Source organism: Hypanus sabinus, chromosome 13 (genome assembly GCF_030144855.1).
Source record: "Hypanus sabinus isolate sHypSab1 chromosome 13, sHypSab1.hap1, whole genome shotgun sequence".
Classification (NCBI taxonomy): Eukaryota; Metazoa; Chordata; class Chondrichthyes; order Myliobatiformes; family Dasyatidae; genus Hypanus; species Hypanus sabinus.
In genome coordinates, this window is record NC_082718.1 from 106,878,380 (window position 1) to 106,950,468 (window position 72,089).

At 42.7% G+C, this 72,089-nt stretch overlaps 2 protein-coding genes and 1 pseudogene across 2 annotated transcripts in view; 2 read left to right on the forward strand and 1 right to left on the reverse strand.

Moving 5' to 3' along the window:
* Positions 1–10,713: 10,713 nt before the first annotated feature.
* On the reverse strand, positions 10,714–19,570 carry LOC132403418 (basic phospholipase A2-like). Its single transcript, XM_059986824.1, has 4 exons — positions 19,537–19,570; positions 19,283–19,442; positions 18,479–18,603; positions 10,714–10,829 (listed from the first exon to the last, which is right to left on the reverse strand). Exons 1-4 carry the CDS (start codon positions 19,568–19,570, stop codon positions 10,714–10,716), a joined length of 435 nt encoding a protein of 144 aa, XP_059842807.1.
* Positions 19,571–31,063: 11,493 nt separating this feature from the next.
* LOC132403419 (phospholipase A2, major isoenzyme-like) lies at positions 31,064–36,099 on the forward strand (annotated as a pseudogene).
* Positions 36,100–57,670: 21,571 nt separating this feature from the next.
* Positions 57,671–72,089, forward strand: part of LOC132403420 (phospholipase A2-like) — a 24,313-nt gene continuing 9,894 nt past the window's right edge. The window contains exons 1-3 of the mRNA XM_059986825.1: positions 57,671–57,734; positions 62,097–62,253; positions 62,932–63,056. Of these exons, the coding sequence (XP_059842808.1) occupies positions 57,671–57,734; positions 62,097–62,253; positions 62,932–63,056 (346 nt within the window). The remainder of the gene's footprint in view (positions 57,735–62,096; positions 62,254–62,931; positions 63,057–72,089) is intronic.

Sequence of the window (72,089 nt, forward strand, 5' to 3'; positions counted from 1 at the left end):
TGATGCAAAATACTTTTTCAGTTAATTGGCCATTTCATTATCCCCCATTACTACCTCTCAAGCATCATTTTCCAGCAGTCCGATATCCACTCTTGCCTCTTCTTTACACCTTCTGTGTCCAAAGAAACTTTTCGAATCCACTTTAATATTGTTGGTTAGCTTATTTTCATATTCCATCTTTACCTACTTAATGACTTTTTAGTTGCCTTCTGTGTTTTTAGAAGCTTCCCAATCCTCCAACTTCCCACTATTTATTTGCCCTCTCTTTGAGTTTTATGTTGGCTTTGACTTCTTCTGTTAGCTATGGCTGTGTCATCTTTCCTTTAGAATACTTCTTCCTCTTTGGGATGTATACATCCTGTATCTTCCAAATTGCTTCCAGAAATTCCAGCTATTGCTGCTCTGCCGTCATCCCTGCCAGTGTTCTTTTCCAATCAATTCTGGCTAACTCATCTCTCACGCCTCTGTAATTTCCTTTAGAAACATAGAAAACCTACAGCACACTACAGACCCTTCAGCCCACAATGCTGTGCCAAACATGTACTTACTTTAGGAATTACCTCGGGTTACCCATAGCCCTCTAATTTTCTAAGCTCCATGTACCTATACAGGAGTCTCTTAAAGACCCTATTCTATCCACCTCCACCACTATCCCTGGCAGCCCATTTCACGCACTCACCACTCTCTGCGTAAAAAACTTACCCCTGACATCTCCTCTGCACATACTTCCAAGCACTTTAAAACTGTGCCCTCTCATGCTAGCTGCTCTAAAGAGCTATCTCGTAGGCACTCTAGAAATCCCTCCCCTCCACCTCCTGTAATCCAGCACCAATCTGATTTTCCCAATCTACCTGTATATGTAAGTCCCCCGTGACTATTGTAACATTTTCCTTTTGGCATGCATTTTCTACAGTATGTCCCATTGTAATTTGGCATGGGCAGCAGTAAGTAAGCAGATTTGCTGTTTTAATAGACCATTCGTTCCCTCAGTCAGACCACTAGCCTGAGGGTAATAGGGTACATGAAAGACTTACTTTACCCATTAGAGACAGCTCATTTTTGTACCTTGGCAAACCATTATCAGGTTGAACTTCAATGGGATCGTATGCAAAAGCACGATGTTCTATTTCCCAAAGGGTACTATCCTGATTAGCTTTAACAGATGGAGTTGCCATCAAAAGTCCAGGATAATTCCCATAGTGAGAAGGTATGGGAATCGCTTCTGTAAAGGTTCAAAGGTCCAATTTAATGTCAGAGAAATGTATACAATAAACATCCTGAAATGCCTTTTCTTCATAGACATCCACAAAAACAGAGAAGTGCCCCAAAGAATTAGTGACTGTTAAATTTCAGAATCCCAAAGTACCCCCAGCTCCACCCGCGCGTAAATGGCAATGAGCATCAATTCCCCCCTCCCCCACTGGCAAAATAAAAGCAAGCATCAGCTCCACCACCGAGCGCTCAAGCGTGAGCAAATTAAGAGCAAAAACACAGACTTGCAGTAAACCCAAAGAGTTCACATTTCATCCGGCAATCGACATACCACAGGTTCCCTCTCTCCCTAATAAGGAAGAGGGAGGAGCCTCCATTTTTTGGAAGGGAACCGACATAACTTATTTGCCAGATCTGAGCATGGTGAATGGCAGCCAAGGGTCACTTTAAAAGCCTGACGATAGTTTCTAAACATAGCCCACAATTTCCTCCTGCTGAGCAAGCTATATCAGAGAGAGGGATAACCCCCACTGCCCAGACCACTCCACAGCACCCTGAACACCACCCCTCCCCGAAATGAACAGAAGACTCATGGGCCCACCGGGCAAATGCCAATAACGGGATGAGAAGCTGAGGGCGAAATGTCACCATGACAACACAAGTGGGTTTCTCAGCAATGTCGTTAAATGTTGTCATTGGGAAATCATCTTTCAAATGGGCATCGACATGGTTAACTGCAATGGTAACTTGCCATGACTGGTTCCATATGTCCCTCCATAACTCTGCTCCCTATAAGGGACACCCAGTACCAGTATAAGACTGCTGGTTCCTTTGGGGCAACCATCCAGCAAACCATTGCCAACCGCCCAAAAATCATTATAAATCCAGCTTCTTCAGGTTCCAGCATGATGTCAGTACACACTGCACACTGACTCACCCCAGCAGAGCTAACCTTCTTCAGAACTTGCCGGGTGAGAGGGTTAAAGGCAACAGCCTTCCATCAACGACAACCATCCTTCCATATCACAGAGCCGTCGGGGAATCAGGCGTCCGTCCGCTGCTGATCAGGAGTCAGAAGATTAAAGGGAACACCCCAAGTGAAAGAAGTCCCCTTTGTTTTATAAAATGTTTTACAAAATGTAATATAACACAAAGCTGCACTGATCGGGGCACTGGAGGGTATCCAAATCCTGACTTGTGCCTTGTAGATGGAGGAAAGTCTTTGGGCTGTAAGAAGTGAATGACCGACTGCAGAACGTTTAAATTCTGACTTGTTCTCCTAACTGCTGGTTAGTGGCCCTTATTTAGTTTTGGGTCAGTGGTGATACAACAACGTTGATCAACGGGGAAACAAAGTGATAGGAGTGGCTTAGTGGATGTTTGTTTTTTGGAAACGTTTATTGTCTGATACCTGTGCCTGTGATTTATAATCAGTAACAAGGAATCAGTGCCTGGAAATTGCCTGGAAGGAGTGCAGAGAACAAACCCTGAGCTGTGGCCAATACCTTCCATTACATGAAATAGGGAAGGAGTAACGATTTGTCTCCAAGAGCCTGCCTCACTGTTTCTCAAGATCTGGCTTCTTCTTTGACCTCAACACATTTTCCTGTCCCTTTCCCAAATCCCTGGATTCCTCCCATTTCCCAAATGCACTGGGTTTCAGGTTAGAATGAATTCAGAGAGAGCATCCGCAGCCCCTGGGATGGGAACTTCCATAGATTCAGACCTACGTGGCTATCGTTTTAACCTGGTTCCAGTCCCCACCAGTGCAGAAACCATCCCTCCATATCTGTCCTGTGATTCCTGCTGTGGCTTTGAATTTCAGTCGACAGAAAATGGATCCAAACTGACAAACAAAGGAATAGACTTCTTCTCTTCACCTCAGGATGTAACAAAGTCTCTGCATGGTAGTGAGCAGTCTGTACACAGCATGATCCCATTGGAATCATGACCAGATCAATTATCGAAGCTGGAGGTATCACAGTATCATAGGGATCTTCTCAGCTCTTTTGTAACAGTTTCCTCCACCTGAGAGCTCAGTCTGACACCTCAGGAGAGAGTGAACTCCTAGGGTGAGGTCAGCCTTCCCTCAGGACCACGGTGGAACATCACTCTTGCAATTTGTGTTAACGTCACTGCAGTGGGTCTGAAACCTCAGAGTCAGAGGCAAGATCCAAGGCTGCTGCTTGGGGCCACGTCAGTGGTGAAGGGCTGGGGATCACCAGGGACTCTTCAAGAACCTTGTCCGCAATGCTTCAGCTATTATTGTGGTGTAGATCATCATAGGATTTGTTATTCTGATGTCAATGCACGTCTGACATCAGCTTAATAGGATCCATCGACTCTAGAAATGATGAGGTCATCACAATGAAATACAAAAGCCCAAATTACAACTTATATTTTAAACAATATACTACGCAGGCAGGATGTTCGACAAGCATTCATCTACCGTGCACACCCCCCAGCCTCCTCCCTCCACTCAGAAAGCCGAGTGTCCATTGCACTTATGTCAGATTATGGTGAGGGACCTAGACAGAGCTCAGGGAATTTTTCAATTTCTGACATTGAACGAGACAGCAAAGTGAAATTCACCACCTTGAGCTTTGACCTCAGGATGAAGGGAAGATATTGTTTCTTTTCACATACATCACGAGCAACAGCACGAGTCCCTGCAGAATACGACTGTAATATCTCACCACTACCCTCTGATGTCCATGTGCAAAGCAAATCTGAATTCAAACTATTAGATCATCATGGATCCCACATGACTTAGTCTTCCAGACCAGGTTGACATGACCACAAGATACGTTGTTAAATACTGCACTAAAGTCCATGGACCAGGTTGACATGACCATAAGGAACGTTGTTAAATACTGCACTAAAGTCCATGGACCAGGTTGACATGACCATAAGGAACATTGTTAAATACTGTTCTAAAGTTCATGGACCAGGTTGACATGACCATAAGGAACATTGTTAAATACTGTTCTAAAGTTCATGGACCAGGTTGACATGACCATGAGATACATTGTTAAATACTGTTCTAAAGTCCATGGACCAGGTTGACATGACCATGAGGAACATTGTTAAATACTGCACTAAATTCCATGGACCAGGTTGACATGACCATGAGGAACATTGTTAAATACTGTTCTAAAGTCCATGGACCAGGTTGACATGACCATGAGATACATTGTTAAATACTGTTCTAAAGTCCATGGACCAGGTTGACATGACCATGAGATACATTGTTAAATACTGTTCTAAAGTCCATGGACCAGGTTGACATGACCATGAGATACATTGTTAAATACTGTTCTAAAGTCCATGGACCAGGTTGACATGACCATGAGGAACATTGTTAAATACTGCACTAAAGTCCATGGACCAGGTTGACATGACCATGAGGAACATTGTTAAATACTGCACTAAATTCCATGGACCAGGTTGACATGACCATGAGATACATTGTTAAATACTGCACTAAAGTCCATGGACCAGGTTGACATGACCATGAGGAACATTGTTAAATACTGTTCTAAAGTCCATGGACCAGGTTGACATGACCATGAGATACATTGTTAAATACTGCACTAAAGTCCATGGACCAGGTTGACATGACCATAAGGAACATTGTTAAATACTGTTCTAAAGTTCATGGACCAGGTTGACATGACCATGAGATACATTGTTAAATACTGTTCTAAAGTTCATGGACCAGATTGACATGACCATGAGATACATTGTTAAATACTGTTCTAAAGTCCATGGACCAGGTTGACATGACCATGAGATACATTGTTAAATACTGTTCTAAAGTCCATGGACCAGGATGATATGACCATGAGGAACATTGTTAAATACTGCACTAAAGTCCATGGACCAGGTTGACATGCCCATGAGATACATTGTTAAATACTGTTCTAAAGTCCATGGACCAGGTTGATGAGACCATGAGGAATATTGTTAAATACTGTTCTAAAGTCCATGCAGGCAACATCCGTCATCAATCACCTACATCTCCTCGTTATGATATCGACACTAAGTCATGCTATCGCTAAACAAACTCTGTTTATCCAAATTCTTACATATGTAAGAGAATCCGAAGGGTTTCTGAAGATATATTAGAAGCAAAATGATAACAAGGGACAATATTGGCATTTTTGTTCAACACTGGCTCATCCAATTATACCTCACCCCTCCTGTTGGCCAGTGTCTCTCCAGGCTGCCTTAGTAATCCTGTGGGTCTGTGCACATCCTGCCCTCTACATTTATAGTTCACTGAATCACCACTGGCTGTTTGAAAGTCATAACCAGAAAATTTTAGGCAATAAAATTTAACAAAATAATTGCTAAAAAGAATTGTTCTACACTCATGTAGAGTTAATATATCACAGTAAAAGCAGACTGCTAGAGTCCTCTCCTTTTCTCTCTCCTCCTCCTACACACTCATCACCATCATGGGGGATAATCCATTGACAATGTATGTGAACCATGAGCTCCAGTCACTGACCAGCTCTCCCCTCCTGTCTGCAGTAAAACTGTAGCTCACAGATTAAAATTGTAAGTACAATTTCACTGTCATAAATCATCGAACCTGCAGCTCTCCCTCTGTTCTAACACTCACACTCCCCAACCGTCCTCAGCAAACTGCACCACCCACTTCCCCTTCCGTCTCTGCTAACCGTGCTTGAAACAATCATTCAAGATTCAAGATTGATTGTCATTTCCAGTACACAAGTGATGTGTGAATCACAATTACAACCCAGAGCATTAAATGCTACTTCAGTATTTACAGAGGGTGACTTTGAAAATGTTTGGGGGTGATGAGAGTTTGATCAAATTACAAGTTCACAATGGGCATATGGGAGAAATATTAATGTGGAAAAGGACATTCTTCAATAACTTACATCTGCAGAGAACAACAAAACTGTGTTTCTTCTCAGCCTGCCTCTGTCTAAACGCATTCATTCGTTCAGAAACGTAGAAAGCCAGTGCCACACACTTTCCATGCAGTGTAAAGAGTCAGGAGATGATCTGAACTGAGCCAACCTGAGCAGGTTTGTATTAACATTGAACCTGGGGAGCTGGTTAGGGCACAACACATGGGAGAAGTGACCAGTGTTTACTTTTCCTGTACAGACAGGCAGGCAGGCGCTGCAAACCGAACATTACCCTCTGTACCGTCACTGGGTTACACTGAAGTCAACTGCGTCCCAGTACTGGGAAATATCATTACCCCCCACACCACCCCCACCCTCAGCAGGGACACCTTCAGCCCCAGCTGCACCAGTCTGTGATCTGTCTATCGTGATCACTGCAGGACAGAAGGCATATCCTGATCACAGCTCACATCTCAGAAACCACCACTGGAGAGGCTCCAGCAATGTACCTTGTTCAGAACATGATGCAACAAAATCCCCAACAAAGACCACATCACAGACCCACTGGAACAGATTTCTGTCCTGAAAGGGACACCACGCAGGAAAGGAATACATTGTCATGTTCTTCAACAACTCAAATCAACATCTCCTGTCCACCAAAGCCTTCTCATGGCCCCTTCTGGCTCTCCTAATTTCATTCTTAAGCTGCTTCCTACTAGACTCATAATCTTCTAGATCTCTATCATTACCTAGTTTTTGAACCTTTCGCAACCTCTTCTTTTCTTCTTGACTAGATTTACAACAGCCTTTGTACACCACGGTTCCTGTACCCTACCATCCTACGCCTGTCTCATTGGAACATACCTATTGCAGAACTCCACACAAATATCCCCTGAACATTTCTTCTGTATATTTTCCTGAGAACACCTGTTCCAATTTATGCTTCCAATTTCCTGCCTGATAGCCTCATATTTCCCCTTACTCTAATTAAACACTTCTTTAACTTGTCTGTTCCTATCCCTCTCCAATGTTATGGTAAAGGAAATAGAATTGTGATCATCAACTCCAAAATGCTCTCCCTCTAAGAGATTTGACACCTGACCAAATCAAGTACTGTCTCTCCTCTTGTTGGCTTATCTTCATATTGAGTCAAGAAACCTTCTTGAACACACCTAACAAACTCCACCTCACCCAACTTCCTTGTTCTAGAGACATGCCAATTGATATTTGTGAAATTAAGATCTCCCACGATGACAACCCTATTATTACTACAACTTTCCTGAATCTGTCTCCTTATTTGCTCCTTGATGTCCCTGTTACTATTGGATGATCTATAAAAAATACCCAATAGAGTTATTGACCCCTTCCTGTTCCTAACTTCCACCCACAGAGTTTTGTAGACAATGCCTCCATGTCTTCCTCCTTTTCTGCAGCCGGGACACTATCTCTGATCATCAATGCCACACCCTCACCTCTTTTGCCTCCCTCCCTGTCCCCTGCCCTTTCTCAAACATCTAAAGCCTGGCACTTGAAGTAACCATTCCTGCACCTGAGCCATCCAAGTCTCTATAATGGACACCACATCATAGCTCCCAGTACTGATCCACACGCTAAGATCATTTGCTTTATTCATAATACTCCTTGCATTAAAATAGGCACATCTCAAACTATCAGTCTGAGTGCATCCTTTCTCTATTACCTGCCTATCCTCCCTCTCACACTGTCTCCAAGTTTTCTCTATTTGTGAGCCAACTACCTCTTCCTCTATCTCTTCAGTTTGGTTCCCACCCCCCAGCAATCCTAGTTTAAACTCACCCCAGTAGCATCAGCAAATATCCCCACCAGGATATTGGCCCCCCGGGATTCAAGTGCAACCCGTTCTTTTTGTACAGGTCACTCCTGCCCCAAAAGAAGTCCCAATGATCCAGAAATCTGAATCCCTGCCCTCTGCACCAATCCCTCAGCCACACATTTATCCTCCACCTCACTATACTCACTGTCACGTGGCACAGGCAGTCATCCCGAGATTACTACCTTTGTGGTCCTGCTTCTCAACTTCCTTCCTAACTCCCTGTAGTCTGTTTTCAGGACCTCCTCTCTTTTCCTGCCTATGTCATAGGTACCAATATGTACCATGACCTCGGGCTGTTCTCCTTCCCACATCAGGATATCAGGGATGCGATCAGAAACATCCCAGACCCTGGCACTTGGGAGGCAAACTACCATTTGTGCTTCTTTCATGCATTCACAGAATCACCTGTCTGACCCCCTAACTATAGAGAACTCTGTCACTGCTGCCATCTTCTTCCTTTCCTTACCCTTCTGAGCTAGAGGCGTGACCACTGTTACTTCCCCCGGGTAGGCCGTTCACCCCAGCAGTACTCAAACAGGAGCACTAATTGTTCAGGGGGACAGCTACAGGGGTACTCTATAGCCTTATACTCCTGCCCTTCCCTCCCCTGACTGTTACCCACTTATCTGTCTCCCGTGGCCCTGCAGTGACCATCTGCCATTTAACTCCTTTCTATGATCTCCTCACTTTCCCTGACCAGACCAGTTCCCTAACCTGGTCCCTAAGGAGCTGCAGCTTGACACACCTGATGCAGATGTGGCCACCCGGGAGGCTGGGAGTCTCCCTGACTTCCCACATCTGACACCGAGCACAGAACACCAGACTCACACACATACTTCCTGTCTCTATTCTACACAGGCAGCCTAACTCACTTTAACTCCTTATCGCCAAAGCCCAGTTAAGCCAACGCCTTCCTACTCTGTCTCCCTGTACTCTGTAATCCGCTGTCTCCTTTTAAACTCTTCTCCCTATTCTCACTGGCTGACGACCACACGCTTGCGCAGTTGTGCCCCGATCAAACAGCTGAAGAAATAACCCTTGAATGCTTGCTGTCTATTTTCTATCTTTTCTCTCATCTCTCTATCTGTATCTCTCTCCCACACCCTTTCCTTCCCTTCTTTCTTTTTCTCTTCATCTCTCTCCCTCTCCCTTTCCCTCTCTCTATTTGCAACTCCATCGATTGCACAGTAATCAGAAGCTACAACAGGAGTGAATCCTTGCACACGCTCTCGAAGTCACCTACTTCGGTTCTCTTCCATGAAAATACCAGGTGACAGGCATCAGAAGCTTCAGGACCAGAATCAGGTTTAATATCACTGGCCTATGTGGTGAAATTTGTTCACTTTGCAATGCAATACATGATGATTGATTATGGGAATATGGGAATTTGGGAATGGTGCGCTGACCTCAAAACAGGGCACCCTCCCTGGAATTTGGAAAGATGTCGATGTTTGACCTACTCCAGTGGGACAGACACCAGACTCATTGTGTTAAACAGCCTGACCACCTCCGACTGTCCCTGTTGGCTGAGGGACCTCTAAGGTCCCGTTTAACACTTTCCCCTCCTGTCTTAATTCTGTGCCCGCTAGTTTGAGAGAAGGCAGCGTCCATCATTAAGGATCCCCACCACCCAGGAGATGCCCTATTCGCACTGTTACTGTCGGGAAGGAGGTACAGAAGCCTGAAGGCACTCACTCAGCGATTCAGGAACAGCTTCTTCCCCTCTGCCATCTGATTTCTAAATGGACATTGAACCCATGAAAACTACCTCTCTACTTTGTTATTTCTGTTATTTGTACTACTTATTTTACCTTAACTATTTAACAGACATACAGATACCAAATGTGACTCAGGTTAATTCTCTATATTTATTTATCACGTATGGCATTGTACTGCTGATGTAAAGTATTCATTTGATACTCTACTTGTTGATAAGCGCATGGGTGGTATTGGAATAGGTGAAGGTTTTGTCTGCGTTGTGCCCGTGGATGGAAACACTCCAAGAGAAGTCCCAGCCTGTGCTTCCCATCCTTTGACTGGTTTTCCTCGTTGTGGTTCATGTGGTGTGATACAAGAGTGAGACGCCAGGCACGTTTCAATGCTCTCAAATCAGGTTTAATTGATTATATAAGATACATGCCCACCACCTGAATATTATGAGTGCCACCAACAATATCATTGCACACAATCTCCGAGTATAATCACAACTGGCTTTCAAAGTGCAGCTTCTAATCATTATTGTGTTTAGACGCCCTGTAAGGAACCAACTAAGCATCTGATATGGGCCATCCCAAGGTTTGCATCACTTTGATGTGAACAGATTTTCCCTCAGGTTCCACAGCAGAGGCTTTAAGGAAACCCTGGCTTGAGGGAATGATTATCATCTCAATTCAATTTATTCATCGTTGATCAATGGGATTCCCAGGTGCTGCAGCATTGATGTTTTAGTGAAAATACGGGCAAAGTGGACATGTTACATTCAGATTTTGGTTTATAAAGTAATGGGAAGAGACTTTGAGACCAGTATGTGCTTTCATTGGGAGAAAGATTAAAGTGATGAAGATCTTTATCTTTCTGAGTGGCACAAATAATGTAAGATAAGATAAGGAGTGTTGGATTTAAATCAGATTATTGATTATGGTAACATCGTTAATATGGAGTTCAAAGATGTTTGAGCTCCTGGAAATAAAATAGATGACACAATTTGGAATGAAAGTATTTGTTAGAGAAGGTCAAGGAAAATCATAACCACATGGTCAGATCGATCTATTTGCAGCGAGATTGACTGATGCCTTTATTCTTTAGGTTGTATTTTGCTTTCGAGAAGCAGATGGCCGCCTGTCGATCACATTCACAGATAAACTTCCTGCAGTGACTATTACCTGAAAGGAAGCATATTCGAAATAATCTATTATGTTAAAGATATTTGCCTTGCATTATGAAAGATTGAAAGATAGAAAGATATTTTTATATTTTAATATATTTTGATATTCCAGCTTCCATCTATATAGTATGTGCAACAACTTTATATTAATGTTCTGTAAATAGCTTAAATACGAATTATAATTTGGGTTTTTATTTTCATTGTGATGTCAGACATGCATTGACATCAGAATAACAAATCCTATGAAGATCTACACCACAATGATTGCTGAATCATTGTAGGAAAGATTCTAGAAAAGTCCCTGTTGATCCCCAGCCCTTCACCACTGACGTGGTCCCAAGCAGCAGCCTTGGATCTTGCCTCTGACTCTGAGGTTTCAGACCCACTGCAGTGACGTTAACACAAATTGCAAGAGTGATGTTCCACTGTGGTCCTGAGGGAAAAGTGATTCCATCTCTCTGTCCTGAGATGTTAAAGTGAGGAGATTGTATGTAACAAAAGAGTTTGGGAGATAAACCTATATCTTGACAAATAGTGGAACAGGCTTTCAGAGCCAAATATTTAATCAATCTACTATTTCACATGTTTTTTGATGGTATCAGTGCTATCATATGGTACTTACTCATCAATAGTGCTCAGTTCATAATTTGCTCCCTGCATATGATCCAGCAATATCTGGGTCCTGACCACTAGCTGGTGAGTAACATTGATAACACACGGGTGTCAGACAATAACCACCTTCAAATAAGGAGCAAAATCTTCAAATAAGGACCATAATTCAGCCACCTTTCACATGCATAGAGTCATAAAGATTTTGCAGCATAGAGCCAGGCTTTTTGGCCCATCTCATCCATGCTGACCCACCTGTCTTTCTATGCTAACCCTTCTGCCTGTGTTTGGGCCAGATCCCTCTGAAGCTTTCCTTTCCAGGAAGCCTTCCAACTACCTTTGTAATATTGTAATTGTACCCATCTCCTTTGCACCTTCTACATACCCAGCAGCCTCTGTGTGAACAAGTTGTTCCTTTTAAATCTTTTTCCACTCCCACGTTAAACCTAGACCTCTAGTTTTGGACTTTCCTACCTTGGAAAATGGCTGCAATTGTTTATTTTATCTATGCCTCTCATAAATTTATAAACTTCTGTAAGGAAACTCCTCAGTCTGCGGGACCATGTCAACGGCCTTGCTAAGTTTCATGGACATTCCTGCCCTTCAATCATCAACATGACCTCTCCAAAAGTTCCATCAAGTTAACACAACACAACTTCACAAGTAGAAGACTATGCGAACTATCCCTCATCAATCTTCCAGATCAAAGGCTGGTAGATGCTGCCTCTTCAAATTTCCTCTGGGACCTTTCCATCCACTGATCTTCAGTCATTACCATCTCTTTGGCCCCAATATCAGTGTTCTGGAATCATAATGTCACAACTGGGTCTGGATGAAATTTTTTTAAGTTAGTATGTGGGTTGGTTTTTTCTCAGGTATGCAGTCTTCCTTGGATTGTTTAGGTTTTATGTCCCATAAGGTGCCTCAGGAAGAAGGTGTCCATTATTAAGGACCCTCACCACCCAGTACATGCCCTCTGCTCATTGTTACTGTAAGGAAGGAGGTGCAGAAGCTTGAAGGCACACACTTCAAGAACAGCTTCTTCCTCTCTGCCATCTAATTTCTAAATGGACATTAAACTTATGAACACTACCTCATTACTTTTTAAATTTCCTTTTTAGTACTATGTATTTAATTTAACTATTTAATATACACATATATATATATAATTCCTGTCATTCAGTTTTTTTCTGCATTTATCAGGAGTGGAGAGAATGAGCATTTCAAGTTCCTGGTTGTCAATATCTCTGAGGACCTAACTTGGTCATTACACATTGATGCAGCAATAAAGAACATAGAAACATAGAAAACCTACAGCACAATACCGGCCTCAGCCCATAAAGCTGTGCCGAACATATCTTTATCTTAGAAATGACTAGGGTTACCCATAGCCCTCTATTCTTCTCGGCTCCATGTACCGATCCAGGAGTCTCTTAAAAAACCCTATTGTATCTGCCTCCACCACCATCACTGGCAGCCCATTCCACACACTCACCACTCTCTGTGTAAAAAACTTACCCCTAACATCTGCTCTCTCCCTAAGCCAAAGCACCTTACACCTGTGTCCTCTCAAGCTAGCCATTTCAGCCCTGGCAAAAAGCCTCTGATTATCCGCACGATCAATGCCTTTCATCACCCTATACACCTCTATCAGTTCACCTCTCATCCTCCGTCACTCCAAGGAGAAAAGGCCAAGTTGGCTCAAACTATTCTCATAAGGTATGCTCCCCAATCCAGGCAACATACTTGTAAATCTCTTCTGCACCATTTCTATGGCTTCCACATCCTTCCTGTAGTGAGGAAACCAGAACTGAGCACAGTACTCCAAGTGGGGTATATATAGCTGCAACATTACCTCTTGGCTCCTAAACCCAATCCCACGATTGATGAAGGCCAATCCACCATATGCTTTCTTAACCACAGAAGGCAAGACAGCAGCTATATTTCATTTGGAGTTTGAGGAAATTTGGTTTTTCAACTAAAACACTCAAAAATTTCTCCAAGTGCACTGTGGAGAGTGTTCTGACTGGCTGCATCACCGTCTGGAATGTGGGAGATGGCTACGGCACAAGATCGAATTAAGTTGCAGAAACTTGTAAAATTAGCCAGTTCCATCATGTGTACCAGCCTCTGTAGTATCCAAGACATCTTCAAACACGATGCCTTAGAGAGGCGGCGTCCATTATTAAGGACCTGCATCACCCAGGACATGCCCTCTTCTCATTGTTACCATCAGGGAGGAGGTACAGGAGCCTGAAGACAGACACTCATTGATTCAGCAACAGCTTCTTCCCCTCTGCCATATGATTTCTGAATGGACATTGAACCCATGAACACTCCCTCACTACTTCTTTATTTCTGTTATTTAAAATACTTGTTTGAACTTGATTATTTAATAGACATGTAAACGAAAGAAAAAGCACCTTGTGCTTTCCTGGCATATATGATGAATAAACTCTTCCTGGGCTTCCAGCTGGGTACCGGTATTGATTATCACTGATGTTTTGATGACATCAGTTATAATTGATACCTGTACCTGGCTGGAAGCCCAGGAAGAGTTTATTAGACATAAATACTTAAAAATATATATTTATTAATTTTTTAGAAAATTACAAAGAGTAAATGTAATAATAAAATAGTACGAAAGAGAAAAAATAATATTAACCCTCCTCCCCTCCCCTTAACCCTCCCCCCTTAACCCTTGTCTAAAGAAAGAAAAAAAAGAAAGAAAGAAGAGAAAGATTGCCTGGATATCGGAGGATCCCCACATGCTCCATGGAGTTCAAAATAATTTTAATTTTTATTTTTAATTTTCCCCAATTACTTTATAGTTTTATCTTCAAAGGACCTCTGTATTTAATCCTATCTTTTGTAGGTATGGGAGCCAAATTTTCAAAAGTATATCATATTCATTTCTTAGATTGTATGTAATTTTTTCAAGTGGAATACAACTGTGTATTTCATTATTCCAATGATCCAAAGTTAAATATAAATCAGATTTCCAAGTAACTGCGATAACTTTTTTGGCTACTGCCAAAGCAATTTTTATGAATTTTTCTGATACTTATTCAATTTAAGTTTCGGTATTGTCCCTTCAATGTCTCCTAATAAAAATAATATTGGACTTTGTGGGAGTTGTACTCCAGTAATTTGTTCCAATAAAAGTCTTAGATTTATCCAAAATGATTGAATTTTAAAATAAGACCAAGTAGAATGTAAAAAAGTACCGATTTCTTGATTACATCGAAAACATTGGTCAGACATATTTGAATTTAATCTATTTATTTTCTGTGGTATTATATATAATTGATGTAAAAAAATTATATTGTATTAATCTAAGTCAAACACTTATTGTATTTATCATACATAATCTTGACCAGCTTTATCCATCAATTTTAATATTCAAATTAGATTCCCATTTTTGTCTTGGTTTATGAATTCCTGATTCAATTGTTTGATTTTGAATCAAATTGTACATACAAGATGTAAATTTTAAAATTTTTCCTTTTTGAATTAATATTTCTATTTCACTAGGTTTTGGCATCAACATTGTTTGATCCAGCTTTTCTCGTAAATAAGTCTTTAATTGAAAATAACAGAAAAGAGTGTTGTTTGATATTTTATATTTATTTTTTAATTGATCAAACGACATCAATATACTCCTTCAAAACAATCACCTATATACTTAATCCCCTTTTGGAACCAATTATGTAAAAGTTTATTATCCATTGTAAAAGGAATAAGCCCATTTTGAATTAAAGTTCTTTTTGCTAATAAAGATTTCTTTATCTCATCGTCCATATTTACCTTATTCCATAAATCAATCAAGTGTCTTAATATAGGAGATTCTTTTTTTTCCCGTATCCATTTGGATTACCATTTATATATATTAAATCTTCTGGTATTTCTCCTATCTTATCTAATTCTATTCTAAACCATGCCGGTTTTTCTTCATCAAAAAAAGATGCAGTAAATCTAAGTCGATTTGCTTTATAATAATCCTTAAAATTTGGAAGTTGTAACCCTCCTAAATCAAATTTATATGTCAATTTTTCTAATGATATTCTTGACATCTTTCCTTTCCAAAGAAATTTCCTTACATATTTATTCAGTTCTTGAAAAAACTTCTGAGGCAATTGTACTGGTAAAGTTTGGAATAAATATTGCAATCTAGGAAATGTATTCATTTTTACAGCATTAACTCTACCTATTAATATTATTGGAAACGTCATCCATTTATCAAGATCCTCTTTTATTTTTTTTAATAATGGCAAATAATTTTGTTTATATAAATTTTTTACATCATTATCAACTCTAATACCTAAATATTTTATCCCATTTATTGACCATTGAAATTGAGTTACCAATCGACATTGATTATAATTTCCTTTGGTAAGGGGTAAAATTTCACTTTTATCCCAATTTACTTTATACCCTGATACTTTCCCATATTCTTTCAATCTAAAAGATAGTCTTTGCAAAGATTGCACTGGGTTTGTTAAATAAATCAAAACATCATCAGCAAATAAATTAATCTTATATTCTTCTTGATTAACTCTAAAGCCCCCAATGTCTGAATCTGTTCTAATTAATTCAGCTAATAGTTCTATTGCCAATACAAATAAAGCAGGTGATAATGGGCAGCCTTGTCTAGTTAAGCAAAATGGTGTTGAAATCTGACCATTCATTGTAACTACTTTAGCCTGAGGATTAGTATTTAAGGTTTTAATCGATTGTATAAAAGATTTTCCTAACTCATATTTTTCCAATACCTGAAATAAAAAATCTAAATTCCAATCTATCAAATGCTTTTTCTGCATCCAAAGCAACTGCCACACTCATTTCCTCTCTTTTTTGTGCCAAATGAATTATACTGTAACTGAGTTATATTATCCATTGATTGTCTGTTTTTAATAAAACCTGTTTGATCCATATGTATTAATTTTGGTAAATGTTTAGATATTCTATTAGATAAAATTTTTGCTATTATGTTATAATCTGTATTCAACAAAGAAGACAAGATTGCAACTCCTCTCGATTTTGAATTAAATGAAGCTGCAATGACATTTCCAATCTCTCTTTAATTTCTTATGTTCTGTTTCTGTTAAATGTGTTTCTTGTAGAAAAGCTATATCTCCTTTCATTTTCTTAATATATGTTAAAACTCCTTTTCTTTTCACAGGTCCATTAAGTCCATTAACATTAAAACTTAAAAAATTAAGTAAATTAATCATTCATAATACCTTGGGAACTCTTTAAAATTCTCCATGTTGCCAATCTCCCCAACCATCCAGGCAAAAAAGAAGAAAAATAGAAGAAAGATAACTAATATATAAGAAAAAAACCCAAAATACCCCCCAGTAATGTTACGAATAAAAAGAACACAACATTACCCCCCCATTTTACGGGTCATGGCAATCGCCATGATTGTACACGTGAAACTCACAGCCATTGATCAGGAGCTCCTCCAGCTCCCCCGCAAAAAAAAGAAAGAAAATATATTAGTGAAGAAACAAAAAAGAAAATAATTAATGTCTCTACTCCCAGTTAATACTCCTCAGCTATTTTTTTTCTTCTTATTCCTTATGAATGACCATCAAGTCCAACCTTATTTCAGTCTTCATCATTAGTCCACTTCATTTCTATAATTCTTTACTCCCACTCGTGAATATCAGGTAGTTCTTGTACAAATCTCTCCGCTTTCTGGTAGTCAACGAAAAATTTTCTTGCTTCGTTATCCAGGAAAATTATCAATCTTGCTGGGTAGCTCAAGAAAAATTTATAGCCCTTTTCCCATAAAAGACATATATACTTAATGTTACTCAGTTTTTTCTCTATATTTATTTATCATGCATTGCACTGTACTGCTGCCGTAAAGTTAACGAATTTCACAACGTATGTTGATGATATCAAATCTGATTCAGATTCAGATTCTAATTATTTTATTAGAACTCACTCACCTTGTGTCGCAGGTGTCTCGTTTGGGATCATGAGCATTGATCAGCTCTCCTTGCCTTTGTCATTTTTATTCAGTTTGGGTAACTGAATGAGCACAAGATTTTCTATGTCTTTCATTGTAGATGTTGACTTGGGGGGTATTGTTTTGCCTGGGCACTGGGTCTGTTCTGAATTCCTATCTGCTCCAGGGTGTATGTCAGGGGAACTGGCCAACCCCTCTTTGCTCAGTCATTGTGGTTCCTTGTCTGGTGAAACTCTGACCAAGTTCTTCTGTGTGTCTGAGTGATTTCTGTTTGTCAGGATTCTGTACAGTTTGCCTGAGTTCTTGTTAGTTTACTTGGTTACTTTGTCTTAAATATTCTGTTTTGTTTGAATTGCCACAGTCTCTGTGATTCCTGCACTGGAGTTCACCAGTGACCCTCACATATAATTGACCAAGATGCATTAACCAGTGATTACAAGAGCAGGTCACACGTTAAGCATCACATAAGAAATGATTGATATCTTACTGCCTGATCCTTTCCACTATCAGCCAGGAGAGGGATATTCCCCAGTCCCTGGATGAGTGCAGCTCCCAAACACAGAAGGAGCTCATCATCATTAGTGAGAAAGGAATTGATTTCATTGCAACTCTGTCTGTATAGATGGAATACAAAACATAGCTTTTCACTGTGGCCTGTTCCTGCGACAATAATAAACCAAATGAAACAATTTCTACCAATATCCACCATCAGCATTCTGTGCTATTGTATAATTCAGCAGCCAGTGTATCTCAGCTAAATCACCAAGACCAATAACCTTTACCATCTAGAGAGACAGAGATCAGTTCACACACAGGTCTCTGCAAGTCTCACACCATCCCGACATGGAACATAACCCGTTCCTCCATCATCACTGGGTCTGAATGCTGGAGCTTCACCACAAGAGCATTGTGGGAGAACCGTCACCAGGGCGACTCCAGTGGTTCAAGATGGCAGCTTACCAGCACCTTCACAAAGGCAATGAGGGATGAACAAAAGATGCTGACCATGGAACCAAAGATAAAGGTAAGGCAATGAGGCACTCTCTGATCATCCTCACTTGTACATTCGATTTTCCCGTTTGAGCAGGTGTAGCTGTAATATATTATTTTAGGTGAATAGATATATGTACACTTCTCTTTTGTGGTAGCATCACCATAACAGTTGTCGTGTGTCTGGCAGCAACTGTAAAATCACAGATTACACAATTAAAAACTCATGGACTAGAATTAACAGAACACTGTTACAGCAGCCTCCAGTGTCACACACTTCCCATGTAGCGCTAAGAGTCAGGTGGTGACCTGAGCTGAGCCAAACTGAGCAGGCTCATATCGACCCAGGGAGCTGGGTAGGGGCTTCACTGTGGGACATGGAATCAGGATTTGTGGGGACTCAGGCAGGAATGTGGAAAAGAATTCCTCCAAGTGACGTGACCACAATAGACCTGAGAAGGTGACCAATGTTTATTTTTTTCCCTTGTTCTATGGATCGTGTGTTCTCACCACCCAACAATAAGCAACAGATTGATCGACCAGCTGGTTCCCCTCTCTCCTTCCCTTCCTCACTCTCTCGGTAAGGTAGCCACTGTGTCATGGTTCTCTCTTGTGCTGCCATGATTGAACCCCTGTTGAATCCTCCAGAAGGACAGAATCCTCCCTGGGAGCAGCTGCCCTGTCCTTGGTGTGTTCCACTACACAGTCCTGACCTCCCGTACAGACTAACACCAAACACTACCCTCTCTACCGTCACTGGGACTTCAGTGAAGATGCAATCCTGCTGCCTCTGACAATCAATGAGAACAGTTCTTTGTCCCTTATCTCTAGTGGATGGTAACTGGCTCTGTGGAGACCTTCTGTCCACCTACCGGTCAAACTCATCCACTGGTGTCCCAGATCCACCACGTCCACAGTAACTGCCGTAGTTGTTGATCTGCAGTAGTGGGCTGACACCTGGCATGGCACATTTAATCATATTACTGAACTGAATGAGGTTCCTGGACTCAATGGAAGTGCTCCCAGCACCAGCTACATCAGGAGGGAGAGGAACAGACAGACACAAACAGGTTAGAACATAAAGCAACCAACACGAGAACAAGGCTCACTCGAGGAGAGACCTTACCTGAGAGCAGAAGGAGGACAAACAGCCCCAGCATTGTCGTTTGCTCTTCCCCATCCTGGAAATCACACTTGTGAGTTCAATCCCTGGATTATTTATTGGGAGCTGATAACATGGAGAAGATAGAGACAAACTCCCCTGTTGATACAGCTGGTCTCTATTTGACTGGGTTGGAGAGACAGCTAATCCTGACAGCTTCCGGCTCTTCCCAGTGGGAGCAGGTGTGTGTGGTGTGTGTGTGTGTGTGTGTGTGTGTGTGTGTGTGTGTGTGTGTGTGTGTGTGTGTGTGTGTGTGTGTGTGTGTGTGTGTGTGTGTGTGTGTGTGTGTGTGTGTGTGTGTGTGTGTGTGTTTGTGTGTGTGAGACTGTGTTCTATTATGAGTGAGTGTAACTAATCCAAATGAGTTCATGATGGGTCTCACTGATTGAGACATAAACACTAAACAGAGACCATGACAGTGGGCGATGGGCTGGAATTGTCACGGCATGGATTCTCGATAATCGGTATCACAATATGGGGAAGATGAGGTGACCACCTCTGAAAATGAGACGAGTCACTGTGGGACTTGCCCTGCGAGTTCCATGAGGAGGTTTCAGGACCAGAGATTGGAAAATGATAAGACTGAAGACCACTGAAGTTTTGTCTGATTTGGGATGTCCGGATGAGTCTGCAGGACTAATAACCTCCAACATTCCTACAAATTTCAGACATTAAGGTATGTGTCTGCGCCTCAGCCATTATGCAATCTTCTTTTTCTTTGATGTGTTAGTTTCAATTCACTGAAAAATTCAGCTTTTAACGGTCTTCCATCATGTCGAATGATTTCTGGTGTAAAGCACCTGCATGACTTTTTGACCTTTTCCCCCCATCAAAAGGACACAATTTTTTTATTAGTTAGTTATCTATTTAATAGATTCAGAGGAATTGATATGAATTCAAATCCAGTCACCTGCAGCTCCATATAAACAGTTCCCCATACATACTGGATATTAATAAAATGCAAATGCCTCATCCTGCTGAAGAAGGTCTATAAACTCATTCCATGCAAATGCACACACCTGCTGAGCTTTATCTCACCGAACATAAGTGAGTGGTTCTGACCAATAACAACCGGAATTTGTACTAAAACAACTCAAGTTGAAGTACTGGGCTTTTGGCTGACTGGTGAGAAAATGTTGATTTACAGTGGGATGAATGGGGGGGAAGGTGGGAGTTGTCGGGGTGTCGGGTTGGTGTTTGAGGTATTGGGTGGAACAGGTGATAAGCTTTATATCCTGCTTCACCCCAACTCCTGAGCACAATGTGAATCTCGTCCAAATGGGTCAAACTTGTAAGAGGAATATTGTCACAGAATGGCAGCTGTAGTGATGACGGATTTTCTGTGCCCTAAAGGTTAAGCAACTTTCAAGTGTGAAAGGGGAGAGTCTTGGAGGGATGGAGAGGGGGGTGGTGCTCTTCCTGGGGATTGGTGACTCTGGTGGTCACCCCAGTGAATAAAGGAATCTCTTCCATCCTATTTCCTCCAGCTCCACTTTCCAGAGAGTGTTTGGCGATGGGTCCAACAAAAATTGCCCACTGAAATCTAAATTGCACCCATGTCAGTAAATGCTCTAAACTTACTGATCAAAACTTGACCCTTGCAACGTTTTTGCAAAAGTGAGGGAGGGTATGACAAAGGAGCAATTTTACAGCCCTGTTGGGCATAAAGAGACTCATGGTGCTTCAGTCTTCCCATCCATTTAACATAGTATTAAGCGTCCTAATGTGTGACACCCTCACTCCACATCCTAGGACACGAGGAGGCAGAACTGAAACCATGTCAGGAGTGAATGTATGATATTGGGTATACCCATTTTATTGTCCTAAACTTAAGCCAAGATCTTAAGTCTTGTCTGTAGCTATTACATTTCAAAGTTCAAAGTATACATATGCCCCTATATATAAGCCTGAGATTCATTTTCTTGCGGGCATACTCAATAAATCCCACGACCATAATAGAATGAATGAAGGATTTCATCAAGCCCTTCACTGTGACGACATGTTTTGAGAGGTTGACCATGACACCTGACATATATACTGTACGACATATGTCAGTGATAATAAACCTGATTCTGATTCAAGAACTGCGAAGGAGCTCTGGAACCAACCCAAAATGTGATGGAGTTGTACCAACAAAGAGCAGTTCATTGCTGACTGTGAGAACCCAGCGAGAGAGCTGTTTCACCTATCGGAACAGAAGACAGCTGTGGTAAGGGAGCCTCGACGGGCACAGTTTACTCCCAGGAAGACAAGATGGCAGGAGTGGAAATCCAATAACGACGACTGTGTCAGTGCTGACCTAGTGCAGTGCCATCAGGAACAGTAGATAGTGTAGCCACATGGATCAACCTTTTCCCAGTCCCACACACAGACCATCAGATAGTGTAGCCACATGGTTCAAACTTTTCCCAGTCCCACACACACACCATCAGATAGTGTAGCCACATGGTTCAACCTTTTCCCAGTCCCACACACAGATCATCAGATAGTGTAGCCATATGGTTCAACCTTTTCCCAGTCCCACACACAGACCATCAGATAGTGTAGCCACATGGTTCAAACTTTTCCCAATCCCACACACACACCATCAGATAGTGTAGCCATATGGTTCAACCTTTTCCTGGTCCCACACACAGACCATCAGATAGTGTAGCCACATGGTTCAAACTTTTCCTGGTCCCACACACAGACCATCAGATAGTGTAGCCACATGGTTCAACCTTTTCCCAGTCCCACACACAGACCATCAGATAGTGTAGCCACATGGTTCAAACTTTTCCCAGTCCCACACAGAGACCATCAGATAGTGTAGCCACATGGTTCAACCTTTTCCCAGTCCCACACACAGACCATCAGATAGTGTAGCCATATGGTTCAACCTTTTCCCAGTCCCACACACAGACCATCAGATAGTGTAGCCACATGGTTCAAACTTTTCCCAGTCCCACACACACACCATCAGATAGTGTAGCCATATGGTTCAACCTTTTCCTGGTCCCACACACAGACCATCAGATAGTGTAGCCACATGGTTCAAACTTTTCCTGGTCCCACACACAGACCATCAGATAGTGTAGCCACATGGTTCAACCTTTTCCCAGTCCCACACACAGACCATCAGATAGTGTAGCCACATGGTTCAAACTTTTCCTGGTCCCACACACAGACCATCAGATAGTGTAGCCACATGGTTCAACCTTTTCCCAGTCCCACACACAGACCATCAGATAGTGTAGCCACATGGTTCAAACTTTTCCCAGTCCCACACACAGACCATCAGATAGTGTAGCCACATGGTTCAAACTTTTCCTGGTCCCACACACAGACCATCAGATAGTGTAGCCACATGGTTCAAACTTTTCCCAGTCCCACACACACACCATCAGATAGTGTAGCCACATGGTTCAAACTTTTCCCAGTCCCACACACACACCATCCGCTGACTATGAATGTTCACTTCATCCCTCCAAATTCTCCATTGCTGATGAGAAAGGTGGAATATAGCCTCAAGGATCAGGCAGACCAGGCCAGGTGAAGACCAGGAAAGTGATGACATTATGTTGACCAAGGTGGCACAAGAAACAACAGGAGAAATATTCTCATGTGAGACACAACTCTGCTGATTCTTGAAGCAGCCCATCAAAGTGATTGGAATCAACTTGTCCATCCTGGATGGGAGAGCTGACTGATGCTGTGGAGCCCATTCAATGTTTCTGATCTGGATCACTGTAGACTGACACTTGAGTGCTGATGAACTGGATGTTCCACCATGGAAGTCATTAAATCAGTGGCTGTGGTTGTGTCATTCTTCCATGTCACTTCCCCTTGACGCTCACAGAATTACTTCATCTGCAGTACATAGAAGGAAATGTGATTCTTCACTCCCTGCTGTTTTCATTTTATGATGCAGCTTTGGGCTTCCAAACCTCAGAATGGTTCCTTTCCCTACCCCAACCTACAACTGTATGTTTGACCCTGTTTGGGTGAGGTTCAAAGTTTCTACTTGGGAGTAGGGAACAGACAGCTGAACCTGAAATCTGCCAACCAACAGTTTCTGGCAACTCTTTCACAGCCCCCTCATTTGCCTTTTTATTCCATTATAATCTTTTGTTCTCAGGCCAGCAGATTATTGCTATCTGACAAAGACAGGAATTCAAATTGCATTTTTAGTCAGTGTTCCAGCTATTATTAGTGTTATTGCTTATTTGCATGTCATGTGTAAGACGTGATCACCAGACCTGTGCACTTGCATTGTACGAGACAAAGACTGCTCCTTACTGTATCTAAGTTAAAATAAGTCGTAATTTTCCCAACAAACCCTTGCTCCAGAAGAGCAGTTTGAACAGGAGTATTGACCATTTATATTTGGTTCAGCTTGTCAGAAAGGGAAGATAAGCCCGTTCTTATTGAGGAAAACGGCATTTAAGATTCCTCCTAATTGTCCCAAATTATTTGGCAAAATTATCAAAACAGTATTGCCTATTTTTAAAGCCTTGAGCCAATATTCCAAATCTGTGTGAGTTTTACTATATCTTCCTGAATTGTATATGACCCAGTTCATGTTTTGCTTTTACCAACTATAATTCAGATAACTTACAAGGGATTGGGATAACATAGTTAAAGTGCCTCCACACTTCAGCTGATCGTGAGCAAAGCAACTTTGTGTAAGATAAAGAAAAGTAACTTTCCTTAGGTCAGAGTCTATTTCATCAAACATGGAGTGAATTCAAAATCCCTATCTTGCTCTTCATCTCTGTTATTATCTGGTCTCTATCCAACCTTCATTCTCACTCTCACTGAATCACAGGATCTCAAAAGCTGCCAAGCCTCATGCAACATTTTTGAAACTCAGCCTCATCTGCTCTCTTTTCCCTCCACGATCACTCTCTCTCTTTCTTTCTCTCTCTCAGTCTCACTCGTTCTCTCTTTTTCTCTCACTCTCACTCTTTCTCTCTCTCTTTTTCTCACTCTCTTTCTCTCTCTCTCACTTTCTCTCTCTTTCACACTCTCTCTACTCTCACCAAATCACAGAATCTCAAAATTTGGTAAATCTCTTTTGAAACTCATGGATCAGTCACCTAGTTTCTATCAATTCAGAAAATGTAAAAGGTGGTCAAGATCGTGTTGGTGTACATCGCTCCCATAGTCAACATCTTCCAGATGGCAAACAAAAAGCTTTTTTTTACTTCCTTTATGTCTGTTTTCACCATAAAGTATTTCTGGATGGATAGAGACTTTAACTTACAGTTTGGAATCCCGGAGAAGATTTCAGGAAGCGAGTGTGTGCTCTGATGGCCTAAATGCGAAGAAACTGAGACCGGGCGTGACTCCATTTCACCATTTAAAGTGTGAGTTAATGGCTGATTAAAGCGTAGGGGAAGACTAAGACAATGAGGCAAATGCAGAAGGCGAGCGAGAGTTTTGGCAATGACTGCCTGCCTTTTGGTCACTGCTGGAGGAGGGTTCTGTGCGGCTCGCTGTAGGCCCCTCTGCCTCGTCTGGTGTCCCTCTCCCTTGATGAGTGTTGGTGATATCGTCGGATGATATTGCGGTTCTGCGCTTGTTGATTAGACTATTGTGTTTGTGGACTACAGACTCCTTCAGGCTGATGGTTTTTATATTCTGTGCTTTTTTAGTGCTTTTCCCTTTTCCTATTTGTTGTGCGAGGGGAGGGCGATGTTCTATAGTTTTTTGTGCGGGGGAAGGTTGTTTTTTTGGGGGTGGGGGGCTGATGTTCCTGTTCCATTTTATACGGGGTGGCTTTCTGGAGTAGATGAATCTCAGAGTTGTATACGGATGCATGAACCTTTGAGGTTCTGAGATTCATCTTCTCCAGGTAGCCACGAAGCAAAGAAAGAACGTGACAGTCATTTGGAGAGAAACATCAAACCCACGGCCCCGTACAAAAAAGAGTGGCATCCTTTTCAATTGAACAATTGAATCTTTGAACCTTTGAATGTGACTTTCTCACATAAGGTTTAACAAATGAACAACAATAATAGATTAATCAAGAACACATTAAAACTGTAAGGAATGTTAAAGGTTATTGATCCAGCATTCAGCTATAAACAAACATTCCCAATCATTAAATCCTCCAGCAACTTGCAAGATTTCTGAGTTTCTAAGCCCTGACTTTATGATCCCTCTCGGACATGCTGTACAGCAAAGATCACAGTGACTAGCTCACCTTCAGAGGGGTTAGCAAAGTCTCTCCTCAGAACATAGAAGAGTTCAGCACAGGAACAGGCCGTACGATGTCTGTGCACAACATGATGTCAAATTAATGTAATTTGTTTTGCCAGCACCCTTGCTGTCACAACCGTGGACTCTACTGTGGGGTCTGTGTGAGCCATCTTGGCAATCACACTCGTGAGTAAGCATGTTCCAGTGTTTTGTTGTGGTGGTATTTAATGCCCTTCCTCCCATTCCAGTTTTGCTGAAACCTGATCAAAAGCATAGTGATTTCTACACCCCCTGCTTTCCTTCAGCCATGTCTGGGACAGAAGTCTACTGTCTGTTTCGATTGATGCTGTAAAGGAGGGATATTCCATTACTGCTTTCTAGCCACAGTGTTGACGGCAGCTTTCAGATTGAGAGTTTTAATTAATAGGCCTGTTGGCCGAGCATTTTTCCTTTATCCTGCATAATTCTCACTAAAAACTAGTGAACTGTTCATCTGCCTTGGTGTCTGTCCCTCGGCGCCTGGGCCATCCCCTCACGCTTGTGGCTGCAAATCTCGACAAACTCATATGGGCCCAGCAAACAGAACAGCTGATCTCGGCAGGTAAGAGAGAGAGACCATAAGACCATCAGATTTAGGAGCAGAAGTAGGCCATTCAGCTCAGCGAGTCTGCTCTGCCATTCAATCATGGGATAATTCACTTCATCCAGCCATCTCCACTCCCTTGCTTTCACCCCATTCCCTTTGATGCCCTGGTTAATCAAGAACCTATCTATCTCTGCCTTAAAAACACCCAATGACAGCTGCTCATGGCAACAAATTCCACAGATTTACCGCCCTCTGACTAAAGTAATTTCTCTGCATCTCAGTTCTAAAAGGATGTCTTTTAATCCTGAAGTCGCGCTCTCTTGTCTGAGAATCTCTTTGCCATATCTAATCTGTTCAGGCCTCCTAACATTTGGAATGTTTCTATGAGACCCCCCTCATTCTCCTGAACTCCAGGGAATACGGCCCAAGAGCTGCCAGACATTCCTCATATGGTAACCCTTTCATTCCTGGAATCATTCTTGTGAATTTTCTCTGAACGCTCGGTATATCCTTTCTAAAATAAGGAGCCCCAAACTGCACAGAATACTCCATGTCTGGTCTCAGGAGTGCCTTATTGAGCCTCAAGATCACATCCCTGCTCTTATATTCTATACCTCTAGAAATCAATGCCAACATTGCATTCGCCTTCTTCACTACCGTCTCACCCTGGAGGTTAACCTTTAGGGTATACTGCGCAAGGGCTCCCAAGTCCCTTTGCATCTCTGCATTTTGAATTCTCTCCCCATCTAAATAATAGTCTGCCCATTTATTTCTTCCACCAAAGTGCGTGACCATACACTTTCCAACATTGTATTTCTTTGTCCATTCCCCTAAACTATCTACGTCTCTCTGCAGGCCCTCTGTTTCCTCAACACTACCCGCTCCTCCACCTAAAGCCAGTGGAGGGTGTGGCTGGGATGTTGCGACAGCTCCTCGCAGGGCGGCAAGCCCAGTCTGAACGGGAAGAGCAGGTGGCAACACTCAGAGGGACAGTTCAGCAACTGTCCACAGGCAGCCAGAATCAGCCGGCGGCCATTACCACTCCTGTTGCCTCAGTCCAGCAGCAGCCTTCAGCCCGGACGGTCCCATTGCCGGCATCTCCTACATCTTCCCCGCCACAGTCTCAGCCATTCCCTCAGCAGCTTCTGGATCAGTGCTGAGCATTCCTCCACCATGCAGAAACTCTGGTGACCCTAATGGCTGCAGGAAGTTTAGGACCCAGTGTGAGATGACTCTCCAAGCCCAGCCAGGTCTGTTCAATGATGATGTGTAAACTAGCTTACATGGTGAATCACTCAGACCCCATTCAGCCTGTTCAAAGCTCTGTGAGAACAAGGTTCCCCCTCCAGCCCAGTCCTTCCACCAACTCGTGGTTGAGTTCAAGAGAGTGTTTGATCTTCCAGTCAGCCCACCGAATGGTAGAGCACCGAAGAGTGCGGTCGAGCAAAGGGATCCATAATTAATTGAAAGTGCCCTCACAGGTCGACAAGGTCATAAAGAAAGTTTTTGGCACATTGGACTTCATATATCAATGTGCTGAGTACAGGAGATGTGATGTTATGTTGAAGTTGTATGAGATGTTGGTGAGGCCAAATTTGGAGTATTGTGTGCAGTTTTGATCACCTACTTACAGGAAAGGTGTAAACAAGGTTGAACAGGTGTGGTAAACTATGTATACCTGTCTGGACACGCCCCTCTGCTGACTGCTCCTGTGGCTCCTCCCACAGACCCCTGTATAAAGGTGATTGGGGCACTGCTCCCCCCTCAGTCTCCGAGATGTTGTGCTCCATTTTGCTGCTAATAAAAGCCTATCATTCACTTCCCGTCTCCGAGAGTTATTGATGGTGTATCAACAGGTACAGAGAAAATTTACGAGGATGTGTTGCTGGGTCTTGAGGCCCTGAGTTGTAAGGAAAAATTACATAGGTTAGGCAAGTATGCCTTAGAACGTAGAAGATTGAGAGGAGATTTGATAGAGATGTACAAAATTATTAGTGCTTAGATATTGTAAATGCAAGCAGGCTTTTTCCACTGAGGTTGGGTAGGACTACAACCAGAGGTCATGGGTTAAGGGTGAAAACTGAAAAGTTTAAGGGGAACATGAGGGGAGACTTTTTCTCTCAGAGGGTCGTGAGAGTGTGGAACGAGTTGACGGCGTAAGTGGTGCATGCGAGTTTGATTATAACATTTAAGAGAAGTTTGGATCGGTGCATGGGTGGTAGGGGTATGGAGGGTTACGGTCCAGTGCAGGTCAATGGGAGCAGGCAGTTTGAAAGTTTTTGGCATGGACCATTTTTGTTCTGTATTTCTCTATGATTCTACTTCCCTATCCCATTGAGAAATAATGTGTAGGTTCAGCGTCAGGAAGCCTACTGTTGACCTACCTGAGACTTCAACCCAATCTGGAGAAAACACATTGTCTCCTTTCATCTAAGGGTCCTGCCATCTCACCTGATCAATCCAGATGTGAAAACGTCACAGGCAAATGAGATGAATGGCAATAAAATGGATATATGGTGTATAAGGAAGTGGGGTTGTGAGGAGTTACAGAGATAAAGACATAGAATCTTCTCCTCAGTCTCAACCTGAGATTTACAACTACAAAGAGCCTCTTTTCTGTGGCCGCTGACCTGTTTGTCTGCAACTCTTTGCAAAGTTTTTGTAAGAATGGTACTTGTGTCTGGAAATCTTCTGTAGAATTATAATCTCTGTTAGAATTACTCCAGAGAATAAATGTGCTCTTTAAGTATAGAATAATTATGTTTAATCTGCTTTGTTAGCTGGAAGTACCCTCTCCTTGATCGTGAGGGGTGGTCCCACAATCAGAATAATGACTATTGACATCTAAACCCATCCAGATGAGACACCAAAACAGTTAAGTAAACTAGCCTTTGACTTATAGGTTGGTACAGTGTAATCTCTCTAAAGTGAGTTGGCTAATAGCTACCTATAAGAGTAAGGCTTAAGGTCTTGGTTTAAGTTTATGACAATAAAATGGGTACACCCAATATCATCACATTATTTCCATACATGGTAATGTCTGTGACTGTGTCCTAGCATACAGAATATGGGTGGTCTCAGATAAGATCGCTCAGAACTATGTCAGACTAATGTGAAGAATGGTGCCCCAAGGGTCTCTTTATGCCCCTGTGGGTCTGCACAGCAACACCACTGTAAAATCCTCCCCTGCTGTTGCAATAAAGTTGGAAGGGGCAAAGTGTGTTCAGTATCTGTAGAGAGTGTGCAGAAATAGATGCACTTTGCATTTCAGTACAGGGGCTTCTGTTGATTCAGTCCCCAAACATTCTCTGGAAAGTGGAACTGGAGGAAGTAGGATGGAAGAGATTCCTTTATTCACTGGGAACACCACCATAGTCACCAATCCCCAGGAAGAGCACCACCCCCCTCTCCATCCCTCCGTGACTCTTCCCTTTTGCACCTGAAAGTTGCTTAACCTTTAAGGGACAGAAAATGAGGCTCCGTCATCACTACAGCTGCCATTCTGTGACAATATTCCTCTTACAAGTTTGACCCATTTGGACGAGATTCACATTGTGCTCAGGAGTTGGGGTGAAGCACGATATAAAGCTTATCACCTGTTGCACCCAATACCTCAAACACCAACCCGACACCCCGACAACTCCCACCTTCCCCCCCATTCATCCCACTGTAAATCAACATTTTCTCACCAGTCAGCCAAAAGCCCAGTACTTCAACTTGTGTTGTTTTAGTACAAATTCCGGTTGTTATTGGTCAGAACCACTCACTTATGTTTGGTGAGATAAAGCTCAGCAGGTGTGTGCATTTGCATGGAATGAGTTTATAGACCTTCTTCAGCAGAATGAGGGATTTGCATTTTATTAATATCCAGTATGTATGGGGATCTGTGTTTATGGAGTTGCACGTGACTGGATTTGAATTCACATCAATTCCTCTGAATTGATTAGTATGGATAACTAACTAATAAAAAATTGTGTCCTTTTGATGGGGGGAAAAAGTCAAAAAGTCAAGCAGGTGCTTTACACCAGGAATCATTCGACATGATGGAAGACCGTTAGAAACTGAATTTTTCAGTGAATTGAAACTAACACATCGAAGAAAAAGAAGATTGTATAATAGCTGAAGCGCAGACACATACCTTAATGTCAGAAATTTGTAGGAATGCTGGAGGTTATTAGTCCTGCAGACTCATCCGGACACCCCAAATCAGACAAAACTCCAGTGGTCTTCAGTCTTATCATTTTCCAATCTCTGGTCCTGAAACCTCCTCATGGAACTCGCAGGGCAAGTCCCACAGTGACTCGTCTCATTTTCAGAGGTGGTCACCTCATCTTCCCCATATTGTGATACCGATTATCGAGAATCCATGCCGTGACAATTCCAGCCCATTGCCCACTGTCATGGTCTCTGTTTAGTCTCTATGTCTCAATCAGTGAGACCCATCATGAACCACATTTGGGTTAGTTACACTCACTCATAATAGAACACAATCTCACACATAAATTCACACACACACACACACACACACACACACACCTGCTCCCACTGGGAAGAGCCAGAAGCTGTCAGGATTGGCTCTGTTTCTCAAACCCAGTCAAATAGAGACCTGCTGTATCAGCTGGAGAGTTTGTCTCTATCTTGTCCATGTTATCAGCTCCCAATAAACAATCCAGGGATTGAACTCACAAGTGTGATTTCCAGGACGGGGAAGAGCAAACGACAATGCTGGGGCTGTTTGTCCTCCTTCTGCTCTCAGGTAAGGAATCTCTCCTTGAGTGAGCCTTGTGCTCGTGTTGGTTGCTTCATGTTCTAATCTGTTTGTGTCTGTCTGTTCCTCTCCCTCTTGATGTAGCTGGTGCTGGGAGCAATTCCATTGAGTCCAGGAACCTCATTCAGTTCGGTAATATGATTAAATGTGCCATACCAGGTGTGAATCCACTGAAATTCAACAACTACGGCTGTTACTGTGGAGTTGGCGGATCTGGGACACCAGTGGATGACCTTGACAAGTAGGTGGACAGAAGGTCTCCACAGAGCCAGTTACCATCCACTGGAGACAAGGGACAAAGAACTGTTCTCATTGATTGTCAGAGGCAGCAGGAGTGCATCTTCACTGAAGTCCCAGTGATGGTAGAGAGGATAGTGTTTGGTGTTAGTCTGTACAGGAGGTCAGGACTGTGTAGTGGAACACACCAAGGACAGGGCAGCTGCTCCCAGGGAGGATTCTGTCCTTCTGGAGGATTCAACAGGGGTTCAATCATGGCAGCACAAGAGAGAACCATGACACAGTGGCTACCTTACCGAGAGAGTGAGGAAGGGAAGGAGAGAGGGGAACCAGCTGGTCGATCAATCTGTTGCTTATTGTTGGGTGGTGAGAACACACGATCCATAGGACAAGGGAAAAAAATAAACATTGGTCACCTTCTCAGGTCTATTGTGGTCACGTCACTTGGAGGAATTCTTTTCCACATTCCTGCCTGAGTCCCCACAAATCCTGATTCCACGTCCCACAGTGAAGCCCCTACCCAGCTGCCTGGGTCGATATGAGCCTGCTCAGTTTGGCTCAGCTCAGGTCACCCCCTGACTCTTAGCGCTACATGGGAAGTGTGTGACACTGGAGGCTGCAGTAACCGTGTTCTGTTAATTCTAGTCCATGAGTTTTTAATTAAGTGTGATCTGTGATTTTACAGGTGCTGACAGACCCACGACAACTGTTATGGAGATGCCAAGGAAAAACAGAAGTGTACAGCTGCACAAACGGGAAAATCAAATGTAAAAGTGAGGATGATCAGAGAGTGCCTCATTGTCTTACTTTTATCCTTGGTTCCATGGTCAGCATCTTTTGTTCATCCCTCATTGCCTTTGTGAAGGTGCTGGTGAGCTGCCATCTTGAACCACTGGAGTCGCCCTGGTGACGGTTCTCCCACAATGCTCTTGTGGTGAAGCTCCAGCATTCAGACCCAGTGATGATGGAGGAACGGGTTATGTTCCATGTCGGGATGGTGTGAGACTTGCAGAGACCTGTGTGTGAGCTGATCTCTGTCCCTCTGGATGGTAAAGGTTATTGGTCTTGGAGATTTAGCTGAGATACACTGGCTGCTGAATTATACAACAGCACAGAATGCTGATGGTAGATATTGGTAGAGATTGTTTCATTTGGTTTATTATTGTTGCAGGTAACAGGCCACAGTGAAAAGCTTTGTTTTGTATTCCATCTGTACAGACAGAGTTGCAATGAAATCTGTTCCTTTGTCACTAATGATGACGAGCTTCTTCTGTGTTTGGGAGCTGCACTCATCCAGGGACTGGGGAATATCCCACTCCTGGCTGATGGTGGAAAGGATTCAGGCAGTAAGACATCAATCATTTCTAATGTGATGCTTAACTTGTGACCTGCTCTTGTAATCACTGGTTAATGCACCTTGGTCAATTATATGTGAGGGTCACTGGTGAACTCCAGTGCAGGAATCACAGAGACTGTGGCAATTCAAACAAAACAGAATATTTATGACAAAGTAATCAGGAAAACTAACAAGAACTCAGGCAAACTGTGCAGAATCCTGACAAACAGAAATCACTCAGACACGCAGAAGAACTTGGTCAGAGTTTCACCAGACAAGGAACCACAATGACTGAGCAAAGAGGGGTTGGCCAGTTCCCCTGACATACACCCTGGAGCAGATAGGAATTCAGAACAGCCCCAGTGCCCAGGCAAAACAATAACCCCCAAGTCAACAACTACAATGAAAGACATAGAAAATCCTGTGCTCATTCAGTTACCCAAACTGAATAAAAATGATAAAGGCAAGGAGCGCTTATCAATGCTCATGATCCCAAATGAGAGACCTGTGACACAAGGTGAGTGAGTTCTAATAAAATAATTAGAATCTGAATCTGAATCAGATTTGATATCATCAACATACGTTGTGAAATTCGTTAACTTTACGGCAGCAGTACAATGCAATACATGATAAATAAATATAGAGAAAAAACTGAGTAACATTAAGTATATATGTCTAATAAACTCTTCCTGGGCTTCCAGCCAGGTACAGGTATCAATTATAACAGATGTCATCAAAACATCAGTGATAATCAATACCGGTACCCAGCTGGAAGCCCAGGAAGAGTTTATTCATCATATATGCCGGGAAAGCACAAGGTGCTTTTCTTTTGTATACATATCTATTAAATAATCAAGTTCAAACAAGTAGTTTAAAATGACAGAAATAAAGAAGTAGTGAGAGAGTGTTCATGAGTTCAATGTCCATTCAGAAATCATATGGCAGAGGGGAAGAAGCTGTTGCTGAATCAATGAGTGTCTGTCTTCAGGCTCCTGCACCTCCTCCCTGATGGTAACAATGAGAAGAGGGCATGTCCTGGGTGATGCGGGTCCTTAATAATGGACGTTGCCTCCCGAAGGCATCATGTTTGAAGATGTCTTGGATACTACAGAGGCTGGTACACATGATGGAACTGGCTAATTTTACAGGTTTCTGCAACTTAAATCGATCTTGTGCTGTAACCATCCCCCGCTTCCGGATGGTGATACAGCCATTCAGAACACTCTCCACAGTGCACTTGGAGAAATTTTTGAGTGTTTTAGTTGAAAAACGGAATTTCTTCAAACTACAAATGAAATATAGCTGCTGTCTTGCCTTCTGTGGTTAAGAAAGCATATGGTGGATTGGCCTTCATCAATCATGGGATTGAGTTTAGGAGCAGAGAGGTAATGTTGCAGCTATATATACCCCACTTGGAGTACTGTGCTCAGTTCTGGTCGCCTCACTACAGGAAGGATGTGGAAGTCTTAGAAAGAGTGCAGAAGAGATTTACAAGAACATTGCCTGGATTGGGGAGCATGCCTTATGAGAATACTTTGAGTGAACTCGGCCTTTTCTCCTTGGAGATACGGAGGATTAGAGGTGACCTGATAGAGGTGTATAAGATGATGAGAGGCATCGATCACGTGGATAATCAGAGGCTTTTTCCCAGGGCTGAAATGGCTAGCACAAGAGGGCACAGTTTTAAGCTGCTTTAAGCAGATTGAGGATTTTCCTTACAGAGGTTTATAAAGTTATGAGAGGCATAGATAAAATAAACAATCGCAGCCATTTTCCAAGGTAGGCAAGTCCAAGACTAGAGGTCTAGGTTTAACATGGCTGCTGGGTATGTAGAAGGTGCAAAGGAGATGGGTACAATTACATGATTACAAAGATAGTTTGAAGGCTTCCTGGAAAGAAAAGCTTTAGAGGGTTTTGATCAAACGCAGGCAGAAGGGTTAGCATAGAAAGACAGCATGGATGAGCTGGGTCGAAAAGCCTGGCTCTATGCTGCAAAATGTTTATGACCCTATGCACGTGGAAGATGGCTGAATTATGCTCCTTATTTGAAGGTGGTTATTGTCTGACACCTGTGTGTTATCAATGTTACTCACCAGCTAGTGGTCAGGACCCAGATATTGCTGGATCATTTGCAGAGAGCAAATTATGAACTGAGCACTATTGATGAGTAATTACCATCTGATAGCACTGATACCATCAAAAAACATGTGAAATAGTAGATTGAGTAAATATTTGGCTCTGAAAGCCTGCTCCACTATTTGTCAAGATATAGGTTTATCTTCTTGCTCAACACTTTTTCCAGACTTATTTCAATATTCCCAGATTCTTCCAATTTCCCAAATTCAATCAGCTTCAGTTCTGAGTGAATTCATGGCATCCACAGCCTCTTGGCATGGGACCTTCCCCCAGTTTGAACCCTAAATGGCCTACCCTAAATCTGAGCCAGTGACCCCTGGTTCTATTTCCCATCAGTACAGGAAACACCCTCTCCATATCTGCCCTGTCATCCCTGCAGTGGTTTTGAAATTCAATCCACAGAAAATGGATTCAGATGAACAACAGGAGGAATATTTTTGCTTCACTTTACCTCAGCATTTTTACAGAATGCAGTGGAAATGCTGTGACCAGTTTGTTCGCAGCAATTTCCCAATGGAATCATAAACAGATAAAATCTCTAAGCTGATATTTGCGGGACAATTCTGATCACATTAAATAGGGTTCTTGCAAGCTCTTTTGTCTCATACAATCTCCTCACCTGAGAGGTCAAAAATATGCTCACTTTAACATCTCAGGACAGAGAGATGGAGTCACTTTTCCCTCAGGACTGCAGTGGAACATCACTCTTGCAATTTGTGTTAACGTCACTGCAGTGGGTCTGAAACCTCAGAGTAAGAGGCAAGATCCAAGGCTGCTGCTTGGGGCTACGTCAGTGGTGAAGGGCTGGGGATCACCAGGGACTTTTCTAGAATCTTTCCTACAATGATTCAGCAATCATTGTGGTGTAGATCTCCATAGGATTTATTATTCTGATGTCAGTGCATGTCTGTCATCAGCTTAATAGGATCCATCGACTCTAGAAATGATGAGGTCATCACAATGAAATTAAAAACCCAAATTACAATTAGTATTTTAAACAATTTATAGAACAGTAATATAAATATCAGAATGTTGCACGTACTATGTAAATGGAAGCTGAAATAACAAAATATATTAAAATATAAAAATATCTTTCAATCTTTCGTAATCCGAGGCAAATATCTTTAACATAATGGATTATTTCAAATATGCTTCCGTTCAGATAGTAATAGTCACTGCGGGAAGTTTATCTGTGAGTGTGATCGACAGGCAGCCATCTGCTTCTCGAAAGCAAAATACAACCTAAAGAATAAAGGCATCAGTCAATCTCGCTGCAAATAGGTCGATCTGACCATGTGGTTATGATTTTCCTTGACCTTCTCTAACAAATACTTTCCTTCCAAATTGTGTCATCTATTTTATTTCCAGGAGCTCAAACATCTTTGATCTCCATATTAATGATATTACTATAATCAATAATCTGATTTAAATCCAACACTCCTTATCCTGTCTTACATTATTTGTGCCACTCAGAAAGATAAAGATCCTCATCACTTTAATCTTTCTCCCAATGAAAGCACATCCTGGTTTCAAAGTCTCTTCCCATTACTTTATAAACCAAAATCTGAATGTAACATGTCCACTTTGCCCGTATTTTCACTAAAGCATGAATGCTGCAGTACCTGGGAATCCCATTGATCAACGATGAATAAATTGAATTGAGATGATAATCATTCCCTCAAGCCAGGCTTTCCTTAAAGCAGGGGTGGGCAAACTTTTTGACTTGTGGGCCACAAAGGGTTCTAAAATTTGACAGGGGGGCCGGACCAGGAGCAGATGGATGGAGTGTTTTGGTAATACACCTCATAAGAGAAAATAAAATATCATGGGATATGTAGAAAACATGTGCTTTAATTTCAATTGAAAATGAACAAATGCATTACAACAAAATATCTGTCTTTGAAGTCCCATGGTATTTAGCTATTTATTGAAATGACTTTTAAAACACTGAAAATTAAATGAATAAAATACAGCTTTTTTTAAAAGTAACAGTTATTATTTTAAAGCACTGAAAATTCTGTTATCCTTCAAGATATTATCATCATCACTCTCCTCCTGCCTGTCTTTATTTCAAAAACGGTAGGAGATGCAGGTCTACTTGTCCTGCTCCTTCTTATTCAATTGTTCCCTGTGCCAAAACTCAACAACGACCAGCACAAGGACAGAACAGTGACAGCGTGCCAGTATGCGGAGCGCGTTATTTGATCTGGAGCGCATTTTTTATTTTGAGAACGTACATGCACCTGCACACTACTCATGTCCATCACTTAACAGAAATGACATGTAATATGTAAGGCTTATTGAAAAAAATATTTTCAAATGCATTTTTTACATAACACAACGAAGAAACTTATTTTTAATTTCAGTGGGAACAGTGTTGTTGGTCTCCCTTTTTAGCCAGCGCATCAAAGTCTGGATTTAGTTTTAGTTTTGTAGTGGCGATTCTCAGGATGGATCTGAGGTTTTGGTCAGTTAACTTGGATCTGTGGCTGGCTTTGTTGATGTTCATGACACTGAATGCCTGTTTACACAAATAGGTCGAGCCGAACAAGAGTAAAGCGCAAATGTGGAGTAATACGCTGCACCTCAACAAAGGTCAATGTGTAGCAGTGTGCTACATGCAGCACTAAAATTACGACACGGAGTTGGTAACTGCAGTCGAAGAAAAAAACTTTATTCGAAATCCCCAGCCTCACTTTTAAGCCTCCCTCAACCTGCCCCCCGTGGCGCAGAGGCTCCAAAGCTCTGTGCTCGCAAACCCCCGTAGGCTATCTCCCTTAGCCGGAACGCTGGCTAATTGTGAGCTGGTTCGGATGTGCCAGGAAATGGGTCGCCACAAATGTATATAGAGTGCGTCATCTATTTGGAAAACGCCAGAATTGCGGGGAAAAAACGTTAACAAGGTTTATTAATATAATTTCATCAAGTTCTGCGGGCCGGATTAAAAAGCTTAACGGGCCGCATATGGCCTGCGGGCCGTAGTTTGCCCATGCCTGCCTTAAAGCCTCTGCTGTGGAACCTGAGGAAAAATCTGTTCACATCAAAGTGATGCAAACCTTGGGATGGCCCATATCAGATGCTTAGCTGGTTCCTTACAGGGCGTCTAAACACAATAATGATTAGAAGCTGCACTTTGAAAGCCAGTTGTGATTATACTCAGAGATTGTGTGCAATGACATTGCTGGTGGCACTCATAATATTCAGGTGGTGGGCATGTATCTTATATAATCAATTAAACCTGATTTGAGAGCATTGAAACATGCCTGGCGTCTCACTCTTGTATCACACCACATGAACCACAATGACGAAAACCAGTCAAAGGATGGGAAGCACAGGCTGGGACTTCTCTTGGAGTGTTTCCATCCCACGGGCACAACGCAGACAAAACCTTCACCTATTCCAATACCACCCATGCGCTTATCAACAAGTAGAGTATCAAATGAATTTCTAACACTGAACCAGAAGTAAGAAGGCAGTGATCACATTAATGGGGTTGTACTACAGGGTCAGAATCAGAATCAGGTTAAATCCACCGGCATATGTCGTAACTTTACGTCAGCAGTACAATGCCATACATGATAAATAAATATAGAGAATTAACCTGAGTCACATTTGGTATCTGTATGTCTGTTAAATAGTTAAGGTAAAATAAGTAGTACAAATAACAGAAATAACAAAGTAGAGAGGTAGTTTTCATGGGTTCAATGTCCATTTAGAAATCAGATGGCAGAGGGGAAGAAGCTGTTCCTGAATCGCTGAGTGAGTGCCTTCAGGCTTCTGTACCTCCTTCCCGACAGTAACAGTGCGAATAGGGCATCTCCTGGGTGGTGGGGATCCTTAATGATGGACGCTGCCTTCTCTCAAACTAGCGGGCACAGAATTAAGACAGGAGGGGAAAGTGTTAAACGGGACCTTAGAGGTCCCTCAGCCAACAGGGACAGTCGGAGGTGGTCAGGCTGTTTAACACAATGAGTCTGGTGTCTGTCCCACTGGAGTAGGTCAAACATCGACATCTTTCCAAATTCCAGGCAGGGTGCCCTGTTTTGAGGTCAGCGCACCATTCCCAAATCCCCACTAATCAATTATCATGTATTGCATTGCAAAGTGATCAAATTTCACCTCACAGGCCGGTGATATTAAACCTGATTCTGGTCCTGAAGCTTCTGATGTCTGTCACCTGGTATTTTCATGGAAGAGACCCGAAGTAGGTGACTTCGAGAGCATGTGCAAGGATTCACTCCTGTTGTAGCTTCTGATTGCTGTGCAATCGATGGAGTTGCAAATAGAGAGAGGGAAAGGGAGAGGGAGAGAGAGAAAGAGAGAGCGAGGGAAGGAGAGAGAGAGAGAGAGAGAAAGAGAGAGAGGGAGAGAGAGAAAGAGAGAGAGGGAGAGAAAGAGAGGGAAGGAGAGATACATGAAGAGAGAAAGGGAGAGAAATGAAGAGAAAAAGAAAGAAGGGAAGGAAAGGGTGTGGGAGAGAGATACAGATAGAGAGATGAGAGAAAAGATAGAAAATAGACAGCAAGCATTCAAGGGTTATTTCTTCAGCTGTTTGATCTGGGCACGATTGCGCAAGCGTGTGGTCGTCAGTCAGTGAGAATAGGGAGAAGCATTTAAAAGGAGACAGTGAATTACAGAGTACAGGGAGACAGAATAGGAAGTCTTTGACTCAACTGGGCTTTGGCGATAAGGAGTTAAAGTGAGTTAGGCTGCCTGTGTAGAATAGAGACAGGAAGTATGTGCGTGAGTCTGGTGTTCTGTGCTCGGTGTCAGATGTGGGAAGTCAGGGAGACTCCCAGCCTCCCAGATGCCACATCTGCGTCAGGTGTGTCAAGCTGCAGATCCTTAGGGACCAGGTTAGGGAACAGGAGATGCAGCTCGATGACCTTCGTCTGGTTAGGGAAAGTGAGGAGTGATAGAAAGGAGTTATATGCAGGTGGTCACACTGGAGACAGACAAGTGGGTAACAATCAGGAAAGGGAAGGGCAGGAGTCAGAGGCTAGAGAGCACCTCTGTGGCTGTCCCCCTGAACAATAACTACTCCTGTTTGAGTACTGTTGGGGGGAACGGCCGACCTGGGGGAAGTAGCGGTGGTCACGCCTCTGGCACAGAGTCTGGCCCTGTGGCTCAAATGGGTAGGGAAAGGAAGAGGATGGCTGCGGTGATAGGGTTCTCTATAGTTAGGGGGTCAGACAGGTGATTCTGTGAACGCATGAAAGAAGCACAGATGGTAGTTTGCCTCCCAGGTGGCAGTGTCTGGGATGTTTCTGATCGCATCCATGATATCCTTATGTGGGAGGGAGAACAGCCAGAGACCATGGTACATATTGGTACCTATGACATAGGCAGGAAAAGGGAGGAGATCCTGAGAGCAGACTACAGGGAGTTAGGAAGGAAGTTGAGAAGCAGGACCACAAAGGTAGTAATCTCGGGATGACAGCCTGTGCCACGTGACAGTGAGTATAGGAATAGAGTGAGGTGGAGGATAAATGTGTGGCTGAGGGAATGGTGCAGAGGGCAGGGATTCAGATTTCTGGATCATTGGGAATTCTTTTGGGGCAGGGGTGACCTGGACAAAAAGGATGAGTTGCACTTGAATCCCAGGGGGACCAATATCCCATCGGGGAGGTTTGCTGAGGCTACTGGGGGAGTTTAAACTAGAATTGCTGGGGGTGGGAACTAAACTGAAGAGACAGAAGAAGACGCGGTTGGCTCACAAACAGAGAAAGCTTGGAGACAGTGCGAGAGGGAGGATAGGCAGGTGATAGAGAAGGGACGCACTCAGACTGATAGTTTGAGATTTGAGATAATGCAGGGAGTATTATTAACAAAGCAGATCAGCTTAGAGTGTGGATCAGTCCTTGGAGCTATGACGTTGTGGCCATTACAGAGACTTGGATGGCTCAGGGACAGAAATGGTTACTTCAAGTGCCAGGCTTTAGATGTTTCAGAAAGGGCAGGGAACAGGGAGGGAGGCAAGAGAGGTGGGGGTGAGGCATTGATGATCAGAGATAGTGTCCCGGCTGCAGAAAAGGAGGAAGACATGGAGGGATTGTCTACGAGTCTCTATGGGTGGAAGTTAGGAACAGGAAGGGGTCAATAACTCTACTGGGTGTTTTTTGTAGACCATGCAATCGTAACAGGGACATCAAGGAGCAGATAGGGAGGCAGATTCTGGAAAGGTGTAATAACAACAGGGTTGTCATGGTGGGAGATTTTAATTTCCCAAATATTATAGACAATAGACAATAGTGCAGGAGTAGGCCATTCAGCCCTTCGAGCCAGCACTGCCATTTAATGTGATTATGGCTGATCATACACAATCAGTACCCCGTTCCTGTCTTCTCCCCATATCCCTTGTCTCTATCTTTAAGAGCTCTATCTAACTCTTTCTTGAAAGCATCCAGAGAATTGGCCTCCACTGCCTTCTGAGGCAGAGCATATCATAGACCCACAACTTTCTGTGTGAAAAAGTTTTCCTGAACTCTGTTCTAAATGGCCTACCTTTATTCTTAATCTGTGGCCTCTGGTTCTGTACTCCCTCAACATCAGGAACATGTTTCCTGCCTATAGCATGTCCAATCCCTTAATAATTTTATATGTTTCAATCAGATTCCCTTTCATCCTTCTAAATTCTAGTGTATACAAGCCTAGCCGCTCCAATCTTTCAGCAGTTCTGGTCACCGAATTATAGGAAAGATGTCAAAAAATAGAGAGAGTACTGAGAAGATTTACTCAAATGTTCCCTGGGTTTCAGCACCTAAGCTACAGAGAAAGGTTGAACAAGTTAGGTCTTTATTCTTTGAGGCGTAGAAGTTTGAGGGGGGTATTGATAGAGGTATTTAAAATTATGAAGGGGATAGATAGGGTTTACATGGATAGACTTTTTCCATTGAGAGTAGGGGAGATTCAAACAAGAGGACATGAGTTGAGAGTTGGGCAAAAGTTTAAGGGTAAGATGAGGGGGAATTTCTTTACTCAGAGAGTGGTAGCTGTGTGGAATGAGCTTCCAGTAGAAGTGGTAGAGGCAGGTTCAATATTGTCATTTAAAGTAAAACTGGTGAGGTATATGGACAGGAAAGGAATGGAAGATTATGGGCTGAGTGCAGGTCGGTGGGACTAGGTGAGAGTAAGTGTTTGGCATGGACTAGAAGGGCCGAAATAGCCTGTTTCAGTGCTGTAATTGTTATATGGTTATGACAGTCCCGCTAACCCGGGAATTAACCTCGTGAACCTCAATAACAAGAATGTCCTTCCTCAAATTTGGAGAAGACAACTGAGCACAATACTCCAGGTGTGGTCTCACCAGGGCCCTATACAACTGCAGAAGGATGGCTTTTGACTCTATTTTGACAAGGACCTCTATTGATTGATATGTCCCTAGAATGAGGGGTTTAGATGGAGTGGAGTTCATCAGGTGTTCAAGAAGGTTTCTGGACACAATATGTAGATAAGCCTACAAGAGGAGAGACTGTACTTTATATGGTTTTGGGAAATTAACCTGGTCAGGTGTCAGATCTCTCAGTGTGAGAGCATTTTGGAGATAGTGATCACAATTCTATCTCCTTTACCATTGCATTTGAGAGGGATAGGACAGACAAGTTAGGAAAGTGTTTAATTGGAGTAAGGGGAAATATGCAGCTATCAGGCAGGAGCTTGGAAGCATAAATTGGAACAGATGTTCTCAGGAAAATGTACAGAAGAATGTGGCAAATGTTCAGGGAATATTTGCGTGGAGTTCTGCCTAGGTACATTCCAATGAGACAAGGTAAGGATGGTAGGGTACAGGAACCATAGTGTACAAAGGCTGTTGTAAATCTAGTCAAGAAGAAAAGAAGAGCTTACGAAAAGTTCAAAAAACTAGATAATGATAGAGATCTAGAAGATTATATGTCTAGCAGGAAGCTAGAAGTCTAGACAGGATTAAGGAAAACCCCAAGGCATTCTACAAGTATGTGAAGAGCAAGAGGATAAGACATGAGAGAATAGGACCAATCAAGTGTGATAGTGGAAAAGTGTGCATGGAACTGGAGGAGATAGCAGAGGTACTTACTGAATACTTTGCTTCGTATTCACTGCGGAAAAGGATGTTGGCGATTGTAGGGATGACTTACAGTGGACTGAAAAGCTTGAGCATGTAGATATTAAGAAAGAGGATGTGCTGGAGCTTTTGGAAAGTATCAAGTTGCATAAGTCACGGGGACCAGACAAAATGTGCCCTAGGCTACTGTGGGAGGTGAGGGAGGAGATTGCTGAGCCTCTGGCGATGATCTTTGCATCATCAATGGGGACAGGAGAGGTTCTGGGGGACTGGAGGGTTGCGGATGTTGTTCCCTCATTCAAGAAAGGGAGCAGAGATAACTCAAGCAATTATAGAACAGTGAGTCTTACTTCAGTGGTTGGTAAGTTGATGGAGAAGATTCTGAGTAACAGGATTTATGAACATTTGGAGAGGAATAATATGAACAGGAATAGTCATCATGGCTTTGTGAAAGGCAGGTTGTGCTTTACGAGCCTGATTGAATTTTTTGAGGATGTGACTAAACACATTGATGAAGGAAGAACAGTAGATGTAGTATATATGGATTTCAGCAAGGCATTTGATAAGGTACCCCATGCAAGGCTTATTGAGAAAGGAGGTATGGGATCCAAGGGGACATTGCTTTGTGGATCCAGAACTGGCTTGCTCATAGAAGGCAAAGACTGGTTGTAGACTGGTCAAATTCTGTATGGAGGTCGGTCACCAGTGGTGGGTTAGTAAGTTTGCTGATGACACAAAGGTTGGGGGTGTTGTGGATAGTGTGAAGGGCTGTCAGAGGTTGCAGTGGGACATTGATAGGATGCAAAGCTGGGCTGAGAAGTGGCAGATGGAGTTCAATCCAGATAAGTGTGAAGTGGTTCATTTTGGTAGGTTAAAAATGAGGGCAGAATATATATTAATGTTAAGACTCTTGTCAGTGTGGAGGATCAGAGGGATCTTGGGGTCTGAGTCCATCGGACACTCAAAGTGCTATGTAGGTTGACTCTGTGGTTAAGAAAGAATATGGTGCATTGGCCTTTATCAATCATAGGATTGAGTTTAGGAGCTGAGAGGTAATGCTACAGCTACATAGGACCCTGGTCAGACCCCACTTGGTGTACTGTGCTCAGTTCTGGTCGCCTCACTACAGGAAGGATGTGGAAGCCATAGAAAGGGTGTGGAGGCGATTTACAAGGATGTTGCCTGGATTGGGGTGCATACCTTATGAGAATAGTTTGAGTGAACTCAGCCTTTTTTCCTTGGAGTGACGGAGGATGAGAGATGACCTGATAGAGGTTAATAAGATGGTGAGAGGCATGATCATGTGGATAGTCAGAGGCTTTTTCCCAGGGCTGAAATGGCTAGCATGAGAAGGCACAGTTTTAAGGTGTTTGGAAGTAGGTACAGAGGAGATATCAGGGGAAAGTTTTTAGTGGTGGAGGTGAATATGATAGGGTCTTTCAAGAGACTCCTAGAAAGGAGTACGGAGCTTAGAGGGCTCTGGGTAACCTTTGGTAATATCGCAGGTAGTGACATGTTAGACACAGCTTTGTGAGCCGAAGGGCCTGTATTGTGCTGTAGGTTTTCTATGTTTCTATGTACTTGTTGACATGCCAAATCTCTTCAAACTCCTGAAGACTCACTGCCTTGCCTTCTTTATAACTGCATCGATATGTTTGGACCAGATTAGATCCTCAGAGATGTTGATTTGAGTTGTTGAAGAACATGACAATGTATTCCTTTCCTGCGTGGTGTCCCTTTCAGGACAGAAATCTGTTCCAGTGGGTCTGTGATGTGGTCTTTGTTGGGGAATTTGTTGCATCATGTTCTGAACAAGGTACATTGCTGGAGCCTCTCCAGTGGTGGTTTCTGAGATGTGAGCTGTGATCAGGATATGCCTTCTGTCCTGCAGTGATCATGATAGACAGATCACAGACTGGTGCAGCTGGGGCTGAAGGTGTCCCTGCTGAGGGTGGGGGTGGGGTAATGATATTTGCCAGTACTGGGACGCAGTTGACTTCAGTGTAACCCAGTGACGGTACAGAGGGTAATGTTCGGTTTGCAGCGCCTGCCTGCCTGTCTGTACAGGAAAAGTAAACACTGGTCACTTCTCCAGTGTGTTGTGCCCACATGACTTCAAGGAAATCTTCTTGACGCTCTTGTCTGAGCCCCACACTTCCTGGTTCCCAGCAGCCACATCCCATAGTTAGGCTCCTAACCAGCTCCCCAGGTTCAATGTTAATACAAACCTGCTCAGGTTGGCTCAGTTCAGATCATCTCCTGACTCTTTACACTGCATGGAAAGTGTGTGGCACTGGCTTTCTACGTTTCTGAATGAATGAATGCGTTTAGACAGAGGCTGGCAGAAAGGAAACACAGTTTTGTTGTTCCCTGCAGATGTAAGTTATTGAAGAATGCCCTTTTCCACATTAATATTTCCCCCATATGCCCATTGTGAACTTGTAATTTGATCAAACTCTCATCACACCCAAACATTTTCAGTCACCCTCTGTAAATACTGAAGTAGCATTTAATGTTCTGGGTTGTAATTGTGATGTGGTAAGATTCACACATCACTTGTGTACTAGAAATGACAATCATTCTTGAATCTTGAATGATTGCTTCAAGCATGGTTAGCAGAGACGGAAGGGGAAGTGGGTGGTGCAGTTTGCTGAGGACGGTTGGGGAGTGTGAGTGTTAGAACAGAGGGAGGGCTGCAGGTTTGATGATTTATGACAGTGAAATTGTACTGACAGTTATAATCTGTGAGCTACAGTTTTACTGCAGACAGGAGGGGAGAGCTGGTCAGTGACTTAAGCTCATGCTTCACATACATTGTCAATGGATTGACCCCCATGATGGTGATGAGTGTGTAGGAGGAGGAGAGAGAAGGGGAGAGGACTCTAGCAGTCTGCTTTTACTGTGATATATTAACACCACGTGAGTGTAGAACACCACAGGATAAGCAATCCTTTTGTTAAATTTTATTGCCTAAAATTTTCTGGTTATGACTTTCAAACAGCCAGTGGTGATTCAGTGACCTATAAATGTAGAGGGCAGGATGAGCACAGACCCACAGGTTTACTGAGGCAGCCTGGAGAGACACTGGCCAACAGGAGGGGTGAGGTATAATTGGATGAGCCAGTGTTGAACAAAAATGCCAATATTGTCCCTTGTTATCATTTTGCTCCTAATATATCTACAGAAACCCTTCGGATTCTCTTCCATAAGTAAAAATTTGGATAAACAGAGTTTGATTAGTGATAGTTAGCATGACTTTCTGTTGATATCATAATGAGGAGATGTAGGTGATTGATGACGGATGTTGTCTTCATGGACTTTAGTGCAGTATTTGACAATGTTCCTCATGGTTATGCCAACCTGGTTCATGGACTTTAGTGCAGTACTTAACATCATTCCTCGTGGTGCATGGAATTTAGTACAGTATTTAATAATGTTCCTCATGGTCGTGCCAACCTGGTCTGGAAGATTAAGACATGTGGGATCCATGGTGATCTAATAGTTTGAATTCAGATTTGCTTTGCACATGGACGTCAGAGGGTAGTGGTGAGATATTACAGTCGTGTTCTGCAGGGACTCGTGCTGAGACCCCTGTTGCTCATGATGTACATGAATGGAAACAACATCTTCCCTTCATTGGCTGATCCTAAGGTCAAAACTCAAGGTGGTCAATTTCATTAAATTGTTCAAATGCTGCCAGATCAGTGTTAGAGTTAGTTCACTCTCTCCTGAGGTGTCAGACTGAGCTCTCAGCTGGAGGAAACTGTTACAAAAGAGCTGAGAAGATCCCTATGATACTGTGATAACTCCAGCTTCAATAATTGATCTGGTCATGATTCCAATGGGATCATGCTGTGTACAGACTGCTCACTACCATGTAGAGACTTGTTTACGTCCTGAGGTGAAGAGAAGAAGTCTATTCCTTTGTTTGTCAGTTTGAATCCATTTTCTGTAGACTGAAATTCTTAGTCGCTGAGTATCATTCACAGGCACAGTTATCAGACAATAAACATCTCCAAAAAAATCCAGAAAGCCACTCCTATCACTTTCTTCCTCCTTCATCAACATTGTGGGGTCACCACTGACCCAAAACTAAATAAGGGCCACTAACTTGCAGTTAGAAAAAAATGTCAGAATTTAAACGTTCTGCAGTCAGTCATTCACTTCTTACAGCCCAAAGACTTTCCTCCACCTACAAGGCACAAGTCAGGATTTGGATACCCTCCAGTGCCCCGATCAGTGCAGCTCTGTGTAATATTACATTTTGTAAAACATTTTATAAAACAAAGGGGACTTCTTTCACTTGGGGTGTTCCCTTTGATCTTCTGACTCCTGATCAGCAGCGGACGGACGCCTGATTCCCCGACGGCTCTGTGATATGGAAGGATGGTTGTCGTTGATGGAAGGCTGTTGCCTTTAACCCTCTCACCCGGCAAGTTCTGAAGAAGGTTAGCTCTGCTGGGGCGAGTCAGTGTGCAGTGTGTACTGACATCATGCTGGAACCTGAAGAAACTGGATTTATTCCGACTTTTGGGCGGTTGACGATGGTTCGCTGCCTGGTTGCCCCAAAGGAACCAGCAGTCTTATACTGGTACTGGGTGTCCCTTATAGGGAGCAGACTTAGGGAGGAACATATGGAACCAGTCATGGCAAGTTACCATTGCAGTTAACCATGTCAGCCCCCATTTGAAAGATGATTTCCCAATGACAAGATTTAATATGCAGGGGGAGTTGGGGGGGGGGACATTGGGGTTCTCAAATTTAACTGACGTTCATTCTTCGGGGCACTTCTCTGTTTTTATGTGGATGTCTGTGAAGAAAAAACATTAGTGGAGATCTCTCCTATTAATCGTGATTCCTCTGAGCAGAATGGCCCTTCCTTGGTCCAATATGTTTTCCAATCAGAGGGATGAGGTTGGCACCAAAGCCTGTTTGCCCTCTGTTTCACAAAGGTTCATGTTGTGCAGTGTAGAGACAGTTGTGTCATCATCCAGTACCTTCCTTACTTTGCTTTCAGTTGACTTCATTGCAGAGAAGGTACGGGAATCGCTTCTGTAAAGGTTCAAAAGTCCAATTTAATGTCGGAGAAATGTATACAATATACATCCTGAAATTCCTTTTCTTCACAATCATCCACAAAAACAGAGGATGCCCCAAAGAATGAATGACAGTTAAATGTTAGAACCTCAAATCCCCCCCAACTCCCCCTCCCACGCATAAACTGTAGCAAGGCAATGACCCCCCCTCCACCACCCCCCCACCTGCAAAAAAGCATCGGCCCCCACAACAAGCGCTCAAGCGTGCAGCAAAGCATCAATAAAGAAACAGTCTTACAGTTCCCCAAAGACTACTCATTCACCTAGTTTTCGATATACCACAGGATCTCTCTCTCTCTCTCCCTAATAAGGGAAAAAGAGGTGTCTCCGTTTCACATGCGTGACATGCAAATGTTGGATGGACCTCCAATCAAGTTGTAGTTGTCACAGCCAATCATGCTCCCACAATGCTGGTCATTCTATTTTTACCACATACAAGCTCAATGTGGCTTGTTGGCTGTTGTATTTCATTGTTCCAGATGTCTTTCCCACATGAGTATAAGTTCTCAGATGAATATCAGCAGCTTCAGTTCAAACTCATTTTGTAGATTGAGAAGAGCAGCTTTTTTATTTCTATTCTTTTGCACAGCTTATTTAATTTAAATATTTAATATGTATATTGATACTGTAAATCACAGTTCTTTCTCTCTCCATTATGTATTGCATTGTTGCTGTCGTAAAGTTAACACATGTCACGTCATATGTTGGTGATATTAAATCAGATTCTGATTCCGACAGCTAAGCCAGTGTCCAATTCCATTTTCATTAATTTGCTGTCCACTTCTAGCATAAGTCATATTGCTGGTCAATTGTTAATTTTCACATTGTGAACCTCAAGGCTACATATTCCTGCGTCACTCACCTCATTATCAGAGTTTTCATCAACACATGCAGCTTAGCGCTGTTTTTGAAACTGAAACTTGACTTTTTAGCTTTTTCTCTTCCCTGTGCATTCTATTTATTTTTGTCTGCCTGACATGCTCTTTGTGTGTGTCCTACTTCGTTGCATTTTCAGCAAGTTTTACCTGTAAATCTGCATGGGGTTGTAGTATGCGAGCCTCATCACAATGGTGATAGAATTTGTCCGGCCAAGTCGGCCTCCATCCAGACACTGCAACTTTGTTCACGCTCACTTTCAATTGACTGCAACTCAGTTGTCTCTCTTTGTGGTTTTGATTGAAACAATCATTTCAACTGCTCTCTAAATGTAAGCTGTGCTTCAGTTAGGAGATGTTTTTGAATGCTTTCTTGTAAGTTGAACAAACTAAATGGACTTCTCAGTGTATAATGGAGTCCATTATTGAACTAACAATGCTCAGACAATTCCTTCAATTCAGCCAAGTAAGCAGAAATGGACTCTTCTTCCATTTGATTCTGCTAATGAAACCTAAAACACTTTTCAATCAACAATGCCTTTGGTTCTAAACATCCCTGCGTTACTTTGACAATATCAGCAAAGCTCATTTATGCTGGTTTGGTTGGAGCAGTCAAACTTCAAAGCAAAATGTATGTCCTTAAACCCAATACACTCAGGAATATTAGCACTGCTTTCACATTGGCTATTTCATTTACTTCAAAATATTGTTCATTTAGCTCAGTAGACAAACTTCCGTCATCTTTTGTGTAATCAAATGTGTCAATCTTTCCGATGTAGACAGCATTTCTGCTTTTTCACTCACTGTTTATTATTCTTCTGTTTTTGACTTTTTAAAAAACTGGATCATGTCTTACCTTCTGATGAACACGTGCAGGGCTTTATTTTTCACTTGACATTCTTCACAGCGCTTTTACAAACATTTGAAAGTACCTTACTACACTGCAGCAGGTTGGTGCCATCTTGGACTCATCTTAAAAATACCTCGTTGTTAATTTTATGTAGAGTTGTTTGGGTGGGTTTAAACTAATCTGGCAGGAGCATGGGAATCGGAGCAGTAGTGCTGAAGATGAGGTAGCTGGTTTACAAACAGAGGCAATGTGTGAGACTCCTAGCAAGGAGAGGCTGATGATATGGAAAAATTGCAGTAAGCAAGATGAATTGCAATATAAGATGTGGACAAAATTGATAAAGGTGAATACAGGACTAAAAGTGTTACATATGAATGCACGCAGTATACGTAACAAGGTCGATGAACTTATAGTATGATCTCGAAGTTATCACCAAGTCATGGCTGAAAGAAGATTATATCTGGGTGTTTATTCTCCAAGGACACACGTTATATTGAAAGGACAGGTGGAAAGGCAGAGGGAGTACCATGGCTCTGCTGGGAAAAATGACATTAAATCATTGGAAAGAGGTGGCATAGGGTCAGAAGGTGTTGAATGATTGTAGATAGAGGTAAGGAATTGCAAAGGTAAAAAGACCCCAATGGGAGTTGTATACAAACCCCCTAACTGTACTAAGGAAGTAGTCTGCAGGTTAGAATGGGAGATAGAAAATACTCGTCATAAGGGCAAAGTTACAGTAGTCATAGCGATTTCAATATACAGGCAGACTGGGAAAATCAGGGATTCCAAGAAGCAGAATTTCTAGAGTGCTTATGTCATGGCTTTTTAGAGCAGTATATGGTTGAGCTTAGGAGAGGATCAGCTATTCTGGATTAGGTGTTGTGCAATAAACCAGAATCAATTAGAGAGCTTAAAAGAACCCTTGGGGAAAGTGATCATAATATAATCGAATTCATCCTGAAATTTAAGAAGGAGAAACTAAAGCCAGATGTATCAGCATTACACTGGAATAAAGAAAATTACAGAGGCATGAGAGAGGAGTTGACCAGTATTAATTGGAAAAGAACACTGGCAGGGATGATGGCAGAGCAGCAAGGGCTGGAATTTCTGGAAACAATTCAGAAGACAGAGGATATATACATCACAAAGAGGAAGAAGTATTCCAAATAAAAGATGACACAACCATGACTAACAAGGGAAGTCAAAGCCAACATAAAAGCCAAAGAGAGGGTACTTAATAGAGCAAAAGTTAGTGGGAAGTTAGGGGATTGAGAAGCTTTTAAATACCAACAGAAGGCAACTAAAGAAGTCATTAAAAAAGTAAAGATAGAATATAAAAGTAAACTAGCCAATAATATTAAAGAGGATACCAGAAGTTTCTTCAGATACATAAAGTGTAAAAGAGAGGTGAGAGTGGATATTGGACTACTGGAAAATTATGCTGGAGAAGTGGTAATTGGGTACAAGGAAATAGCAAATGAACTGAATATGTATTTTGCATCAGTCTTCACTGTAGAAGACACTAACAGTATGATGGATGTTTCAGGTGTCAGGGGTCATGATTTGTGTGAAATTACCATTACTAGGGAGAAGGTTCTTGGAAACTGAAAGGTCTGAAGATAGATAAGTCACCCGGACCAGATGGTGTGCACCCCAGGGTTCTGAAAGAGGTGGCTGGAAGAAATGGTGGAGGCATTAGTAAAGATCTTTCAAGAATCATGAGATTCTGGAATAGTTCCAGAAGTCTAAAAAATTGCAAATGTCAGTCCATTTTTCAAGAAGGGAGAGAGGCAGAAAAATGGAAATTATAGGCGAGTTAGTCTGACCTCGGTGGTTGGGAAGAAGTTGCAGTTGATTGTTAAGGATGTGGTTTTGGGGTACTTGGAGACACATGACAAGATTGGCCGTAGTCAGTATGGTTTTCTCAAGAGAAAATCTTGCCTAATAAATCTGTTGGAATTCTTTGAAGAAGTAACAAGCAGGATCGACAAAGGAGAATTGGTCAATGTGGTGTACTTAGATTTTCTGAAAGCCTTTGAGAAGGTGCCACAGATGAGGCTGCGTAACAAGCTACAAGCCTTGGTATTATAGGAAAGATTCTAGCATGAACAAAACAGTGACTGATTGGCAGGAGGCAAAGAATGGGAATAAAGGAAGCCTTTTCTGGTTGGCTGCCGGTGACTAGTGGTGTTCCACAGGGATCTGTACTGGGACTGAGTCTTTTTATGTTATATGTCAATGAGTTAGATGGCTTTGTTGCAAAGTTTGCAAACAATATGAAGATAACTGGAGGGGCAGGTGGATTTGAGGAAATAGGGAGGCTACGGAAGGACTTAACATAGATTAGGAGAATGGGCAAAGAAGTGGCAGATGGAATACAAGTTATGATGTAATGTTTAAATTGTACAAGGCATTGGTCAGGCCGAATATGGAGTATTGTATACAGTTCTGGTCACCGAATTATAGGAAAGATTTCAACAAAATAGAGAGTACAGAGAAGATTTACTAGAATCTGACCTGGGTTTCAGCACCTAAGTTACAGGGAAAGGTTGAACAAGTTAGGTCTTTATTCTTTGGAGCATAGAAGGTTGAGGGGGGACTTGATAGAGGTGTTTAAGATTATTAGGGGGATAGATAGAGTTGACATGGATAGGCTTTTTCCATTGAGGTAGGGGAGATTCAAACAAGAGGACATGAGTTGAGAGTTAGGGGGTAAAAGTTTAAGGGTAACATGAGCAGGAATTTCTTTACTCAGAGAGTGCTAGCTATGTAGAATGAGCTTCCAGTAGAAGTGATAGAGGCAGGTTCAGTATTGTCATTTAAAGTAAAATTGGATAGGTATAGGGATTAGAAAGGAATGGAGGGTTATGGGCTGAGTGCGGGCCAGTGGGACTAGGTGAGAGTAAGCATTCGGCAGGGACTAGAAGGGCCAAGATGGCCTGTAATTGTTATATGGTTACAGTGTCAGGAAGTGTGTGATCATGCCCTTTGGTAGAAGAAATAAAAAGGTTGACGATTTTCAAAATAGAGGGAAAATACAAAAATCTGGGGTGCAAAAGGATTTGGGAGTCCTTGTTCAGGATTCCCTAAAGTTTAATTTTCAGGTTGAGTCTGGGGTGAAGAAGGCAAATGTGATGTTAACGTTTACTTCAAGAGGACTAGAATATAATTGCAATGATGTAATGTTGAGACTTTATAAAGCACTAGTATGGCCTCACATAGAGCATTGTTTGCAGTTTTGAACCCCCTATCTTCAAAACTATGTGCTGAAACTGGAGAGGGTTCAAAGGAAGTTCATGAAATTGGTTCCATGATTCATTGAAATCTATTGAATGGTGAAAGGCCTTGAGAGAGTCGATGTGGAAAGGATGTTTCCTATGGTGTGAGTGTCTATGACCAGAGAAGACAGCCTCAAAATAGAACGGAGATGAGAAGGAATTTCTTTAGCCAAAGAGAGATGAATCTGTGGAATTTGTTGCCAAGGCAGATGTGGAAGACTAATCTTTATGTATATTTCAGACAGAGGTTCATAGCTTCTTGACTGGGGGGAAGGCAGGTGATCTGGGTTGAGAGGGAAAATGGAACATCTATGATTAAATGGCAGAGCATGCTTGATGGGCCAAATGGTCTTATTCTGCTCCTATATCTGATAGTCTTATGGTCTCTTGTAACTTCAAAACATTAATCTAGTTCAAAGGAAAACATGGGAGTCCAGGAATGTGGGATTAACTTCATGTTTTACTTTAAGCCAGGTGCACTCATATCATCTGGTGGCAGAATAACACATGCAATTCACGTATTTATACATATAACCCATCATGAATTTTACAAACAAGAGTGCTTAATCAACCAAATACATATACAATATTACTTGACTATTAACTGCACAACAGTATCAAATCAGAAACAACCAAACGACTTGTACTTTGTCACATCTCTTACACATGGGCAATTTGAAATTATTTGCCTCTTCATTTGTAAAGCTAAAGCAATTAATTCAAATAGTAGAACTATTTTTCAAAGATATAAACATGAACTTTGGACGAGATAAGTGCTGAACATTCAACATAAAGATAAGAGCAAGTAGAATTTAAAACAGAACAGCAGCCTGCAATACAACCAATGGATGAATACGAAACATATCAGTATTTGGGATATCAACAAGCATAGAAAGCAGTGTGATAAAGGGATAACCTTCGATAGAAATCACTTCAAGGCTTAAGAAAATCTGCCAACAGAGCTCAGCAGCAAAACTATAACAAAGGCAATGGACAGTTCCACTGTAACCACATTAATGTATTCTCTTTGCATAATATCTTGGTCTGAAACTGATCTGGAAAATTTACAAAGAGAAATAAGAACAGAAATGACAAATGTTATAAAACACTACGTAGACTCGAACATACTTAGGTTAACACTACCCAAGACAGGAGGAGGAAGAGGAATAACAGACATAAAAAGTGTACACAACTGTCAGATAAAATTCCTAAGGACATATTCTCATCAACAAAATTAGGATTCAGCAGCCCAAGCATGCTTATGAAATTCCAATAAGAATTACAGTACACAACTCAGATGAAAGCACAACCCAGAAAAATGAAGAAATTATCACCTTAGAAGAGCATAAGAAGATAAGAAATTGGAACAGGAGTAGGCCATCTGGCCTGTCGAGCCTGCTCTGCTATTCAACAGAATTCACCAAAATCTTGCTTTAAAATACTACCTCATAAATACACCATACCTTACTGTAAATACAAGCCTAATTCAGTTTTAGGGTCAGAGTCCTACATGTATTATGACTGATAGGATAATCCATAATAAGTGCAAGAAGAACAACCCAACTTTGAGCATGGAGAAGACCAAGGAAATGATCCTGGACGTTAGGAAATACCTTTTCTGTGCCAACATGTCTCCTCCATAGAGAGAGTCAAGTGCGCCAAGTCCCTGGGAGTTGACATCGCGGATGACCTCACCTAGTCCCTCAATGTCACCTCCCTGAATAAGAAGGCACAGCAGAGCCTCCATAGCCTGAGGAGACTGAGGCCAGAGAGGCTCCTAACCACCCCCCACCTTAACTAAATGTTACAGGAGCACCATTGAGAGCATCCTGACAAGCTGCATCTCTATCTGGTGTGGGAGCAGCTGAGCATTGGATCGGAAGTCCTTACAAAGAGCAGTGAGAACGGCCGAAAGGATCATACGGGTCTCCCCACCGTCCATCGGGGACACTTACCACCCATCCATCCAACATGCTGTTTGCCTTTCTACCATCAGGCAGGAGACTTTGACGCAGAAGGACAAGAAGAGTCAGGATGGGAAACAATTTCTTCCCTCAGGCCATTAGACTTCCGAACGCTCTGCCGCATCACATTTGAAGTGTCACCAGTTAATCAGTTCTGTACTTTATAATATTTAATTTTTGCACTTTACTTTGTTTATTTCTGCCTAATTCATCTCTAGATTTTATTCTTACTTTCCAAAGTTATTGTGAGTTACATGTGTGTTATAGTTAAATGATAATAGACTTGACTTTATGAGAGGGAGAGGGAGAGAGTGAGCTCCCTTGAGGATTATAAAGAAGCCAGAAAATAGCGCAGTAAGGGTATTAGGAAAGCCAGGAGGGGCCATGAAAAGTTCTAGACGAGTAGAGTTAAAGACAATCCCAAGGCATTCTATACAAACAGTACACCAGGAGCGAGAGGATAACTGAGAAGAGAAGATGTGGGTGGGAGTGGCTGGCTGAAGTCTGAACAGTAGTCATTGGACTCAGTGCGGTCCCATGATTCCAGGTTTCCCAGGTCGTACCCAGACTCCAGGCCACCATGTTACAGGGAACGTTCACACCTTCCCTCCCAACTCTGCACTGTTGATCACCGAATCAGCCCTACAGATTTGGGGAACAGACACACACAGGGGAGAGTGGGAAATGTCTAATGGATCCCAACACGAACGATATCTTTAGTAAATTTATTGTGATACGCACAAGTACTTGCATGTACAGGTGTAATGAAATATTTACTTGCACAGGTGCCATGGGCTCACAGCATCAGAGAAGCAGCCTGGACAGTGAAATCCATCACAGGAGTCCCCCAGACAAATAAATGAAAGAGAAATCACACACAGATATTAAAGAAAGAACACAAGTAGAGAGAAAATTGAATAAAGTCCCTAGTGGTGTAAAGTGATCAACGTGGACATAGTGTGACTATACTGAGGTACTGATGAGTTACAGTAGTGTAGTATATTTATCACTTCAGTAATAAGTGAGTAATATTGGAAATATAATGTTAGATTGATTCTTTACATAATTTATTACGGGCTATATGTAAGAAGTACGTGATGGCATACGTCATTACATCACCATGTCATACGTGAGTACCTCACTAAAGAAAATCCAAGAAGACAGAACATATCATGGCTCCTGTGTTTTTCTTTTGATTGGGTTTTGGAGTTACAAATCATAACAATGGCGACCAGGAAGTTTTAAGACGAACCCGTGATGGCTACCTACCTGTTGAAGTGCAGCACGGTTTCTTTTTTGTAAGGGGAGAGAAAGAGAGAGATTTAATTTTAAAAAATGCACAGCACATTTTTCTTTGGAAGGGGGTGCATGAAGTTTGAATTGAAGAAAAGCACAACACATTATTCTTCCAAAGGGCTTGAGTTAACAAAGGCAGAAAATGGACAAAATTAACAAGCAATGAATGAACGTAAACAGTATCTACCAAGTGATGATAATAATAAATTTAGAAAAGCAAAAATGGCTAGTTACATCGGAAAGATTGAAGCATTCGATTGCACAACAGATAACTAGATGATGAATGTCTACTGAACGAACTGAACACTATTCTGAATCAAATGAAATAGCCAATGAGAAATGAGTGCCAGTGTTACTGAGTGCAATAGGTAGAAAATCATACAGTTTGATTAGAAGTTTAACAGATCCAAACAAATCAGCCAAAATGGGCTTTGCTGATATCATGAACGTAATGCAGGAACAATTAGAACCAAAACCATTGTCAATTGCAGAACAAGTTTGGTTTCATAGGTGGAATTAAAAGGAAGGGGAGGTCACTTCAACTTACCTGGCTGAATGGAAGAAGTTGTCTGAACATTGTCAATTCAGTGATAGGGTTAATGATGCACCGAGAGATCACTTAGCTTGTGGAGTCTTGCAAGAAAGCATTCAAAAATGGCTTTTAACTGACATTTAAAAGAGCAGTTGAAATTGCTGCATCCATAGAATCAAAGATACCAAACTGAAACCTGCAGATATCCAACTAGGAAACTTATATAGAGAAAAGATAACTCCTGTGTGAATGGCATTTGTAACAATGAAATACACAACCAACAAGCCTCATTGGACTTGTATTTGGCAAAAACAGTACAGCCAGAATTGTGGGGCCAAGACTGGCTGAGACAACTACAACTTGATTGGAAATCCATCCACCATTTGCATGTCACATCCCCTGTCACAGAGTCAACAGAATGCAAATTAAGAAAGGTACCGGATGGTGCCACGGCAGTGTTCCAGGATGGCAATGCAAAACTCAAACATATCAAGGGTAAAATAGTGTTAAGTGAAAATGCCACACCCAAGTTTTACAAAGCCTGTCCGGTTCCTTATACCATCTGTGATAAAGTAGCCAGTGAGCTCGATCGCATGGAGGCTGAAAGAATTCTTTGCAAGGCTGAGTGGAGCCCACGGGCAATACCAGTGGTCCCCGTAACCAGGAAGGACGGGCCGGTCAGTATCTGTGGTGATTTTAAGGTCACCATCAACACAGTATTAAAAGAAGATCAAAACCCTCTGTCCAGGGTAGAGAATATCCGTGTAAACCTTTTTGGAGGGAAACACTTCAGTGAAATGGACAGCTGAGGCCTGCTTAGAAATGAAGAGTTTCTTGTCATAAACACTCACAAAGGGCTTTATCGCTATAATAGGCTTATTTTTAGAGTAGCATCTGCACCTGCACTCTGGCAGAAAGCGATGGACCAGGTGATGCAAGGCTGCCCAGGCCCTCAGTGGTACCTGGATGATATCATTGTTACCCGTGAGGATGACAAGGAACATCTCCAGAATCTCAAACCGTGTTAAAATGATTGGAAGGTTATGGGCTCAGAACACGATGTCACAAGTCGAATTCTTCAAACCAAGTATCTCTTACCATGGCCACAACACTGATGCATAAGGATTACACAAGTGTGCTGAGAAAATTCATGCTTTCTTCACCCTGTTCCTCACTAACACACACACACGCACACACACACACACACACACACACGCACACACACACACGCACACACACACGCGCACACACACACGCACACACACACACACACACACGCACACACACACGCACACACACACGCACACACACACGCACACACACACGCACACACACACACACACACACACACACACACACACGCACACACACACATGCACACACACACACGCACACACACACGCACACACACACACACACACACACACACACACACAGTTCTCTTTTGGAAGAATCCTGCTGAGTGAACTCCCACGATGGCCTATTTGACAAAAGTCCCCAAATTGAGACCTGTTACTCAGCATGACTGGTCACTGTGTTCACAATACACAGACACAGACGGACACCCTACATGTTTACTGACTGGTCACTGTGTTCCCAATACACAGACACAGACAGACACCCTGCATGTTTACTGACTGGTCACTCTGTGTTCCCAATACACAACACAGACCGGACACCCTGCATGTTTACTGACTGGTCACTGTGTTCCCAATACACAGACACGGACGGACACCCTGCATGTTTACTGACTGGTCACTGTGTTCCCAATACACAGACACAGATGTACACCCTGCATGTTTACTGACTGGTTACTGTGTTCCCAATATACAGACACAGATGTACACCCTGCATGTTTACTGACTGGTCACTGTGTTCCCAATACACAGACACAGATGTACACCCTGCATGTTTACTGACTGGTTACTGTGTTCCCAATATACAGACACAGACGGACACCCTGCATGTTTACTGACTGGTCACTCTGTGTTCCCAATACACAGACACCGACGGACACCCTGCATGTTTACTGACTGGTCACTCTGTGTTCCCAATACACAGACACAGAGGGGGTGAGGTGGAGATGGTGGGAAGATAGAGAGAGAGAGAGAGAGAGAGAGAGAGAGAGAGAGAGAGAGAGAGAGAGAGAGAGAGAGAGCGCCCTTGAGGATTATAAAGAAGCCAGAAAATAATGCAGTAAGGGAATTAGGAAAGCCAGGAGGGGCCATGAAAGGTTCTAGACGAGTAGAGTTAAAGACAATCCCAAGGCATTCTATACAAACAGTACACCAGGAGCGAGAGGATAACTGAGAAGAGAAGATGTGGGTGGGAGTGGCTGGCTGAAGTCTGAACAGTAGTCATTGGACTCAGTGCGGTCCCATGATTCCAGGTTCCCCAGGTCGTACCCAGACTCCAGGCCACCATGTTACAGGGAACGTTGACAACTTCCCTCCCAACTCTGCACTGTTGATCACCGAATCAGCCCTACAGATTTGGGGAACAGACACACACAGGGGAGAGTGGGAAATGTCTGATGGAGCCCAACACGAACGATATCTTTAGTAAGTTTATTGTGCTACGCACAAGTACTTGCATGTACAGGTGTAATGAAATATTTACTTGCACAGGTTCCATGGGCTCACAGCATCAGAGAAGCAGCCTGGACAGTGAAATCCATCACAGGAGTCCCCCAGACAAATAAATGAAAGAGAAATCACACACAGGTATTACAAGAAAGAACACAAATAGAGAGAAAATTGAATAAAGTCCCTAGTGGTGTAAAGTGATCAACGTGGACATAGTGTGACTATGCTGAGGTACTGATGAGTTACACTGTTCGGGTCAAGAAGAAAATGGTTGAAGGGAAGTAATGCTCCTAAATCTGGTGGTGTTGGACCTCTGTACCTCCTTCCTGATGTAGCTGTGAGAAGATGGCGTGTTTCTGGATCGTCGAGGACAGCCAGGATGTCATCACAGGGCCATGATAGTTTTGTATCAGACCCACAGTGCAGATTTTAATGGGGTGAAAGGCAGAAGAAGGACACAGGGATGTCAAGTGTGGTAAGGAATGAGTGAGGAGCAAATCCTACAAGAGGACTTGACTGGAAGGGGATACCAGCTCTAGCAGCCTCGAGAGTCAGGTAAAGCAAGCCGAGGGAAGGGGAGGGAGGTGATGACAATATATTGGCTGAGGAGCTGGAAGAAGCAACAAGAGGAATGGTCCTGTCCTGTGTGAGACAAGATAGTCTCCCAGCCAACAAACTCCGCTGATACCGGAGGCAGTCCCCCTCAGGTATCAAGATGACCCCCTCATCCTGAATGGGAGAGATCACTGATGTTCTAGACACCGTTTAATGCTTCTGATCAGAATTACTGTTGACTTTTAATGTTAGTTTTATATAATTCTTTATTGTTGTTGAGTGTGCAGAAATGAATGCACTTTGCATTTCAGTACAGGGGCTTCTGTTGATTCAGTCCCCAAACACTCTCTGGAAAGTGGAGCTGGAGGAAGTAGGGTGGGAGAGATTCTTTTATTCACTGGGGACACCACCTTAGTCACCAATCCCCAGACAGAGCACCACCCCCCTCTCCATCCCTCCGTGACTCTTCCCTTTCACTCCTAAAAGTTGCTTAACCTTTAAGGGACAGAAAATGAGGCTCCATCATCACTACAGCTGCCATTCTGTGACAGTAATGCTCTTAAAGTTTGACCCATTTGCTCGAGATTCACATTGTGCTCAGGAGTTGGGGTGAAGCAGGATATAAAGTTTATGACCTGTTGCACCCAATACCTCAAACACCAACCCGACACCCCGACAACTCCCACCTTCCCCCTCATTCATCCCACTGTAAATCAACATTTTCTCACCAGTCAGCCAAAAGCCCAGTACTTCAACTTGGGTTGTTTTAGTACAAATTCCGGTTGTTATTGGTCAGAACCACTCACTTATGTTTGGTGAGATAAAGCTCAGCAGGTGTGTGCATTTGCATGGAATGAGTTTATAGACCTTCTTCAGCAGAATGAGGGATTTGCATTTTATTAATATCCAGTATGTATGGGGAACTGTTTATATGGAGCTGCAGGTGACTGGATTTGAATTCATATCAATTCCTCTGAATCTATTAAATAGATAACTAACTAATAAAAAAATTGTGTCCTTTTGATGGGGGGAAAAGGTCAAAAAGTCATGCAGGTGCTTTACACCAGAAATCATTCGACATGATGGAAGACCGTTAAAAGCTGAATTTTTCAGTGAATTGAAACTAACACATCAAAGAAAAAGAAGATTGCATAATGGCTGAGGCGCAGACACATATCTTAATGTCTGAAATTTGTAGGAATGCTGGAGGTTATTAGTCCTGCAGACTCATCCGGACACCCCAAATCAGACAAAACTCCAGTGGTCTTCAGTCTTATTGTTTTCCAATCTCTGGTCCTGAAACCTCCTCATGGAACTCGCAGGGCAAGTCCCACAGTGACTTGTCTCATTTTCAGAGGTGGTCACCTCATCTTCCCCATATTGTGATACCGATTATCGAGAATCCATGCCGTGACAATTCCAGCCCATCGCCCACTGTCATGGTCTCTGTTTAGTGTCAATGTCTCAATCAGTGAGACCCATCATGAACTCATTTGGATTAGTTACACTCACTCATAATAGAACACAGTCTCTCTCTCACACACACACACACACACACATATAAATTGACACACACGTGGACGCACACACACATACATGTAAATCCGCAAGTGTGGACACACATAGATGTGGGCACGCACACACACACACACACACACACACACACACACACACACACACACAAGTAAACTGACACACACTCAAACACACACACACACACACACATATTTATGTAAATTGACATATGTGGACACATGCAGACATGGAGATGCACACAAACACACACACACAGATGTAAATTGACACAAACTCAAACACACATGTGGACACACACACACTGCAACTGCTCCCACTGGGAAGTCCCAGAAGCTGTCAGGATTGGCTCTGTCTCTCCAGTCCAGTAAAATGGAGACCAGCTATATCAACAGAACTGTTTGTCTTTATCTTATCTACGTTATCAGTGGCCATAATGTGCACCAGGAACTGAACCTCACTCTTTACCGAGACTAGTTATAAAAGGGACGGAGTGAGCTTTGGGACAAGTGTGATTTCCAGGACGGGGAAGAGCAAACAACAATGCTGGGGCTGTTTGTCCTCCTTCTGCTCTCAGGTAAGGAATCTCTCCTTGAGTGAGCCTTGTGCTCGTGTTGGTTGCTTCATGTTCTAACCTGTTTGTGTCTGTCTCTTCCTCTCCCTCTTGATGTAGCTGGTGCTGGGAGCAATTCCATTGAGTCCAGGAACCTCATTCAGTTCGGTAATATGATTAAATGTGCCATACCAGGTGTGAATCCACTGAAATTCAACAACTACGGCTGTTACTGTGGAGTTGGCGGATCTGGGACACCAGTGGATGACCTTGACAAGTAGGTGGACAGAAGGTCTCCACAGAGCCAGTTACCATCCACTGGAGATAAGGGACAAAGAACTGTTCTCATTGATTGTCAGAGGCAGCAGGATTGCATCTTCACTGAAGTCCAGTGACGGTAGAGAGGGTAGTGTTTGGTGTTAGTCTGTACGGGAGGTCAGGACTGTGTAGTGGAACACACCAAGGACAGGGCAGCTGCTCCCAGGGAGGATTCTGTCCTTCTGGAGGATTCAACAGGGGTTCAATCATGGCAGCACAAGAGAGAACCATGACACAGTGGCTACCTTACCGAGAGAGTGAGGAAGGGAAGGAGAGAGGGGAACCAGCTGGTCGATCAATCTTTTGCTTATTGTTGGGTGGTGAGAACACACGATCCATAGAACAAGGGAAAAAAATAAACATTGGTCACCTTCTCAGGTCTATTGTGGTCACGTCACTTGGAGGAATTCTTTTCCACATTCCTGCCTGAGTCCCCACAAATCCTGATTCCACGTCCCACAGTGAAGCCCCTACCCAGCTCCCTGGGTCGATATGAGCCTGCTCAGTTTGGCTCAGCTCAGGTCACCCCCTGACTCTTAGCACTACATGGGAAGTGTGTGACACTGGAGGCTGCTGTAACAGTGTTCTGTTAGTTCTAGTCCATGAGTTTTTAATTGTGTAATCTGTGATTTTACAGGTGTTGCCAGACCCACGACTACTGTTATGATGATGCCAAGAAAAAACAGAAGTGTACAAACCTCAGTGCACCCAAAATGATTACATACAGCTACACCTGCAAAAACGGGAAAATCGAATGTACAAGTGAGTATGATCAGAGAGTGCCTCATGGCCTCATTTGGTTTATTATTGTCGCAGGTAACAGGCCACAGTGAAAAGCTATGTTTTGTATTCCATCTATACAGACAGAGTTGCAATGAAATCAGTTCCTTTGTCACTAATGATGACGAGCTCCTTCTGTGTTTGGGAGCTGCACTCATCCAGGGACTGGGGAATATCCCACTCCTGGCTGATGGTGGAAAGGATTCAGGCAGTAAGACATCAGTCATTTCTTATGTGATGCTTAACTTGTGACCTGCTCTTGTAATCACTGGTTAATGCATCTTGGTCAATTATATGTGAGGGTCACTGGTGAACTCCAGTGCAGGAATCACAGAGACCGTGGCAATTCAAACAAAACAGAATATTTAAGACAAACTAACCAGGAAAACTAACAAGAACTCAGGCAAACTGTGCAGAATCCTGACAAACAGAAATCACTCAGACACGCAGAAGAACTTGGTCAGAGTTTCACCAGACAAGGAACCACAATGACTGAGCAAAGAGGGGTTGGCCAGTTCCCCTGACATACACCCTGGAGCAGATAGGAATTCAGAACAGACCCAGTGCCCAGGCAAAACAATACCCCCCAAGTCAACAACTACAATGAAAGACATAGAAAATCCTGTGCTAATTCAGTTACCCAAACTGAATAAAAATGACAAAGGCAAGGAGAGCTGATCAATGCTCATGATCCCAAACGAGACACCTGCGACACAAGGTGAGTGAGTTCTAATAAAATAATTAGAATCTGAATCTGAATCAGATTTGATATCATCAACATACGTTGTGAAATTCGTTAACTTTACGGCAGCAGTACAATGCAATACATGATAAATAAATATAGAGAAAAAACTGAGTAACTTTAAGTATATATGTCTAATAAATTTTCCTGGGCTTCCAGCCAGGTACAGGTATCAATTATAACTGATGTCATCAAAACATCAGTGATAATCAATACCGGTACCCAGCTGGAAGCCCAGGAAGTTTATTCATCACATATGCCAGGAAAGCACAAGGTGCTTTTTCTTCTGTTTACATGTCTATTAAATAATCAAGTTGAAACAAGTAGTTTAAAATAACAGAAATAGAGAAGCTGTTGCTGAATCACTGAGTGTCTGTCTTCAGGCTTCTGCACCTCCTCCCTGATGGTAACAATGAGAAGAGGGCATGTCCTGGGTGGTGCGGGTCCTTAATAATGGACACCGCCTCCCTAAGGCATCGTGTTTGAAGATGTCTTGGATACTACAGAGGCTGGTACACATGATGGAACTGACTAATTTTACAAGTTTCTGCAACTTAATTTGATCTTGTGCTGTAGCTGTCTCCCGCATTCCAGACGGTGATACAGCCAGTCAGAATGCTCTCCACGGTGCACTTGGAGAAATTTTTGAGTGTTTTAGTTGAAAAACCAAATTTCCTCAAACTCCAAATGAAATATAGCTGCTGTCATGCCTTCTGTGGTTAAGAAAGCATATGGTGGATTGGCCTTCATCAATCATGGGATTGAGTTTAGGAGCCAAGAGATAATGTTGCAGCTATATATACCCCACTTGGAGTACTGTGCTCTGTTCTGGTCGCCTCATTACAGGAAGGATGTGGAAGTCTTAGAAAGGGTGCAGAGGAGATTTACAAGGATGTTGCCTGGATTGGGGAGCATGCCTTACGAGAATAGGTTGAGTGAACTCGGCCTTTTCTCCTTGGAGCAATGGAGGATGAGAGGACGCCTGATAGAGGTGTATAAGATGATGAGAGGCATTGATCGTGTGGATATTCAGAGGCTTTTTCCCAGGGCTGAAATAGCTAGCACAAGAGGGCACAGTTTTAAGGTGCTTGGAAGTAGGTACAGGGGAGATGTCAGGGGTAAGTTTTTTATGCAGAGAGTGGTGAGTTGAATGGGTTGCTGGCGACAGTGGTGGAGGCAGATATGATAGGACCCTTTAAGAGACTCCTGGATAGGTACATGGAGCTTAGAAAAATAGAGAGCTATGGGTAACCCTAGGTAATTTCTAAGGTAAGGACATGTTTGGCACAGCTTTATGGGCTGAGGCCGGTATTGTGCTGTAGGTTTTCTATGTTTCTATGGTCTTTATAGCTGCATCAATATGTAATGACCAAGTTAAGTCCTCAGAGATATTGACACCCAGGAACTTGAAATGCTCACTCTCTCCACTCCTGATAAATGCAGAAAAAAACTGAATGACAGGAATTATATGTATATGTATATTAAATAGTTAAATTAAATACATAGTACTAAAAAGGTAATTTAAAAAGTAATGAGGTAGTGTTCATAAGTTTAATGTCCATTTAGAAATTAGATAGCAGAGAGGAAGAAGCTGTTCTTGAAGTGTGTGCCTTCAAGCTTCTGCACCTCCTTCCTTACAGTAACAATGGGCAGAGGGCATGTACTGGGTGGTGAGGGTCCTTAGTAATGGACACCTTCTTCCTGAGGCACCTTATGGGACATAAAACCTAAGCAATCCAAGGAAGACTGCATACCTGAGAAAAAACCAACCCACATACTAACTGAAAAAAATTTCATCCAGACCCAGTTGTGACATTATGATTCCAGAACACTGATATTGGGGCCAAAGAGATGGTAATGACTGAAGATCAGTGGATGGAAAGGTCCCAGAGGAAATTTGAAGAGGCAGCATCTACCAGCCTTTGATCTGGAAGATTGATGAGGGATAGTTCGCATAGTCTTCTACTTGTGAAGTTGTGTTGTGTTAACTTGATGGAACTTTTGGAGAGGTCATGTTGATGATTGAAGGGCAGGAATGTCCATGAAACTTAGCAAGGCCGTTGACATGGTCCCGCAGACTGAGGAGTTTCCTTACAGAAGTTTATAAATTTATGAGAGGCATAGATAAAATAAACAATTGCAGCCATTTTCCAAGGTAGGAAAGTCCAAAACTAGAGGTCTAGGTTTAACGTGGGAGTGGAAAAAGATTTAAAAGGAACAACTTGTTCACACAGAGGCTGCTGGGTATGTAGAAGGTGCAAAGGAGATGGGTACAATTACAATATTACAAAGGTAGTTGGAAGGCTTCCTGGAAAGGAAAGCTTCAGAGGGATCTGGCCCAAACACAGGCAGAAGGGTTAGCACAGAAAGACAGGTGGGTCAGCATGGGTGAGCTGGGCCAAAAAGCCTGGCTCTATGCTGCAAAACCTTTATGACCCTATGCATGTGAAAGATGGCTGAATTATGCTCCTTATTTGAAGATTTTGCTCCTTATTTGAAGGTGGTTATTGTCTGACACCTGTGTGTTATCAATGTTACTCACCAGTTAGTGGTCAGGACCCAGATATTGCTGGATCATTTGCAGAGAGCAAATTATGAACTGAGCACTATTGATGAGTAAGTACCATCTGATAGCATTGATACCATCAAAAAACATCTGAAATAATAGATTGAGTAAAAAATTGGCTCTGAAAGCCTGCTCCACCATTTGTCAAGATATAGGTTTATCTTCTTGCTCAACACTTTTTCCAGACTTATTTCAATATTCCCAGATTCCTCCAATTTCCCAAGTTCAATCAGCTTCAGTTCTGAGTGAATTTATGGCATCCACAGCCTCTTGACATGGGACCTTCCCCCAGTTTGAACCCTAAGTGGCCTACCCTAAATCTGAGCCAGTGACCCCTGGTTCTATTTCCCATCAGTACAGGAAACACCCTCTCCATATCTGCCCTGTCATCCCTGCAGTGGTTTTGAAATTCAATCCACAAAAAGTAGATTCAGATGAACAAAAGGAGGAATATTTTTGCATCACTTTACCTCAGCATTTTACGGAACGCAATGGAAATGCTGTGACCAGTTTGTTCACAGCAAGTTCCCAATGGAATCATGACCAGATAAAATCTTTAAGCTGATATTTGCGGGACAATTCTCATCACATTAAATAGGGTTCTCCCAAGCTCTTTTGTTACATACAATCTCCTTACCTGAGAGGTCAAAAATATGCTCACTTTAACATCTCAGGACTGAGAGATGGAGTCACTTTTCCCTCAGGACTGCAGTGGAACATCACTCTTGCAATTTGTGTTAACGTCACTGCAGTGGGTCTGAAATCTCAAAGTCAGAGGCAAGATCCAAGGCTGCTGCTTGGGGCCACGTCAGTGGTGAAGGGCTGGGGATCACCAGGGACTTTTCTAGAATCTTTTCTTCAATGATTCAGCAATCATTGCGGTGTAGATCTCCATAGGATTTATTATTCTGATGTCAATGCATGTCTGACATCAGCTTAATAGGATCCATCAACTCTAGAAATGATGAGGTCATCACAATGAAATTAAAAACCCAAATTACAATTAGTATTTTAAACAATTTACAGAACATTAATATAAATATCAGAATGTTGCACCTACTATATAAATGCAAGCTGAAATATCAAAATATATTAAAATATAAAAATATTTTTCATTCTTTCATAATCCAAGGCAAATATCTTAATGGATTATTTTGAATATGCTTCCTTTCAGGTAATAGTCCCTGCGGGAAGTTTATCTGTGAGTGTGATCGACAGGCGTCTATCTGCTTCTCAAAAGCAAAATACAACGAAAAGAATAAAAAAATCAAAGGCTGCAAATAGGTCGATCTGACCATGTGGTTATGATTTTCCTTGCCCTTCTCTAACAAATACTGTTCTTCCAAATTGTGTCATCTATTTTATTTCCAGGAGCTCAAACGTCTTTGAACTCTGTATTAACGATGTTACTATAATCAATAATCTGATTTAAATCCAACACTCCTTATCTTATCTTACATTATTTGTGCCACTCAGAAAGATAAAGATCTTCATCACTTTAATCTTTCTCCCAATGAAAGCACATCCTGGTCTCAAAGTCTCTTCCCATTACTTTATAAACCAAAATCTGAATGTAACATGTCCACTTTGCCCGTATTTTCACTAAAGCATGAATGCTGCAGCACCTGGGAATCCCATTGATCAACGATGAATAAATTGAATTGAGATGATAATCATTCCCTCAAGCCAGGCTTTCCTTAAAGCCTCAGCTGTGGAACCTGAGGAAAAATCTGTTCACATCAAAGTGATGCAAACCTTGGGATGGCCCATATCAGATGCTTAGTTGGTTCCTTACAGGGCGTCTAAACACAATAATGATTAGAAGCTGCACTTTGAAAGCCAGTTGTGATTATACTCGGAGATTGTTTGCAATGACATTGCTGGTGGCACTCATAATATTCAGGTGGTGGGCATGTATCTTATATAATCAATTAAACCTGATTTGAGAGCATTGAAACATGCCTGGCGTCTCACTCTTGTATCACACCACATGAACCACAACGAGGAAAACCAGTCAAAGGATGGGAAGCACAGGCTGGGACTTCTCTTGGAGTGTTTCCATCCCACGGGCACAACGCAGACAAAACCTTCACCTATTCCAATACCACCCATGTGCTTATCAACAAGTAGAGTATCAAATGAATTTCTAACACTGAACCAGAAGTAAGAAGGCAGTGATCACATTAATGGGGTTGTACTACAGGGTCAGAATCAGAATCAGGTTAAATCCACCGGCATATGTCGTAACTTTAGGTCAGCAGTACAATGCCATACATGATTAATAAATATAGAGAATTAACCTGAGTTACATTTGGTATCTGTATGTCTGTTAAATAGTTAAGGTAAAATAAGTAGTACAAATAACAGAAATAACAAATTAGAGAGGTAGTTTTCATGGGTTCAATGTCCATTTAGAAATCAGATGGCAGAGGGGAAGAAGCTGTTCCTGAATCGCTGAGTGAGTGCCTTCAGGCTTCTGTACCTCCTTCCCGACAGTAACAGTGCGAATAGGGCATCTCCTGGGTGGTGGGGATCCTTAATGATGGACGCTGCCTTCTCTCAAACTAGTGGGCACAGAATTAAGACAAGAGGGGAAAGTGTTAAAGGGGACCTTTGAGGTCCCTACGCTAACGGGGACAGTTGGAGGTGGTCAGGCTGTTTAACACAATGAGTCTGGTGTCTGTCCCACTGGAGTAGGTTAAACATCGACATCTTTCCAAATTCCAGGCAGGGTGCCCGGTTTTGTAGTTAGCGCACCATTCCCAAATCCCCATAATCAATTATCATGTATTGCATTGCAAAGTGATCAAATTTCACCACATAGGCCAGTGATATTAAACCTGATTCTGGTCCTGAAGCTTCTGATATCTGTCACCTGGTATTTTCATGGAAGAGAACCGAAGTAGGTAACTCGAGAGCATGTGCAAGGATTCACTCCTGTTGTAGCTTCTGATTGCTGTGCAATTGATGGAGTTGCAAATAGAGAGAGGGAAAGGGAGAGGGAGGGAAATGAAGAGAAAAGGAAAGAAGGGAAGGAAAGGGTGTGGGAGAGAGATACAGAGAGATGAGAGAAAAGATAGAAAATAGACAGCAAGCATTCAAAGGTTATTTCTTCAGCTGTTTGATCGGGGCACGACTGTGCACGCGTGTGGTCGTCAGCCAGTGAGAATAGGGAGAAGAGTTTAAAAGGAGACAGCGGATTACAGAGTACAGGGGGACAGAGTAGGAAGGCTTTGACTCAACTGGGCTTTGGCGATAAGGAGTTAAAGTGAGTTAGGCTGCCTGTGTAGAATAGAGACAGGAAGTATGTGTGTGAGTCTGGTGTTCTGTGCTCGGTGTCAGATGTGAGAAGTCAGGGAGACTCCCAGCCTCCCGGGTGGCCACATCTGCGTCAGGTGTGTCGAGCTGCAGCTCCATAGGGACCAGGTTAGGGAACTGGAGATGCAGCTCGATGACCTTCGTCTGGTCGGGGAGAGTGAGGAGTGATAGAAAGGAGTTATAGGCAGGTGGTCACACTGGAGACAGACAAGTGGGTAACAGTCAGGAAAGGGAAGGGCAGGAGTCCGAGGCTAGAGAGCACCCCTGTGGCTGTCCCCCTGAACAATAACTACTCCTGTTTGAGTACTGTTGGGGGGAACGGCCGACCTGGGCGAAGTAGCAGTGGTCACGCCTCTGGCACAGAGTCTGTCCCTGTGGCTCAGAAGGGTAGGGAAAGGAAGAGGATGGCTGCGGTGATAGAGTTCTCTATAGTTAGGGGGTCAGACAGGTGATTCTGTGAACACAGGAAAGAAGTACAGATGGTAGTTTGCCTCCCAGGTGGCAGGGTCTGGGATGTTTCTGATCACATCCATGATATCCTTATGTGGGAGGGAGAACAGCCAGAGACCATGGTACATATTGGTACCTATGACATAGGCAGGAAAAGGGAGGAGATCCTGAGAGCAGACTACAGGGAGTTAGGAAGGAAGTTGAGAAGCAGGACCACATAGGTAGTAATCTCGGGATGACAGCCCGTGCCACGTGACAGTGAGTATAGGAATAGAGTGAGGTGGAGGATAAATGTGTGGCTGAGGGATTGGTGCAGAGGGCAGGGATTCAGATTTCTGTATCATTGGGACTTCTTTTGTGGCAGGAGTGACCTGGACAAAAAGGACGGGTTGCACTTGAATCCCAGGGGGACCAATATCCCATCGGGGAGGTTTGCTGATGCTACTGGGAGAGTTTAAACTGGAATTGCTGGGGGTGGGAACTAAACTGAAGAGACAGAGGAAGACGCGGTTGGCTCACAAACAGAGAAAGCTTGGAGACAGTGCGAGAGGGAGGATAGGCAGGTGATAGAGAAGGGACGCACTCAGACTGATAGTTTGAGATTTGCCTATTTTAATGCAGGGAGTATTATTAACAAAGCAGATCAGCTTAGAGTGTGGATCAGTCCTTGGAGCTATGACGTTGTGGCCATTACAGAGACTTGGATGGCTCAGGGACAGAAATGGTTACTTCAAGTGCCAGGCTTTAGATATTTCAGAAAAGGCAGGGAACAGGGAGGGAGGCAAGAGAGGTGGGGGTGAGCCATTGATGATCAGAGATAGTGTCCCGGCTGCAGAAAAGGAGGAAGACATGGAGGGATTGTCTACGAGTCTCTATGGGTGGCAGTTATGAACAGGAAGGGGTCAATAACTCTACTGGGTGTTTTTTGTAGACCATCCAATAGCAACAGGGACATCAAGGAGCAGATAGGGAGACAGATTCTGGAAAGGTGTAATAATAACAGGGTTGTCATGGTGGGAGATTTTAATTTCCCAAATATTATAGACAATAGACAATAGTGCAGGAGTAGGCCATTCAGCCCTTCGAGCCAGCACTGCCATTTAATGTGACTATGACGGATCATCCACAATCAGTACTCCGTTCCTGTCTTTTCCCCATATCTCTTGGCTCTGCTATCTTTAAGAGCTCTATCTAACTCTTTCTTGACAGCATCCAGAGAATTGGCCTCCACTGCCTTCTGAGGCAGAGCATACCATAGACCCACAACTTTCTGTGTGAAAAAGTTTTTCCTGAACTCTGTTCTAAATGACCTACCTTTATTCTTAATCTGTGGCCTCTGGTTCTGTACTCCCTCAACATCAGGAACATGTTTCCTGCCTACAGCGTGTCCAATCCCTTAATAATTTTATATGCTTCAATCAGATCCCCTCTCATTCTTCTAAATTCTAGTGTATACAAGCCCAGTCGCTCCAATCTTTCAACATTTCTGGTCACCGAATTGTAGGAAAGATGTCAAAAAATAGAGAGAGTACAGAGAAGATTTACTCAAATGTTACCTGGGTTTCAGCACCTAAGTTACAGAGAAAGGTTGAACAAGTTAGGTCTTTATTCTTTGGAGCGTAGAAGTTTGAGGGGGGTATTGATAGAGGTATTTAAAATTATGAAGGGGATAGATAGAGTTGACATGTATAGGCTTCTTCCATTGAGAGTAAGGGAGATTCAAACAAGCGGACATGAGTTGAGAGTTGGGCAAAAGTTTAAGGTAAGACGAGGGGTAATTTCTTTACTCAGAGAGTGGTAGCTGTGTGGAATGAGCTTCCAGTAGAAGTGGTAGAGGCAGGTTCAATATTGTCATTTAAAGTAAAACTGGTGAGGTATATGGACAGGAAAGGAATGGAAGATTATGGGCTGAGTGCAGGTCGGTGGGACTAGGTGAGAG

What these genes read in the sequence shown, in the direction of transcription:
- LOC132403418 (XM_059986824.1), bottom strand. Translation starts at nt 19,570, where the DNA reads ATGCTGGGGCTGTTTGTCCTCCTTCTGCTCTCAG. An exon ending in TGTCCTCCTTCTGCTCTCAG is followed by an intron (nt 19,443 to 19,536) that starts GTAAGGTCTCTC and finishes CTCCTGATGTAG; the next exon opens with CTGGTGCTGGGAGCACTTCC. An exon ending in CCAGTGGATGAGTTTGACCG is followed by an intron (nt 18,604 to 19,282) that starts GTAGGTGGACAG and finishes GTGATTTTACAG; the next exon opens with TTGCTGCCAGACACACGACA.